Source organism: Periplaneta americana, chromosome 1 (genome assembly GCF_040183065.1).
Source record: "Periplaneta americana isolate PAMFEO1 chromosome 1, P.americana_PAMFEO1_priV1, whole genome shotgun sequence".
Classification (NCBI taxonomy): domain Eukaryota; kingdom Metazoa; phylum Arthropoda; class Insecta; order Blattodea; family Blattidae; genus Periplaneta; species Periplaneta americana.
In genome coordinates, this window is record NC_091117.1 from 56,057,405 (window position 1) to 56,129,493 (window position 72,089).

Consider the following 72,089-nt stretch of genomic DNA (forward strand, 5'->3'; position numbering starts at 1 on the left):
GATAAGGCACAAAAGAGAAAAATGGAAGAAGAGGCAAGAGAAGGAAGGAAGCGAATAAGAAATGAAAGAAAAGGCAGCGAGAAGAGTTCTTTTCTTATTTTTTTAACTTGGTTATTTAACGACACTGTATCAACTATGAGGTTATTTAGCGTCGATGGGATTGATGGTAGCGAGATGGTATTTGGCGAGATGAGGCCGAGGATTCGTCATAGATTACCTGAAATTTGCCTTACGGTTGGGCAAAACTTCGGAAAAACCCAACCAGGTAATCAGCCCAAGCTGGAATTGAACCCGCGCCCGAACGAAACTTCGGATCGGCAGGCAAACACCTTTGCCGACAGAGCTACGCCGGTGGCGAATAGTTCTTAATGAAAAAGATCAGAAGAAGAGAAACGAAACAGACAAGAAAAAAGTGAAAATTGTGAATTCAATCACTAATAAATGAGTATTCAATAACTGTGCAGTAGACGGTCAATCACTAATAAGCGTGTGGCCAATAACTGTGCAGTAGACGGTCAATAACTGTAAAAGTGGACGTGTTGTGTTTATTTAATTTATCTTTGCATTAAAATTTTATTTTTTCTTTTGTTTATTGATTTTGATTTGTTTCTGAATCTTCACTTGACCCAATGCCTTTAAAATTCTCTCAATAAGTTACCACTGTTTTCCGCTATTTCATTGTTTTATTATTCATTAGCTTAAGTGGTCAATCACTATACAGTTTACCCTACATATTTCATTTTTGTTTCAGACTTTGTTGCCTATGTCGTCTTATATACTATTTAGTTTAGACACAATATTATTCATTACTGAAATTTGTTCTACCATTTTAACTCCACTCTTGTCTAAATTTTCAATTGGATGAGGAATAAATCCAAAATTTTATACAATATAATGACACTGTTGTTCAATATTTGGGTCACAATGAGATAATTGAACCATACCTATAAAAGTTGCTTCATTCTTATCGAACATCTCTTCTTTACGCTGGATAAATTCTCATGAAAGTTTCTGCATGCTTGCAGCCGGGATCCCCACCGTGTTAAAACAGGAACAGGCGGAAGAGGCACTCCAGGACACTCATTCCTCAATGTAGTAACACGAGCTGAAGTTTTTAAAATAATTTTCACATTTGAAACTAGCCTATCGGTTTCTGGGAATGGCGTCTAATATTCTGTGCTGTTATGTAACATGCAGAACGAAACAAGTGATGTGTACCATCTTTCTGTATGTTGTTTTCAACATAGTTACTGCCTTTAACATATAGTATGCTGCATCGGTAACAATCAGAAGTACTTTGTCATGCTTTATAACTGATGGCCATAATGATTGCATTGCATGTTGAAAAACTCCACATATTGTAGAATTGTTCATAGTATTTATCACATCACATGACAGTAGGTATGGTCCATCAAGGCCTTCCGGATGCAGACCCCTAACAATCATATTAACTACATGCCGTCCATCAGCATCCATCGTCTCATCAATTGACACCATATGTGTTGCTTTGTTAGTTTACATCAGATCTCAGTAATGCATGTGTTGTAAATTTTCTCGACGTAGTACTTCCGTAACGTAGTCTGATGTGGAATTTCTCTTCTAGTGTATTTCTGTAAAAACTCGGGGAACGCCGTATCTGCGAGTTTGTTAAATGGTATGTCGGCAGGTATAAATACCTTACACATGTCTTCATAAAATGTTGAATTTGATATAGGGTCCTTCTGCACATTTCCTTGTTTTCCAACCGTTTACGTTTCATTGTACTTACGTGCCTTTGAACATTATATTCTTTGTTTTTAGCAGACGTAATGCTGACATTGCAAAGTTTACAATACAGATTGTTATTTAGAATGAAAAATACATGTGCATCATACTGTGAAACTAAATATTCCAGTTTCCAAGACGTGTTTCTTTCCTTCTGAGCCATACTGCAGAGCACACTACGCGACAATTTGCATTACACTTGAATAAACTATACCGCGGAGGTTATGTCGTCTCCGTACACTTGCGTATTCTGTGTATATACTGTAATTAATTGTCTTCCTTTCACTGTAAACATGCTCCAATGTCACAGGCATAATCATTGGAGAATGATCTAAAAGATTCTTGGAAACGAGGGACGAGGAAGATGGCAGAGTAGATGATGATGTGTATTTCTATTATGTGAGTCGCCTATTTCTCTAATTCCTTCTCTCTGTGGTTATTATTACGATATAATACTGTAGTACACTTTTTCAGTATGTTTGCACCTGACATACTTAGGCCTATCGTTTTTAGCGATTTAAACTTTAGCCACTTCTGGCCATTTTCGAGATCAGTTGTAGCCACTTTTTTCCACTGGGTGTTGGCAACACTGCTAGGGATCCTTAAGCACTATGTTTTCACAGCCATCCGTAGCAGATAAATTATATCAGTCGGCTTGTTTGTTTCAAAATGAGGATGCTTCAAGGAAAAATTTTGGCTGCACATTATTTGTATTAAAAAGAATGTATAATAGACAATATACGGTTCACCCGTTACTAGTTCTAAGATTCCTGAAGGGAGCATTTATAAGTCTATACTACTGTAACTTGCGCGAGGACGAAAGAAAGTTCCTTTAACTAATTCCGTATGTTTATTCAATCGTTTGATGAACAATTGCAAAAAATACAATAAATGCAGGTTGAACTGGCTCTACATAATTATACCCTACCGAGCGGTTTGCTGTTACCATAACGTGATAAAAATTGTAAAGGTAAAGGTAAAAGATATCCCCGTAACATGCCATGAAGGCACTTGGGGGACATGGAGGTAGAGCCCCATGCTTTCCATGACCTCGGCACTAGAATAAGGTGGTGTGGTCGGCACCACGCTCTGACCGCCTTTTACCCCCGGGAAAGACCCGGTACTCAATTTTATAGGAGGCTGAGTGAACCTCGGAGCCGTTCTGAAAGTTTGGCAACGAGAAAAATTGTACTCAGATTAATAAATTATTGATAATAATAGATAGCTTATTATTTATTGTTCACTATAACAAAACAATGAATTATTTTTTGTTATAATCTACAGTATATAGATTCTTTTTTATGATGGGTCCTCTCTTTCTCTCACTTTGCTTCAGTGCGGACACCTAGTCTAAGGTGCAGAATTAACTGTACGGCAGGGTTTCTCAACCTTCTATTTCTTTCCTGTTCGAAGTCAGCATAGAATCAAGCCGGTACAGAATTCCAGAAAAACTAGGCTTTCATTCAGGTTTTCGTCTTGATCCAAAACAACGACTTCTGTATGTTTGCTGTGAATTTTATCAATAACGAAATTTCAGGAGTGAAAGAAGGGGCAGAGAAGTATAGAATTGCTTATCGGATGGAGCATGCAGCTTATCTAAACATTTGAATTCAAGTTGCCTATTTGTGCACCCGTCATGGAATGAGTTGCATCCCAGTCGTGCTTCCGGACTAAGCCGGATCAACAATCTGTCACACCACGTATTCCTCTCTAGCCATTTAATTCGTATCATACTTCTAGTGGTGGTCTACCGTACCTCACAGATATACCAAGTGGTTATAATTAAACTGACGGTGTTCAGCGTGGCACAGCACGGACTGTAATGATCGTAGAATTGTGAAACCTCGTAGGTATGCTAATGAAGCAATGCACTTGCGAATTATGCCAAAACATTAGTTCCAAATCTTGCCACTATGTGAAAATATGGCGCTGTAAGTAGGCAGAACGTTGTATGGGCGCAGGAAAAAGGCAGGAAAGACCAAATACATCAACACCTCACGGGGCTGTTAGATGTAAGTGACATCTGCACGTTATAGGGTGATTGCGCAACACGTGATTCCAGTTTAAATAAAAACCTATTATGCGTTTTGTTAAAAAAAATAGGTTATATTTAACAACGCTCGGCAACTGCAGAGGTTATGTCAGCGTCGCCGGTGTGCCTGAATTTTATCCCGCAGAAGTTCTTTTACATGCCATTAAATCTACTGACATGAACCTGTCGCATTTAAACACACTTAAATGCCATCGACCTGGGCCGGGATCGAACCCGCAACTTCGAACATAGAACTATACCAACTACACTACCGAGGCCGACTGCGTTTGTTAAATAAAAACCTGATATGCTTTTTGTTAAATAAAAACCTATTATGATTTTTGTAGTTAAGTACATCGTTAGGGCCTAAGTAGAAAATTAGACAGAAAATCTGCGTAGTTTGGCAACTGCGCATTGCCAGCTCATCTGCGATAACACACTTGATTTGAATAGCAGCTTCCGTCCCTTAGACACCGCAGTAAGTTTGCCAAACTTTCTAATGGCAGAAAATAACGATACGCGCTAATCTCTTTATTTAATTTGCAAGAAAACCGTCCATTTTATTTAAAAGGTGTGAAGGAACAAATCATGTTTTATCATTTGCTCTAATGATAAGAGTAAAAACCAAGTCGAGTAAAATAGCGTTAACATTTAGCGAATTTTTTTTTTTCTGAGAAAATTATTCATTTGCGACTAACATAGCACAATATCATAACATATAGACTTGCTAAATCCCGAAAAAACTTTTGTCAAGAACTTTGTTTCTCCTTAAGAGATTAAAAACTGTTGTACATGAGAATTAAATTCGTGATGCTTATTTTGCTTACTTTCATAATACTCTTACCTATGGAATACTGTTATGGGGCAACAGTGCTTTTATAAATAGGGTGCTATTGCTTCAGAAAAGGGCCATAAGAATTATATCAAATGCAGCTTTTAATGAACATTGTAAATCATTATTTGTGAAACAAAATCATGGCTGTAATTAATTTATATATTCTAGAGTAATTTTTGTATGTTAAAGATAATCTTCCAACTTTAACATTAAGAAATGATATTCATTCCTATGACACAAGACAAGGAAATTATTTTAATATCATAACATGTAGAATTGCTAAATTCCAAAAAAACTTTTGTCAAATGTCATTGAAGGTTTGAAATAAATTTCCAGCCCATATTTTTAATTTAAGCAGAGCTGTTCTCAAATTTTAAACCTCTAGTTGGTTAATTTTAAATCCGTTTTATAATCTTGACTAATTTTTCGATTGTACAATCTCTTTGTAATTTACAGTAACTGACCTTGTCTATATATTATTTTGGACATGCAATTTAAACTATTAAACTATAAGCTTTATTTTACTTTATCCAAGAAATAAACTGATAAAATCTGCACCGTTATATGCTTCCATTATATGCAGCTATTATGCTAACACTATCAACTGTAACAAATATGTATGAATTTCCTCTTCATTTTGACAGTGACTGTACATACAGTGTTTTATGGCAATAAATGTCTCTGCATGCTTGTCTGCCTATTGTTACGTGTTCTTATTAGATTTCTTTTAGTTTTACTATTTAACGACGCTGTATCAACTACGCTGTTATTTATCGTCGTTGGTATTGGTGATAAAGATATAGTATTTGCGAGATGAGGCCGAGGATTCGCAATAGATTATCTGAAATTCGCCGTACTGCTGAGGAAAACCTCGGAAAAAAGTAACCAGGTAATCAGCCCAAGCGGGAGTCGAATCCACGCCCGAGAGCAATCCAGGATCTGCAGGTGGCCGGTGGCCTTCGTATTATTAGAGTCCATTATAAGTCATATAGAGTAAAGTACAAAATACATATTTCTTACTAAAGGAGGTACTTGAGTTTCGTCATTCACCTATATCAGGGGTTCTCAACGTTTGAAGATTGTGAGAACCCCCCACGTGTAATACTAAGTGAGCGAGTACCATGCAGTCGAATAGGTTTAATAGACCTATATGAGTATATAAATACAAGTAAAATAAATACATTTTTAAAGCACTTACAAGAATTATGATTTCTTTGCTCATGAATATTACTTAGAATTTCAGTGATGTCCAAGGAGAAGTCGCTTGTAGTTACAAGTAAACAGTCCTGCAGATGTGAATTAGTTATTCATGATAATGCTTTGTTTTTGAGGTATCTCATACGTGAGAGTTCTTTTTCACCTAGGCTGGTTGTTCCACACATAGCCAGACATATGAAAGAAATACTACGCAGTATTTGACGTCTTTTTGTATCTTCTGTCCTCAAAGGCTACAAATTGAGGAGCGTTTTTGCTAAACTCGATAGATGAACAAAACCACTTTTCTCAGAAAACGACTTTTATTTTACACACAGTTTATGTTGTGGGCTATAAATATACAATTAGGATATGTTTCTCTATTCCATGATATCTTTGAAATAACTTGTAAGCCACTGAATAATTTTAGTCACATAATCAAATTTCTTATCTTCAAAAAATCAAGGTTTTTGGAAAACTAGATAAATGCCAATCAAAAGTTATATAATGAATACAAATTACATTTTTTCTATAATTAATTTTACATATATACTTACTTACTTACTGGCTTTTAAGGAACCCGGAGGTTCATTGCCGCCCTCACATAAGCCCGCCATTGGTCCCTATCCTGAGCAAGATTAATCCATTCTCTATCATCATATCCCACCTCCCTCAAATCCATATTAATATTATCTTCCCATCTACGTCTCGGCCTCCCTAGAGGTCTTTTTCCCTCCGGCCTCCCAATTAAAACACTATATGCATTTCTGGATTCACCCATACGTGCTACATGCCCTGCCCATCTCAGACGTCTGGATTTAATGTTCCTAATTACGTCAGGTGAAGAATACAATGCGTGCAGTTCTGTGTTGTGTAACTTTCTCCATTCTCCTGTAACTTCATCCCTCTTAGCCCCAAATATTTTCCTAAGCACCTTATTCTCAAACACCCTTAATCTCTGTTCCTCTCTCAAAGTGAGAGTCCAAGTTTCACAACCATACAGAACAACCGGTAATATAACTGTTTTATAAATTCTAACTTTCAGTTTTTTGACAGCAGACTGGATGATAAGAGCTTTTCAACCGAATAATAACAGGCATTTCCCATATTTATTCATATATATGTATACAAAACCTTCCCTACGTTAACTTGAACATCTTCATGGAAAGATTCATTGGAACAGATACAGCAATTTATGACTTGAGGCTTTCCCGGCGTTTGATGTAGAATAACTCTTCTCGGGTTCTCAGCCAGGTGAGTTGGAGATTTTCTTCCAAGCTTTCATAGCTAGCTCTGCCATCTTCTTCTTCTTCTCACCTGGCTGAGAACCCGAGAAGAGTTATTCTAGATACAGCAATTGCTGAGCTATTTTTCAACATATTCTCCACCGGAATTGAGACATTTGTCATACCGTGGGATCAACTTTTGCACCAATGTGTCGTAGAAGTCTGCCGCCTGGAATCGGAACCAGTGAGTGACAGCCGTCTGCACTTCTCTGTTGGTATGATACAGGACAGCATGATTCCTTCTCATTATAATGGGAGGAATGTTACCTTAACCAGTTCTCACCTGGTAGTCTGGTATGATTCACAGATGGCTATAGAAGTAACAGTAATACTGGTGCATAGATTTATGATGTAAAAACAAAGATTATAATAATTATTGCTGTTCCTCTCGGTCAGTATAAAGGGTTGATTCCGATCTCTGGAAACAATTTTTGAATTAAGTCATATGCGTCAGGAGTCACACGACAGCTGATCTGTAGTGAGAGGTGACAGACCATTAGTGAGTGATTTCATAGAGTGCACGGTGTCTCACAACAGCAATGCCCAAAAAAATCGAGTCTTTTTGGGAAGGGTACATTGCGGAACTTTCCAGTGCCAAGTAGGATAGTTAAGTGAAAATAATAGAAGCTGCAAAAAACATGGTTTCGTTATTTCCAAGAAAGGCATCTTCTATGTACCTGATAAGACTGGTAAAGCTCGGATGGGATTAATTTGTATCATCTTCTGGGTTTGTGCGGCTTGGACGAGGGTTAGATTTGCTTGCTTTCTCCTCTCTGAAATTAATCTCATTCAAGCTTTGCCAGTCTTATTAAGTACACAGAAGATGCCTTTCTTGGAAATAGCGAAACTACGTTTTTTGCAGGCTTCTATGATTTTCACATAACTGTACTGGGCATCGGAAAGTTTCGTAATGTACCACTCCCATAAAGGCAAGGTTTTCTTGGGCATTGCAGCCGTGAGACACCGTGCACTCTGACTATGAAATCACTCACTACTGCTCTGTCACCTCTCACCACAGTTCGGCTATAGTATGACTTCTGACGCAAATGACGTAATTCAAAAATCATTTCCAGAGATCGGAAACAACCCTGTACTATTGCTTTCGAAGCTGAAGTGTTTGTTGTTTTAGAAATACCGGTATCTAAATAGATCATGCTAAGGCATGAACATCTACATTTTCTTTGATGGCCTTGATGCTAAGAGCCCACAGAATAGAATTCAGGCTGGTTGAAGAATCCACAGTAACCTTGGAAACTATTGCCACAAGAAATTAAGTACGACTCTTTTATTTCATACTAAACAAATGAAGATGCTCAACAGAAATTACACAGACAAAGCATCCTTATTCACTTTCAAATTATTTTATCGCACTTCAAAATTTGGTACAATTCAGGCCATTGGGCATCTTGCCAATAACGTAAACATTATTATTAACAAACAAATGTGACATAATGAATTAGAACAAAATTAAGGTTGATATTGAATATTTAACATTTTATACTACAATATTTAGAATTGTATTTTAGAATAATACAGAAATTAGTATATTTAAGCTTACTCTACACCATATATATATATATATATGGGTAACGTTTACTGCACTATATATATATATATATATATATATATATATATATATATATATATATTGTGCAGTAAACGTTACCCATTACACAAATCGATGAAATATTGCTTCCCATCGCTTCGTTACATTTATCTGATATACTTCTTTTCGAACTTAAAAATGTCCATCCAAATCTCCCTCCATGATTTTCCGTCTATCAACTGTTCCTGCATGGACAACCCCGTAATGAACGTAGTTCCTTCGCTAACTTCAACAATACATATGGGCCAGTTCATTCTGAGCATATTTTAGATGTGTCCTTTTGTACCGGTTGTTCAGTACGTACTTGTTAATATTCATTTATTAAAAATAATGAAATTCTACATAATATTAAATAAAATATTTTACGTTACAAGAATTGAAAGTGTTTTAGGAATTCGTTTCGAAATTCCGGCCTCGGCTACGCTTCGACGTTAAACATGTCAACTTATCTGTAAAATCTCATTTACAATCTTTGTAAGGTAAATAACTATTTCGTCCCTGGTTTTATAAGTTGAGGAGGCAAAAAGTGGCTTGTCCACCGCTGTGGATTAATTGTTAGCGCGTCTGACTGTGAAACGAGCGGGACCGGGTTCAAATCCTGGTTGGGAAAATTTACTGTTTGGGTTTTTTCCAGGGTTTTCCCTCAACCAAGTGAAGCAGAATTGCTGGGTAACTATCGGCGTTGGATCTCGGACTAATTTCGTCATCATTAATTCACATATCATTATACCATAGCACCGGTTAAGTTCACGGTGCGTTGTGCTATACTTGTATAATATCGTCGTTAGGTACAGACCGATTATTTAGTCCTGACAGTTCAGCGACGCGAAAGAGGGTAAGTAATAGGAGGAGTGGGGAGAGTTCCGGAGTAGAGATAGGGCGACCGGTCAGTAAAGGCAAGCGAGTGAATAACCCAAACACCCATTGGCGTAATTAAATGGAATCGCCTGTCCCACGCGCACATCTCAGGCGACTGTCAGGACTAAATAATCGTACTGTGTACAATCATTTACAGGACAGAAGTGGTAAGCATAATAAGCCTCAGGCTGCAGTGTAAACCTTTTCATAAAAGACAGAGAGAAAAAATAGAAAGTACCTTGCCCTCCAAAGTCGGCGCCTATGTTCTAAAGGCCTCACAGAGATCTCAACGTACAGAAAATGTGGCATATATTTTTAGTTATCACCTCATATTTTGCTGTATTGTCCAAGCTGAAGCCATATCAGGCAGCGATACCTCAAGAAACACATGTTGCCTACTGATGATATTGATTTAGGAAATGAAACTCAGTAGCATCCTGAAGCTGGTCACCCACTGCTGTCTCCTACGTTGTTTTCTACTTTATGGGGCGCACAATGAGCCATTTGAACCTAAGTACATTAGTAGGTGTCTAGCCCCTACTGGTGAAGAAGAGGTCCTTCATTTGTTTGCCTCTGATCTCATCAACTGTTTTTTTTTTTTTTTACATTCTTTATAAGGTTACCGCGGTGACAGATATTGGGAAGGATTAGCAGATTCAGCTACACGATACAAACATTTCGACATGTGAGTCATTGACAAAGTTGCCGTAGCAGCAGCTGAATCATTGATCCTTATACATGCCTCTTTGCGTTTCCTATCCCTGCATATCACGAAATACGATTGTGTTACAATAGGAAGTTAGTTGCCTGCCAAACGCAATCAAATAATGATAGAAATTAATTACCGTATTTTTAGAATACCCCGCGTACTTTTTTTTTTTAAAATATACCAGTAAAAAATACGGGTGCGCGGTTTATTCGAAATGAAGTTGGCAACATTGCCGATTTTCAAAAAGTGTAACTCCTAAGGTAGTAGCACATGCCGTTATCTTCCCGCGAGAATATTTTAATTGTTAACATCCTTAAATGGTGTTTGAATTAGCAATGTCAGAATGAAGTTCAAGTGTGGTGTTATCTTTTCAATTCTGAAAATGAGTCTCACTAAAAGTATGAGTTTGCGATTCTTCACTTGCAGCATAGGCGGAGTTATGGGGGGGGGGAGCATGGGGGAGCACTGACCCCTCCCCCAAACTTGTCTGATTTTTTTTTCTACTAACGTTAGAAAATATTAAATTCAAAAGATCTTTTTTGCTTCTGTTTATGATTAAGTTTCTGTTCTTAAATTGATGAATTAATGTTGTCAAACCATGTGTCTGGACTATAATATTTATTTTAAATGTCTGAATGTATAAGATTTTCTATAGCTCAGTTGTGGAATGGAAGCACTGTAATGTTTCTTTTGTAACAGCCTGTACAAGTCTGCAGGCGTTCGGGCCGCCACTTGGAGAATATATATATAAGTCGACCTGGTTGGCGAGTTGGTATAGCGCTGGCCTTCTATGCCCGAGGTTGCGGGTTCGATCCCGGGCCAGGTCGATGGCATTTAAGTGTGCTTAAATGCGACAGGCTCATGTCAGTAGATTTACTGGCATGTAAAAGAACTCCTGCGGGACGAAATTCTGGCACATCCGGCGACGCTGATATAACCACTGCAGTTGCGAGCGTCGTTAAATAAAAACATAACATATATATATATATTTTTTTTTTAAATAATTTATTGATCGATCAGCTCATTTAGCGCTATACAGATCATTTCTAAATAAAATATAAATACAATACATGACACTGAATTGAGGGCAGCCTAGATTGGGCTCCTCAATGAACAAAAATAATTGTTAATAAATAATTATTTACATAGGTTGGTGTGATGATAAATTTTGATTATAAATGTGAGGTCCATTGGAAGTCGACTCTTGATTCTGGTGGGAAATGTGGACTTCCTTCCGAGAGAGTAGTGGACGGCGCCTGGAACATTTTCTAGGTTGTTATAGAACTTCTTAGCTTGTGAATGAATAAACTGTTGGATTGTGTCAATACCGGTTTCTCTGTGTAGTTGGCTGTTACGGACAAACCAAGGAGAATTGAGTGAAATTCGTAGGACTTTATTTTGAAATGATTGGATATGTTTAATTTCGCTCATTGCAGCTCCTCCCCAGACAGGACAGGCTTAAGCAGTAGAGGTAGTAATAGAGATGTGTAATGTAGCATGCAATTTTGTAGCTTTAGAGATGATTTCTTGTTGAAGAGCGGATATAATTTAGTGAGTCTTGAGTAGGCCAATTTAAGTTTGTTGTTGATGTGATGTTTCCATGATAGACGGCGATCTAAGTGCACTCCAAGATATTTTACAACTTCATCCTTTGGTTTCCACAGTATCACGTTGGTTGAAAGATTTATACATGGAGGATTAGCAGGACGACGCAAAGTAAATATTTATTGTAGTTCAATCCGATGCGCCAATTTTCAAGCCAAGGGCATATGATGTTTAAGGGTTCCTGAAGGTGATTTGAGGCTATTTTAATGTTGCGATGGGTTGCATAAATAGCTGTATCGTCTGCATACATAGCAATTTGTGCAGTTGGTGTTGCAGGAATGTCCGAAGTATATACATTGAATAATATTGGACCTAAGATAGAGCCTTGTGGAACGCCAGCACTAATGGGTCTAACAGAGGAGTGAGTACAACTCACTCTGACTGAGAATGTGCGATTTGACAAGAAACTAGTCATTATGTTGCATAGGTAGTCTGGAACGCCGGTCTTGTGTAATTTGTACCGAAGACCTTTATGCCAAACTCGATCAAATGCTTGAGTAAAGTCAAGAAATGCGACTGCAGTCCGTTCTTTCTTTTCAAAGCCCTGTGCAATTTGTTCAGTGATACGAAGCACTTGATGATTGGTAGAATGATTTCGACGAAAGCCAAACTGATGTGGAAGTAGGATGGATGCTTGAAGTAGACACGTATCCAAGCGTTTCAGCAAAACCTTTTCAAAGATTTTGGATATAGTTGACAAAAGACTTATGGGACGGTAACTTGTTGGATTTGAAGCAGGTTGTCCAGGTTGATGAATTACAATTATTACTGAATGTTTCCAAGTATCAGGGAAATGTTCCAGACGAAGTAGAGCATTGAATAATGAAGCTAAGTTTGCTAGAGCTTTACGAATAAGATACTTCAATACAAAGTTTGGGATGAGATCGTATCTAGGAGATTTCTTTGTTGGAAGTTTCTGAATTATTGAGTGGATCTCATTTGGCGAGGTGAAGTTTACGGGCAATGGTGCTGAAGGATAATTATTCGGAAAATGTTCTATTTCTTCGTTGAATTCTTTATTCTTGATTGGGTTTGGTATGAAAGAAGCTTGAAAGGTGTCTGCGAAAATTTCACACTGCACAACAATGCAGAAAAAAGAAAAGTGACCCCGGTATAATGTGTAAACTTAAAGACGAGATTAAATAAAATAATTCGAGTTTGTATTTCATAATTATGATATCTTCAAGAAGGTAAACTTTATATAAAAAAGTTTCTGTTAGCACTGTTACGTATTTTATTGATGTATACATGTGTTTCTATACGACAGAGAAAAAGAGGGAGATTGTTTTAAGTTATACGCTATTATAATTTTTTGATCGGCGGGAAAAGGCACATAAGTCAAAAAAAATAATTTTTCAGGAGAGACATTTTTCTTTAATTTACTCCTAACTGAATAGACCATGCATTCTCTTAACCCTTTCAGAAACTTCCTCCCGCCAGAATTAAAACTGACTTTAGTGCAAACTCTCGTACTACCACTGTTTGACTACGTATTGCAGCGTAATACTTACAGACTTGACAACTGACCTTTCGAACAAGCTGCAGCGTGTGCAGAATATGAGTGTCAGATTCATCAGCAATGCTCACAAATTTGACCACATTACACCCTCGTTAAAATCTTTATCCTGGCTGCAACTTAGTAACCGTAGAACACTTCATTCACTCTCTCTTCTGTTTCGAGTTCTCCACACTTCTACTCCAAATTATCTTCGTTCCCGGTTTAACTACTTATCCTCCAATCACAATCTATACACCAGGTCACAGAAGAGCCAAATCCTAGCAACTCCTGCCCATAGAACATCCCACTATTCATCCTCTCTTACTGTCTCAGTCCCCCGTGAATGGAATTCTCTACCTCAGAAGATTAGGGGCTGCCAGACAATAACCACTTTCAAGAAAAGGCTAAACGATTTCTTACGGGCGCAGTCAAATTGAAGTTATAATTGTGATCGAGTTTAATAATTTAATTTAATTTAGGTATGACTATCATTGTTATTATTATTGTTACTATTATTATTATTATTATTATTATTATTACATAATTATTTTATTGGTGTTGTGAAGATGAAAAGAATTGTCATTGTAGGGTCTATTATATTAATTATGTATTATATTGTATTGTAGTATTGTATTGTATTAATTATGTTATATTCATAGCATTGTAGTAATTTTCTGTCATACTGGTTTTGTGGAAGAGAAGGCCGAATGGCCTTAACTCTGCCAGTTAAAATAAACCATTATTATTATTACTATTATTATTATTATTATTATTATTATTATTATTATTATTATTATTATTATTATTATTATTATAAATATAGACTAACAATGAAATTCATGTATGTTGGTTAAAGGAAGACCCTTTTCAATTTAACACACAAGAAATTTTATCATTTCAAAAATTAGAACAAATACTTTACTCATGTGATTAGGTACAACAGAAAAGTCGACCTTTTTTACTTATGTGCCTTTTCCCGTCGTCCGAAGAATCTGTAGTAGACCTACAGTTCAAGCCCTATACAACTCGGTCCGAAACATCGCGGATGTGGATGTAACACTTCAAGAAACATGCCTTCGAAAATATCTTTATTAAATGTTCATATTCCGATATACTGTACCACGGTCAAGCTATAACGGGGGAGGGGGGGAAGGAGGTAAATGATGTCCCCCAAAGGAAACGGTTCTCTCTCCGTCTATGACTTGCAGCGAAAAACTTGAAATTATGATGCGGAGGAACATAAAAGTCATGCCGTATGCTGTTAATGTTACAGGATATCGTGTAAACTGCCGATTAGGCAAGATAATTGATATGCTTAGAATGAGCATAGAAAGAGTAAATGCGTCTGGTCCAGGATAAAAATAATTTATTTATTAGGCCTATTGTTAACTGAACTGTATTTATGTTTAATTGTTCTCAATTTGTGGTGGACTACTTTTTCTTTCTTTCTTTCTTTCTTTCTTTCTTTCTTTCTTTCTTTCTTTCTTTCTTTCTTTCTTTCAAAAGTAGGGTGTGCGGCTTATTCGAGGGCGCGGGGTATCACAAATTGTAGTTTATGCTCGACCATGCCGAAATGTAGTAATTATACACCTGGCAGCAGACTTTTAATAAATGTCATTAAAGTACACCTACTCATTAAAGGTCAGATCTTTCAGCCAATGACGACTCAGGTTACAACTGTTCAGCCAATGACAGGTCAGCTTTCTACCGTTATAAAACCGCAAGTGTCGATTATTCTCGGATATGCAATCGAAAGAGAATTAGCGAAAAGTCACGGAGGCTGGAAATCCAATACTGTCGCAGAAGGTTATGTTCTGTTACTATAATAATTAGCGTTAATTGTAAATAATATTCAAATAAATTCAATTTGTCATCTCGTTTTTCAATGTCTAATTTAATTTCAATGTTATCTCTGTAGGTTCTTATGGCCTAGCAAGGTCATTGTGGACATCTGTTCCTCGGAAAAAATCAATACTTTCGCGTCTGCGCACATCTCACAACATACGGGACATTGGTAAAGGTCAGATACAAAGAAAATTAATAATATCAAGTTAGAAATATGGTCGAGCATAAAAAGTCGTTTCATAAATATCCATACTCGCTTCTTAATTACCTTCATTATAGGCTCGTTGCATAATGTACTATTAAAACATTACATTATAATAATATAATTACTGTAACAATTGCAGTGAACTGTTTAATAATGAAATATGCATTGTACATGAAAAAATAGGAGTAATAATTGTCATTACAATTAAAAATATTACTGTGCCTGTATATAAAATTGAAGGCGACAGTTTCTTTAAGCCACTTAATTACCCAACAACCTTAGTAGTTTACAGTAACCAGTATTTTTTTACAAAATGAGGGAATACTCTACAGCATGTTGAATGTTACAAATTCGTCTTAGAACCCTAGCTAGAATTGTCATGAAATTCCAATTATGTTGTATTTTATATTATGTTGAAATTACGGTTGTCCAACCCAGCCACTGAGGAGAGGAACCTTGTTAGTATTATCCACGATGAAGAAGATGAACGGGTGATCTGCATTGATTTCTAGAATATCACCGGTCGTACCAACGGGATCAGAAGGAATCGGTGTTCCTGTAAATGTAAAGGAAGTAAAAGAAAAGCAATTATTATTTATTAGTGGATTCAAAATTCTATTTATAATTTCTATGTTATTTGCGATTCTTGAGTTTAAGCCTAGATCATATATGTATTTATGATCTAGGGTTCAAGTACGTAGGAAGGTAGTCGATATCCAAGAGAGATGAAAATACATTGTTTTTTTTTTTTAAATAAGAGTAAATTTTTTGTCTCTAGTCGCAAATTTATGACATTGAAGTTAACCTTGACCCTGAATGAAAGGTATTTAACTTTCACTGACTTTTTATCGCCCAGGACAAAATTAAATTGTGTTAATTTGCCAATAGGGGGAACTTATCTTCATGTGAATAAATATTCGAAATTTAAAGGTAGTACTTATGGGATCTACTAAATAGGGGAACTTTGAATGTAGTAAATGGTTATTTCTTTATCCTTGAAGATCACTTACCACCAGAAGTTTCAACTCCGTGTTCATCCACTTCAATCTGTGCCGTTTGACGAGCGCCTGTTACTTTGATCGAGCTTGCGCAAATGCCAGACAAATTCGCAGAATCCGTAAAAATATTTTCTAGTTCCATCTGGAAAATTAAAGTATTATGGTTTTAATAATGTCACTAAGTATGAATCAGATAATAAACTGTTCATTAAATCATTTTGGTTTCTCATAGCATTTGTGCAAATGGTCTTTGGTTTTGTTGACATATAACTTCATATTTACTCCAAAGTACACTAATTTTTATTCTCTTCAATGGCAAGGCCCTTAACTTGCAATTATTCGCCTTAACTCTAGGAGCATCCTCATAGATGTCGCTAGTGCGCCAGAAGAATAGACCACCACAGGCGATGGGTTTACATTACACTCGTAATGGATGATGATGATGATGATGATGATGATGATGATGATGATGATGATGATGATGATGATGATGATGATGATGATGATAGAGAAGAATTACTGGGATGTCACGGGGAATCGGTGTACCCGGAGAAACCCCGTGTTTCCTGGACAAAGGGCTTGCACAACACAAGTTATAGGCCTAAATTCAGATTAGATCGGAATTTGAACCTTGATCCGTAGCAAACACTCTCGAAAATGTGAAAGTGAAGATATAGTAGTTTACGTCATGTAGTCGGCAAAGATGTCGTCATAAAAAACACAGTCCACAAAACACAGTAAAAGGGAAGTTGGAAGGAAGGAGGTATAAGAGAAGTCTTTGAAAACCTTCACTATTGCAAGTTCTGCCTAGAGACGGACAATGAACTAACTCGAACTAAGGAAAGGTTCAGTTAAGTTTGGCTATATACAGAATGGACCGTAGAGGGAGGGGCAGAGAAGGCCTGACGGCCTTATCTCTACCAGGTTAAATAAATAAATACTACTACTAAATAATGTCATTAATTTCATGGGATTATTCTTTGATATATTTCAAGCAAAAAAAAAAAATAATATAATTTTGCTCGTCTTTGATTCCTTTTCCAGAAAAAAAAAATTTCATATGAAACATTTCATAGCGTGTTTTGGGAAAGCTACTGATTTAATTCCCAATGTGTTCAGTCAATTCAAAAGACCTGTATTTTATGATAATAAATTATTGAAAGGATTTTAGTTTTGTCTTTCAAATATGCAGTAAATTAAACCGAACAAATGTAACATTTTAAAATTCCTTTTCAGAACGAAAAGTAACATTTGTTCGGATCAGATTTCTGCACATTCAGTGAATAAAACTGAAATTCTTTCAATCATTTATTATCATAATACACTGCTCTCATAAATTGACTGAGCATATTGGAAATTAAATCAATGGCTTTTACGAAACACGCTATGAAATGTTTCATATGAAACAATTTTTATTTCTAAAAGGAAGCAAAAACGAGCAAATTTGAATTAAACTTTCTTTATTTGAAATATCTCAAAGAATAACTACCTGGTTCATGCTGTATAATATGTTCATTCCTTTTTCATTTTTTATCTGATTTATTTTTTTCTGTTACCTTATTGCACAATTAAAACAATATTATGGATGTGAAATTGACTCATTAAAATTAGAAATCAAGTTGCATGTAGCCAATTTTAACTGAACAACGAGATGTTCTTCTGTCATATACGGAATTATTTTGATTTTTAAACTTTCATTTTAGAAAAAAAAAAATTGTTCACATTATATATAGAGGATTCTACATTAAGAAAAAGGCATTGAACATACTTATGGGGCTATTCCATCAAATGACCAGTTGCCACAGAAACGTCTACCTACCACAGAGCTGCTACAATGTACTAGGCAAGGTCCATAAAACCAATACTTCTCTCTTAACGTTGAATCCTCTATAATTCTATATAATGTAGGATATATTAATTAACAAGTGGTGGTTAAGGAAAGGGAGATTATACATTACCTCCCCATACTGCTTGTGTGGTAAAGAGTTGACTCGCGAATGAGGAAATGCCGACTACTAGTCTATAATATTCAACAACCCTAGATATATTCTAGAGGATGTGCTTAAGATAACGAAACCTTAACAACCTCCGATTTCATCTTCAAGGAATGCAAGAAAGGCATAATAAAATTGACTGTGTGGTTTTATTTTGTCCTCTAAACCTCAACCGGGAGTACGCGAAGACTTTTTAGGGGGTACGTAAAATTTGAAATAATCATATACGTTTCATGAATCGTCATTACAAATCCGTTTTTAACCACAACCATCAATTCTCCTGATACTCCCTTAAAATAGAAAGATAGTCTGCTAGAAATGTACACTGAAAATAAATTTTGAAAATTTATCAATTTGTAACTTTTGGTGTTATGCTCGCATAGAGTAGGCTATATGGAACTAAATGATGCTGTCATTTCACACATTGTCATTCCCCTCTGCTTATTTGTGTGAGAAGGGTTTCTCTGCATTGACATCAATCAAAATGAAACACAGAAATCGCTTGAATCCAGAATCATTTCTGATTCGACCAAGAGTCGAGAAATTGGCGTGCAGAAAACATCAGGCATCTCATGAACCGGACAGAACCACTTAATTCAATAAGATAACTTTTCTTTTCTATGATATCTGTAACTTGTTTCTTTTAATTATTTATTTAATAGCATGATTCTGTATTTTACAATTTAAAACTAGGTGATTTAATATAATTAATAAATTTTATTATTGAGTTTAATGGAAAAATTAATAATTCTAGTTTCCCATTCAATATTTTAATAATTTCATATTCGTTACTCTTCATTATCCTCATTCTTACCTTTATCATCGTCATCTTTTTCGTCATACCTCATTATATTAAATAAACTCTGACGAACTTACCCCTTGCAGTGTTTCCTTAAGTTCGGACGTATTTTCAAACTTGAATTTTGGTAGTTCAAGATTCACTTCTCTGAAACCACTGAATTTTATAAATGATAAAAGCTTTTCGCCTGGCAGGTTGTTCACAACATTGTTCAATCCATATCGTTCATCAGGAACTACCAGCAGCATGGAGAATTCAGAGTCCTACAAACATTAAAATAACTCTGTAAAGAACATAAAGTTACCATACAGATTTTATGGAGTGTTTACAGAATGATAATATGATGTTCCAGAATGTGCTTAAATTCTGACCAATTGTAGACATATACGTAGGTACAATTAAAAAAGATAATCAAGCTGTAACAGTTCTTAGCTGGAAATTTGAAATGAACAATAGATTGAAATATTGGGCTAATAAAAATAAGTAGGCATTTAGAAATGAAGAATAAATAATTAATGCAAGAGCAAGCTAATGGATGGATGGATGGATGGATGGATGGATGGATGGGTTGATGGATGGATGGATGGATGGATAGATGAGTGGATGGGTGAATGGGTGGATTGATGGACGAGTGGATGGGTGGGTGAGGTGTGTGGATGGGTGTGGATGGGTGTGTGGTTGGATGGATGGATGGACAGATGAAGGAGTGGATGGGTGAATGGGTGGATTGATGGACGAGTGGATGGGTGGGTGAGGTGGGTGGATGGGTGTGTGATTGGATGAGTGGGTGGATTGATGGATGGATGGATGGATGGATGGATGGATGGGTCGGTGGGTTGATGGATGGATGGATGGGTCGGTGGGTTGATGGATGGATGGATAGATGAGTGGATGGCTGAATGGGTGGATTGATGGACGAGTGGATGGGTGGGTGAGGTGGATGGATGATGGGTGTGTGGTTGGATGAGTGGGTGGATGGATGGATGGATGGGTGGGTTGATGGATGGATGGGTGGGTGGGTTGATGGATGGATGGATGGGTGGGTGGGATGATGGATGGATGGATGGGTTGATGGATGGATGAATGAATGAATGAATGAATTTAATTTCATTCATTCACTGCAAACCCAGCTTTCTCCAAACTTTCCTATTAATTAATTAATATTAACATTTATGAATGGTCTGAGAAGTTAATAAACTAATGAAGAATGGAATAACGAATGAGTTATTGGTTGAACCAGTTAATGAAAATGAATTAGTGATGAGTGAGTGAGTGAGTGAGTGAATTAATTAACTTATTAATGAAAGAAAAAACGAATTAATTAATTAATTAACAAATTGCTAAATGTATTTCTTTCATTAACATTTTCGTTACCATTTTCATCCAGGAATCACACTATGTGGCTCGTGTAAACGAAATTCGGGACACCTGTTTAAATCATATGATACTTTGCACAGGACTTACATTAAAAGGAAGATGTACGAACTTAACGTTGACACTTGAACATTGGTCTGCTCTCAGGGGCCTCTGAGAAAAGGACATTGTAGGTACGCTCTTGATTCCTCCCCCAAGCGTATAAAATGCATTTTGAGTTGTATTTTGTTGGATGAACGGATATTCCCATTTCGCAGAAAAGAATACAGCGTTCAGGAGCAGCAGTGTGGTGCTTGAAGTTAAGAGATCTGCACAACACGGAGAAGGTTCATCAATTAGCAACTAGTGTCATGCAATGTTGGAACATGTGAGGGGATGTCAAGGTTCTACAAACTTCGCCGTACTTCATAGGCGTCACAACAGCACGTGGAAATGAATCATGTAAACTAAAATAACCGAGTTCATTGAAAACCGGTAAGAGGCCTTATGTTCGGTTCATGTTTGCCGAGTCTCTGTAGAAGCGAAGCTCCCTTTGCGTTTGTTCAATCTTCTCCTTTCCTTACATGTGTTCGGTAGGCTGGGTCTACACATCGCGATTTTGCAGGACCCGTTTTATTACCTCCTGCCTGACGGGATGCCCTTCATCGGTCTACACATTTCCCACAAAAACGCAATCCCTCGTTTGGGTGATCATAAATTTGAGGCCCAGCCGAAGGTCCGTTATTGTAGTCTGACGGCTAGTCATTCAAAACTGCAAGCTCTGTCTGTGAAGCTGCTAGTTTGCCTAAAGGAATCAATAGAAATAAGATCCTGGGTTCATTCTTTTTTGAGTCAATGAAAGGTTTGTTAAATTTTAACATTTCTCAGATAAAACAGTATGAAAATAAGTTTTTTTTTTAAATTTTATCGAATATCCAATTTCTTCGACGAACTCTTGATCATCATCTTTACAGCACTATGTTTCAGAATATCGTTAAGAGTGCTGGTCATCCTATTATCAGCAAAACAATTTCGAAACACATTTTAATTAGGTTCACAGATTTTAAATTCTATAATGTTTGCAGATGAACAAGTGATATTTGCCAATTTAAGATGATGAGTTACAGATAGCCGTTCAGTATTTATGCAAGGTTACTGTAGAATATAGTTTAGGAAGCTCAGTTAAAAAGACAAAAGTTATGGCATTTTTTAGGAAAGTATCACATACGATCAAAGATAATAATTATGAACACAATAGTCAATCATTTCAGTTACTTGGGCTGTAGTATAACATATATAATAAAAATTTACAAAATAAACTGAATAAATTTCAATATAACTATGTTGTTGTTTAGTCAACTTGCCGAAGAGAGCTTGGAACTTAATAAGTGACACCAATAAGGTTTTACTCATGAGTAGAGTTCAGTGTTTGGTCACATCTTCCACCTGAAGAAAAAATACTGAATCTGCTCTCGTCTGTGAATTTCGCTTTGTTCCAGAACAGATTAGAGGTGTTTTCCATATATATAATTTTCTCCGCGAATTCTAATCTTTCTTCGCAATGATTTCATTAACAAATATTTTCTTCTGACTATTACGATATTTATTGTTTTTCAAATAATTGCGAACTGCGCTGTCACACTTAGTTGTAGTTCAAGATCACAGGCAGTTTTCGGTGCACTTAAACGGGATTTTTTTTTTTTCTTAAAATTGCTTTTCCGTTTACTTTAGATATCTTTCTTGAGCGGCAAGTTATTTTCATGCTTTCCAATTTTTTTCTTTGGCCGCTGGAGACTGAACCCCATTGTCATAAGAAGTTTCCATGATCAAAATGAGTCGTAGGTCTAATCGTCACTGGAGTTTGAACTGTTACACAATTACACATCTTATGAAACTTCAACATTTTTTACAGAAAAGTGAAATTTTCAAATATGTTTATTTAGTAGACTTATAGGTACTGAAACAAAGTTTTCGTAAATCTAATATATCGTAAATACGTATTATTGAAGATAGTGTATTGAAAATTTCTAAAATATTCGGATGGAAAATGTTTATAAGGAAATGAATTAACAAAGCAACTACTGTTACATCATAAATAAAAGATATGTGCCCATGTGTTGTAAAAACGTCAGCTCTATAGCTTCAGCAGATTTGAAAAAAATAATTTAATATTCTGATGATAGGAATTTGCGCACCAATATCATCTTAAAAGCATAACACGGTAAGGGTTTTGTTATGTAATATTACTTACAGTTAAAACATATACCTAGGTAACTTTGCTTCGTACTATAATATTGTTTTGATTAGTTTATTGATTACTTTTATAAGGCTAAAGATATCATCAATATCAATTCCAACTTATCATGTCACACTCAATTTCTTTCCTTGGGATATCACTTTCTTTATGAATGATGTGTTTCATTCACTTAGTACAGTAGTACTACTATGGAATTTATGTGAATACTCCTTCTTAACTCTTTATTATGTTATTAACATTTAAAACACAACAGCAATATTAAGAAATTGGTGTTAGTACTTTTGTTTTGCAGATAATATAGATAATATCAAACAGAAAGAAGCCATATAAAAATAACGACATAAAATTTTACGTTCCGTTTGAAGTTTGCACACCACTGTTTTCTTAATCAAACAGGCTGCTTAATCATATACGTAATCCTTCCTTCTTCCATACCTAGCGCTTGATGCCCGCGCACGTCAAGGTCACAAAAATGCGCTTGCTTTGACATCACTGGTTTCTGGGATCGATTCTGAGTAGATACCTTTAAGATTTATGGTCATCAAAGCTGTATAACGCAGATTTTCCCGACGACTTCGGTTTCCTTCACTAACGTACTCGAAAATTACTCCATTATTATCTTACCATCTGGTTACCTATGAAAGCCACGTAGTCGAAAATAGCAGTAAATGACGATTTGTAGTTAGACTAGACTATTATGTAACTGATCTTGACTATTTGTAATTTTCTACTATATTTTATGTAATCTCTTAAGGTATCTTTTTTATGTTGTTTTGTATTCTAGTATATAATTTTGTATTTCATGTATATTATTCAAACCTGGTTGAGTGGAAGAGAAGACCATATGGCCTTAACTCTCCCAGGCAAAATAAAACCTACTACTACTACTACTACTACTACTACTACTACTACTACTACTACTACTACTACTACTACTACTACATAAACTTACGACTTGGGATAATATCCGGTATCCTCTGATGTGTGTACTCTGCTACCCACGAGTTGATGATCTGAGCTGCCGCTTCAGCCTGGGAGAAGTCCAAAACTTCGATGCCTGACTTGAAGTCCTCCACACTTACGTTCTTGAAATCGGGGCTGATAATGAGTCCGGACTTCACGAACAGTTTGTTTGCGAATTCCAACAATACAGGAAGATGGGATCTCTATAATTGGAAGAGCATTTTTAGTGATGAAATGTCTCAAATAGTGTCTCCAAGATAATTTATTGTAAAAAAAATGTCTACTAATTACTGTGAGCTCGTACTTCATGTGACATGAAATCGTAAACATTATGTGGCCTACTCTAGTTTATACCAGGTGTTCGCCTGGAAACAGGTTTAGTCTTGTAAGGCTCCGTTCCAAAAGTAACATGAGCCATTAACAACCCGCCTAGCAATGATTCAGAGTGTCAGCCCAGTGTTGCCACGACCTACTCATGAAAATCAGGAGAAAATCATCGAAAAAAAAAACAGGAGATTACAGTAGATTAATTAAACATGAATTTCCTCTTTGTATTATAATATTAATTACAAAACAGTGTACTGTAAGAAAGATGATACTATTGTATTACTATATAGCACTTCCCTAACCAATGAAATGGAACAATTTTGCTAAATATAATTACTGTTATCTCTACTCAGCGTACTTATCAAGTCATGCAATTTTGTTTTTACACAGTAATGTCTTATTGACATTGTTTCGCATTAAATCTGGAATTTTTCATGTATTCACGAAATATTTATTTTAAAGGTGATATTAAATACAGTACTGCATTAGCTGCGACTATAACAGACGAACAATTATCCCCTTTCTTTCTTTTACATAACTATCCTTTAAACTGTTCACCATTTTCCCACTATAATTTATAATAGTCTGGGAGTATTTACTTTTTTTCTTTCTTTCTGGGACACTTTCACTAATTTTAAAAGATCACTGTGCAAGATATGTAAAACTAAAATGCCATTACCTATACTTCACTCTCTCACTGTTTCACGTGCACACAATCAGAAACAAACTTCACTATACTATATAAGTTTCGTTCCTCCTCTGTTCCCCGAGTCCTCAAAACAATAATGAAATAACTTAATTCTGTCGTCGATTTGCAAAAGGGGATACGTCCAAAATAACAGTGTTGGAAAATCGCTACAAAAAATCATAAACTTAAAATATTAAAATGTTCATGAATCCTGAATGTATGTATCCTTAGTGATCTAATTAGAAAAAAAAATTATGAACATTTTAATTCAACTTATAGTTTTGCGATTTTCCAACACTTTATTTCCGAAATGTCTCCTTTTGCAAATTGACGACAGTTATCACATGCTTACGTTGCATGAAGATTATATACTTGTGCGTGCGTGCATACGTACGTGCGTGCGTGCGTGCGTGCGTGCGTGCGCGCGTCCTTTCGTGGTAAGGTTTCAAACATTCGTTCTCTATCGATTTGTAATTATGTTTAGACTATCGAGTGGATTGGAGAGACCCATAACTCTGAGCCATGTGTATAAAACATGGTCTTTATCTGATATGTGCTGATATCATAATCCGCCGCTGGACTCCAGGCGAGAGCCGTCTCCTTGCTTCTTGTAAGCATCATTGTGGCGACGCAATATGAGCAGGGAGACAAATGAAAGCAGTGACTTGTGTATAAGATGCAAAAATAAGACATGATGACATAATATAGGCTTATGTGTACTAAAGTAATGAGTTGAAAATTCAGGCATAGAACTAGGTCACTGCAGCATGCCAAAAAGGCAGGAGAAATTCGGACTTTTGACAAAAAAATCAGTAGAGCAGTAAATTCAATGGAAAAACAGGAAATCTCCTGCTAAATCAGTAGGTATGGCAACACTGTGTCAGCCGTCAGCAATAAAATCTCGCGACTTATACATTAATTATATTACAGATGTACTGGCTTACTAATAACTATTACTCAAACGTTCAACTGCTTTATACTTACATAGTTATTAGCTCGTTTATAAGTAGTAGAAAAATTCTTGACTAATAATCACTACATACGTCTATATATAACAAAATATAACTGTTACAAAGCTACGTCACAGTTTTATCATTATTTTATTAAGAAAGATAACAGAACAACTAAGATTCTTTATTGCATACGATAGTGTGCGCTAGTGTGCCCCACTATGTATTGATAGTAGAACTAGCCCCTATCGATTACCACGCTATATTTTTATCGAAGAGTACAGCTACAGCAATATTATTCTAATTATTCTGTGCTCTTCGATTTGTTGCTCTGTGGTTACAAGGCAATTATCATCATAAAATGACAATCGATACGAACAGCTGTTAGAGAGGCGGCCATTTTTGCTCTGTATTCAATGCTTAAACAGGGATTTCGTGTGTATACCTACAGCAGTGTTATTCCCATGTATACTTACACATAGCGTATACATCCATCCCTTATGCATGATGTAGTAGTAACTCTACATAAGTTTCGTATTAAAATTATGCATGGTTTGTTAGTAGTATTGACTTACCTTATACGACTGCTGAAAATATAACAAGACTCCTTTTGTACGATATATTTTGTAATATCGTAGGCTATCGTAAATGAAGTTATACTATTCTAATGTACATATTAGAGCTGGGGACGGAGCGGGTAGAACTGTTGGGTAACTCGGTTCTAGCCGTTGAATGTGCAGCGGAGCACCGAAGTTAACGCTGGTTCACAATAAACCGGGAACGGAAACGACAACAAGAACGAGAACGGAAATAATGTTAAAATAAATGTTTTTAAATATGGGTATTCACAGTAGTTAATTGTGAATGCTCACATTTAAATATATTTATTTTAACATTCATTCCGTTCTCGTTCTCGTCGTTTCCGTTCCCGATTTATTGTGAACCAGCCTTTACTCGGTTAACCGTAGCCGTTACCGGTCAGTTCAAACAGAATTCACGTGTTTCTCTCAGGTCTAGCAGACAATGACGTAGATGCTATTGTCGTTAAATATTTTCTGCTGCAGGGCAAATTATTTCCGACAGGAGATCATCCTTATCCCCAAGGCGGGCTGAAATCCTAATATTTTTGAGGAGGAATTCATCCTATATATGACCTGTCAAGTGGACCTAGTGAACACTGACGGTCTGTACATATTACTCTATATAATAATAATAATAATAATAATAATAATAATAATAATAATAATAATAATAATATGTTAGGAGAAAATACACAAACGATTAGGGAAAACACGGAAATTTTACTAGAAGCAAGTAAAGCGATCGGTTTGGAAGTAAATCCCGAAAAGACAAAGTATATGATTATGTCTCGTGACCAGAATATTGTACGAAATGGAAATATAAAAATTGGAGATTTATCCTTCGAAGAGGCGGAAAAATTCAAATATCTTGGAGCAACAGTAACAAATATAAATGACACTCGGGAGGAAATTAAACGCAGAATAAATATGGGAAATGCGTGTTATTATTCGGTTGAGAAGCTCTTATCATCCAGTCTGCTGTCCAAAAATCTGAAAGTTAGAATTTATAAAACAGTAATATTACCGGTTCTTCTGTATGGATGTGAAACTTGGACTTTCACTCTGAGAGAGGAACATAGGTTAAGGGTGTTTGAGAATAAGGTGCTTAGGAAAATATTTGGGGCTAAGCGGGATGAAGTTACAGGAGAATGGAGAAAGTTACACAACACAGAACTGCACGCATTGTATTGTTCACCTGACATAATTAGGAACATTAAATCCAGACGTTTGAGATGGGCAGGGCATGTAGCACGTATGGGCGAATCCAGAAATCCATATAGAATGTTAGTTGGGAGACCGGAGGGAAAAAGACCTTTAGGGAGGCCGAGACGTAGATGGGAGGATAATATTAAAATGGATTTGAGGGAGGTGGGGTATGATGATAGAGACTGGATTAATCTTGCACAGGATAGGGACCGCTGGCGGGCTTATGTGAGGCCGGCAATGAACCTTCGGGTTCCTTAAAAGCCATTTGTAAGTAAGTAATAATAATAATAATAATAATAATAATAATAATAATAATAATAATATCTATCCATATTAAACAAAAACCTTTCCAAGCTCGATCTGGAGGAAATGTAGCCTACACACTATTTCCTCGCCATTCGCGTTCGTTCTGTAATAGTAAAAGGACGACGACGTTTGCCTGACCAAAATCTGTTTCCTAGCGAGCGTTATGTAAGAACCACTGTGTAATTCTGATTAAGACATGCATGTTATGAAGGCTTTTTCTTACTCAGTAAGTAATTTTAAATGTAATTGCAGAAACTCATTAGAAACTTACTGTAAGATTTTGGATGAGGCTTTTCAAGCCTTCTTTCGTTGATGTGGGTTGTGCGTGTAGCGCGTAGTTCAATTCATCCTGTGTGGTTCCGCCTGCACCTTGCTGAAGCATGGCGAGGACGGTGTATAAACTCAATGGTGACAGGATGGTGTTATTACCTCTGTTTGTAGAATTGAACGAAGCCTGTGTGAAATTAGGCAACACACTATTATTACCACTGTTATTATTAATATCATAATGTACTATAAAATTGGTTCTTTTTGTTCGTTTTAGTTTCAATTGCGAAGATTTTAATCAACACTAGATAGTTACAACTAGTAGGATATTCAATATATAAATAAGTACCATCATTCAGTCAATCAGTACTGTCGATAATTATCATGACTCAGTCAATCAGCATTATCAATCAGTCAATCATTTTCATAAATCATACAGTATACGTAAAAAAAGACGTAAAGTCAACCCCACGACAAGCCAAATCGGCCCAAAGAGTGGCGAGAGGTTAAGGTTCCCACCTGTACAGATAATCGGCAAGTTAATGGCAGTAGGGATGTCAGTCCTACCTGCCCGCCGCCTTTACCCACAAAGAAATGCCCCTGATACTCATTTCTGTTAGAGGCTGAGTAGACCGTAGGGCCATTGTGTGACTGGAAGGATTAGATCAACGGAAAAATCAATTATCCCATCAGGAATCGAAATCGCGACCTTCCGGCTTGCAGTGTTACGCCTTAACCGCGACGTTACTGTGCCCCCAACAGTAGACTTACTATTAATTTAATACCGTCAATCAAACAATGGATAGACCTACTAGCCTATTAATTGGTATTATGAATCAGTCAATCAGTATCATCAATCAGTCAACCAGTTTCATAAATTATTCAGTAGGCATACGTATTATCAATCAATTAGTACTGTCAATCAGATGATCATACTATTAATCAGTCAATCAATACTGCCAATTATTATCATGAATCAGTCAATCAGTATCATCAGCCATTCAATCAGCTTCATAAATCATACACTAGGCCTAAGTATTATCAATAAATCTATTAGCACCGTCAATCAGATGACTATACTATCAATCAGTCAATTAATTCTATCAGTCAGTATCATGAACAGTTAATCATTTGCATAAATCATACAATAGGTCAAAGTATCTATACTAATAATAAATCTGTAGCCGAAATTTTTCTGGTAATTTTCGATTTTCCAAAAATAATTGGTCCTAACATATATAATTAACCACCTTGAAACCGAAAATCGCTTTTTTGAAATTTTTGTTTGTATGTCTGTCTGTCTGTATGTATGTATGTTTGTTACCTTTTCACGCGATAATGGCTGAACGGATTTCGATGAAAATTGGAATATAAATTAAGTTCGTTGTAACTTAGATTTTAGGTTATATGGCATTCAAAATACATAATTTAAAAGGGGGGGTTATAAGGGGGCCTGAATTAAATAAATCGAAATATCTCGCTTATTATTGATTTTTGTGAAAAATGTTACATAACAAAAGTTTCTTTAAAAATAATTTGCGATACGTTTTATTCCTTGAAAAATTTTGATAGGACTGATATTTAATGAGATAAATGAGTTTTAAAATTAAAATAACTGCCATCTAAGGCCGTATAATGAAATAAAAAACAAATGATTTCGTATATAAGGGGCCTTGGACAGCAACAATCGAATGCTTTGAAATATAGCCTACAGAGAATGTTTCTGTGTTTGTATGAAGTAATATCAGAAGCTAAATTAACCGATTTGTATAATTATTTATTATTTCACCATTGGAAAGTGTAGTTTCTCTAGATGGACATAATGCTATAATGTTATTACAGTAACTTCTGATATAATATAATGTAATGTAATATAATGTAATGTAATATAATATAATATTATATTATATTATATAATATATTTTAAGTTATTTGAAGGGTTCAGAACCATAGTGGGTCAAACGCCATTTACTGAATACGTAGGAAAGAAGGGTTAAAATTAAGTTATTACCATAATCCAATGGAAACATATAGCAAGTAAAATAAAGTATAGACATTAAATCTAAATGATGTCAATGTTCATTAAACTATGGTTGCATGTAATAAAAATTAAGAAACATGTTAAAGGAATTGTCATTGCACCAAATGAGTGCTCTCTGGACTGAAATGATCGCATTTTAATTATTTAAACACAATTTAAATTAAGTAACATATTAAACGATTTATCCTTCTCTCAAACACGAATGTTCCCTGGATCAAATGTCCTATTTTAATTATGTAATTACTTTATATTTATTTCTAACGGGTGCAGCGGAACGCACGGGTACCGGATAGTTATATAATATAACTTATGCTCGACCATGCCGAAATGTAGTAATTATCCACCTGGCAGCAGCCCTTTTATGCATGTCATTAAAGTACAGGTCTTCAGCCAATCACAAGTCAGTTTTGTACAGTTATATCGATTATTCTCGGATATGCAATCGACAGACATTTAGCGAAAAGTCACGAAGGCTGGAAATCCAATACTGTCGCAGAAGGTTATGTTCTGTTACTATAATAATTAGCGTTAATTGTAAATAATATTCAAATAAATTCAATCTGTCGTCTCGTTTTTCAATTCTAAATCAATTTCCAGGTTATATCAGACTAATGTTCATTCTTATTCTGTGCCAAGGTCAATGACATTCGGCCTCGGACAAAATCAAGACTTTCGGTCTGCGCACATCTCACAATTCAGGTCAGTTCACACATAACCATAAAAAGACCTAATTTTCAATACTTTCAAGTTAGAAATATGGTCGAGCATAAAAAGTCGTATGAAACTTGCCTATAATTGTAATTAAGACGCTCGTATGAAAATTATGAAACTCGCTTGCGCTCGTTTCATAAACAATCATACTTGCGTCTTAATTACTACCATTATAGGCTCGTTGCATAATGTACTATTAAATTATTTGAAGGGTTCAGAACCATAGTGGGCCAAGCGCCATTTACTGAATACGTAGAAAACAAGGGTTAAAATTAAGTGATTACCATAATTCAATGGAAACCTATAACAAGTAAAATAAATATACACATTAAATCTAAATGATGTCAATCTTCATTAAGCTATGGTTGCATGTAATAAAAATTAAGAAACATGTTAAAGGAATTGTCATTGCACCAAATGAGTGTCTCTGGACCAAAATGATAGCATTTTAATTATTTGGATGCAATTTAAATTAAGTAACATATTAAACGATTTATCCTTCTATAAAACACGAATGTTCCCTGGATCAAATGTCCTATTTTAATTATGTAATTACTTTATATTTATTTCTAACGGTTGCAGCGGAGCGCACGGGTACGGCTAGTTATCAATAAATCTATTAGTACCGTCAATCAGATGACTATACTATTAATCAGTCAATTAATTCTATCAGTCAGTATCATGAACAGTCGGTCAGTTGCATAAATTATACAGTAGGCCAAAGTATTATCAATTAATCAATTAGTACCGTCAATAAGATATTCATACTATTAATCATTCAATTAATTTTATCAATCAGTATCATGAACAGTCAATCATTTGCATAAATCATACAGTAGGTGTAAGTATTATCAATAAATCAATTAGTACCGTCAATCAGATGACTATACTATTAATCAATCAATTAATTCTATCAGTCAATCAGTTGCATAAATCATACCGTAGGCCTAAATATTATCAATAAATCAATTTGTACCGTCAATCAGATGACTATACTATTAATTAGTCAATTAATTCTATCAATCAGTATCATGAACAGTCAATCAGTTGCGTAAATCATACATTAGGCCTAAGTGTTATAAATAAATCAATTAGTACCGTCAATCAGATGACTACACTATTAATAAGTCAATTACTTCTATCAGTCAGTATCATGAACAGTCAATCAGTTGCATAAATCATACAGTAGGCCTAAGTATTATCAATAATTCAATTAGTACCTTCAATCAGATAGTCATACTATTAAGGAGTCAATTAATTCTATCAGTCAGCGTCATGAACAATCAGTCAGTTGCATAAATTATACAGTAGGCCTAAGTATTATCAATAAATCGATTAGTACCGTCAATAAGATATTCATACTAGGCCTATTAATCAATTAATTAATTCTATCATTCAGTATCATGAACAGTCAATCATTTGTATAAATCATACAGTAGGCCTAAGTATTATCAATAAATCAATTTGTACCGTCAATCAGGTGACTATACTATTAATCAGTCAATTAATTCTATCTGTCAGTATCATGAACAGTCAATCAGTTGCATAAATCATGCAGTAGGCCTAAGTATTATCAATAAATCAATTAGTATCGTCAATCAGATCTTCATACTATTAATCAGTCAATTAATTCTATCAATCAGTGTCATGAATCAGCCAATGAGTTTTATAAATCATACAGTAGGCCTAAGTACTACCAGTCAGTTAATACCTTCATTCGCTACCTGTAGGGCTAATGAATTCATATAAGCAATTAATATCCTCGTCAATCACTATCATCGCTTTTAACTGTCATGAATTTTCATCCATACTAGTAAAACGTTATTATCAGTAACTTGTAATCAGTATTATTAATAGTCTCTTGAGAATGAGGTGCATATGAAGCAAAATTACCAAAGAGGGGTTATACTTACACACATCACACAGTCCCTGTGAAAGAGAAATCACCGTTATTGTTGACATTTTTAGCCATTTCAGCTTTTATTAAAAAACATTTCAGAGTAAACCCTATTATGTAAAATTTCTGTTTCTTGCAGTGTAGAAGTTATTGAAAATCCTTCTTGAGGGAAATTAATAAATCTTCTCCCCGATTATAAGACGGGTTTGAGAGTTATGGATCCAATCAACATTAATAAAAGAAGCTATCTGCATTTTCTAAATCCTAGATTATCTAATAGTTTAAAAACTTGTCTAATTTTCTATTTTTGGATATGACACTGCCAGTGGGTGAAATTATGAGACAATTATGTAACAACAGTAATGCTTCCACTTCTTTCCTCTTCAAATGACGTTCCACTGAAGGTATAAATCTACACTTGATGAGTTTTGCTATCAGATGGCATTGCAACCAGTTTCGTATGTTTTCTAAATAAATTTCTATAAGCTTACAATATTATATAGTCCTTTTGGAATCACCGTGTATTGGGAAACCGGGTCAAAATAAATTCACGCTTTCATAACTGCTCGTATGTTCTAAGTTCGAGTAAGAAAGCTTCCTGCAGCGCGAATTTTGCAGCAGAAATGTCTATATTTCTCTCATAATCTCTTTTAAAGTAACGGTGAACATTAAAGCCCCGCGGTATATTCTAATACAGTGGTCATCAGCACTCGCTGAAATATGCAATGGGTAAGCGTGCCGTCCCATGTGCACCGTCGTGCAGCAGGAAGAGATATAGAGCATACCTTCTAGCAGCTACGAGAGCACCATGGTGCACTGCGTTTTCAGCAGGTAAGAGACGCTAGCCCCAGGTGCTCTGGTGCTGACGAACCCTGTTCTAATACATTACACAAACGACGGCACCATATCCGAAGAGCTCTCTTACTTACCTGTAACAAATCTAAGGTGAAGTTATTGATTGCAGAGCTCAATTGCTCTGTGATGACGCCATGACTAGGTGCGATGAACATTGAACCCAGTAGTGCGAGTAGCAGACACTTCGCTGGAAACAAAAGCGCCAGTCATAATTACAAGGTGTGACATTTTTCCTTACATAATCTTAGCACACACAATCCAATATACATATACAATATATAATTACACGCAAAGCGAGCTGTAACTCATTTTTTTTGTGTGTTTTTTTTTTTTGCGATGGCAGGGCCCGAAATTTGCCGTTAGGCCTATTAGCCGTGCCTTTAGGACCGCGGCTCGTAGATGTCGCTAGTGCGCAGAAGCATAGACCATTTAGTTTGTAAGAGTCTATCCAGAATGCACCGCATGCGGTGGGTCTTCACTGCACTCGTAATGGAATGAATGAATGAATGAATGAATGAATGAATGAATGAATGAATGATTGTTCACTTGGACCTCATAGTGAGCGGTCGTGAGAAGAGATTTTTCTAAATTATAGCCCTTTTCTTGTTTATCTTCAGTGCTACTTCGTAGTGGTTTGACTATGAATAACTCCAATGCAGATCGTTGAGGCGATCTTCAAGATTCTCTTCATCCAACGTCATCTGAGCAAATGGATTTTGATCTTTAAGAGGACTCGTCACATGAAGCTCGTCATCAGCAACTATCTTCAGGTATGAAAACTTATCCACGGATCAGGAAATCGGAATCAGAATTCAAGCCAGCAAAGAAATCAATAAAAACGGACGTGTCTAAAAAAACTCGCGAATGTCGTGACAGAATATAACATTACAACTACCAATAGATTTCAGGTTCTTACAACTACCAATTTAACGGAACTTACAACAACTATTACTCAAGCTAGCGTTAGTCAAAATACAAACACTATCTCCACAAACTCAACGGATGTTCGTACAACATCTGCAACTGTCAAATCGGGCAGCAGCAAATCGGCACAGAAGAATCCCCCACCTATAATAGTTGTTTCAAAGTTTAACTACTTTACAGTACGACAACATCTAAAGTCTCAACTAAAGGATGAAGTAACTGCTCAAAATTGTCCGCAAGGTATCAAAATTTATACTTTGTCAGAATGTGACCATTCAACTGTGGTTTTCCTACCTCAAGGATAATAGTTATCAATTCTATACTTTTCCTCCTGCACCTCCGAAGACTCGAAAAGTAGTGATTAGGGGTCTTCCTATAGACATTACTACATCAGATATTGAAAGTAAACTCAAATTACAGAACTTCCCATTAGAATCTATCAGACAAATCAAGAGGAGAAGAGAAAATGCAGATACAGGCCAATGATATAATGAATTTCTCCCTTTATGGGTAGTTTCTGTTTACGTCATGCAGGATGCCCCAAACATTCTTAACTTAACTGGTTTATTTCATATTAAAGTTACAATTGAAGATTATGTCAGTTTGCCAGGCCCATTACAATGTTACAAATCCCAGGATTTCGGACTTAAAGCTATCGCGTGTTACGTCTCTCCTAAGTGCGTAAAATGTGGTGGTGAACACTTATCTAGTGAATGTAGAATGTCTTCAAATCAACTACCTAGATGTGCAAATTGCGACGGGAATCATACAGCAAACTCAACCATTTTTCCGCGTCTTCCAGCAACTAACCAAACTGTTCCGGGTTTTTCAAGATTTGAACAATATACCGATAATCAACCTGCTGGTTCGAATTCTTTTATGCAAGATTTGAAGGAAATCTGGTCATTCATTAAGGAACTTAATATTCCTTTCTTCAAAAAATTTAAGAATATCATGGTTAAAATGAATAATCAAACTGACACTTTAAGTAAATTCAGTGCTATTCTAGAAGGATGTACCTCTCTTTTTGATAATTAGAAATCCTAAAATGGCTCCCATTAATAGACCATTACGTACTGTATTTTGGAACGCCAATGGCATTTTTAGAGATATAGACATTCTTCCAATGTTTTTTAGAAGAATATGACGTTGATGTTCTCCTTGTAAACGAAACTCATCTAACACCAAACAAGAAACAGTCTACGAAATTACGTCACATATAGGAACGATGGACCGCGTGCGCCTCATGGGGGAACAGTAGTTATCATGACAGAGTTTACATCATACCTCCGTCTCGACGCCTCCTTTTACTGAAATGGAGGGAGCATTTATTTCCATGCCCGTGAATGATGTAACTACGCTCCAACTTGGATCTGTATATGTTTCCCCCTCTAACCCTATTTTACCTTCAGATCTTGAAATTCTTCATAAATCTGCCTCTAACTATGTACACGCCGGTGATTTTAACGCCAAGAATACGCTCTGGAACTCTAAATTAATTACCAACTGAGGCAAAATCCTAGAATCGCATGCAACACAAAATGGGTATATGGTGATAGCGCCATAGAACCCCACACATTATCCTTACAATAACAGGCATAGACCAGATATAATTGATATTTCTCTAATCAATAGCAACCTTACTCCTCTGTTTATGGAATCTATATCTGCTTTAACGTCAGATCATAATCCTGTTCTGTTAATCCTGGACCATATTCCTTCGAAAGACTGAGAAGATCACTACAAATTGGAAACATTATCGGGACTACTTATCCAGTTCACTTTCTAATAATCCATCTATCGCTAATGTAAGTGATCTTAACTTAGCTGTTGGAATGTACACCAGTACAGTTCAAGATGCTCTTGGTATTTCTACTTCTAAAGAATTGCCAACCAACAGGACAAAATGTAATCAGGATCTCTTGGAATTAATAAAATCAGCGCAAGAAAAATGTGGCAACAAACCCGATCTGAGGCTTCAAAAAATCTATATCCTAATCTCAAAAACAGGGTCCATAGGCTTGCTCTCTGCCAAAGACTAGACAAATTTGAAAAAGTTGTAAAAGATTCGGCTTCTTCAAACAATATCTGGCGTATAACCAAGAGGCTTACAAAACCCTCTCAGCAATCCAGACAAAAGCCTATTCAAAGTTCTAATGGACCAGTTTATGATCCCAGAGGCAAAGCTGAAGTTCTAGTGCAGCATTTGAAGTCACAATTTTCGCCAGCTCCAGTCCATCCTTCCTGCTCTTAACAGAATAATAGCATCATTAGTGAAGTCAACAACTTTCTGCTTCAAGCTCCAACAGCAGTCATACAACCCACATCACCTTCAGAAGTTTCAAGAATCATCAAACGTCTAAAATCTTCGAAATCGCCTGGTCATGACAAAATTCCAAATGTCGCTCTAAAAAACTTGCCCAGCAAAGCAATTCTACATGTTACAAACATTTTTAGTGCTTCTCTTAGACTTCACTCTTTTCCAACAGCATGGAAGCATGCGAGTGTAATAACCGTTGCTTACGAAATTACACAAGTTGGCGCATTGCACGATCGAGAGTAGGTCTCTGTGAGTCATGACAATTTCTGCCGCTAGGTTCGCCTCGCTGCCCTAAGAAATGATGAATAGTACCATTACAAAACATTGTGTATCGTGAAAATAGTTCGATTAATTGTGCATTACTGATTGAGTACGAATATTATAAATATGCCAAGCATATTATAGTGTTATTTGAAGTTTGTTCCGCTATCTTTATAGCTTGCTTTTTAAATTACATATTGTCTGTCTTAGTTTTCCAATAAGCTGATTTTGTTTCCGAATTGTCCTAGTAATTTTTTTACGTTGTAATGTAATGGCTTTGGGAATTTTTTTACTTTCAATTGAGCACTGTGTGGCTATAGTTTTTTATGTGCTTCATAGATTTCTTCAATTGAAACATTTGCTTCATTGAAAGCTGATGTACTATGTTCAACATTGGGTTTATTTTTCTTAGCAGGATGGATGTTATTCACCACTTCTGTTATCCTTCTTTTGTTGCGTCTACTTATGTTTGAAACATTTTGTTTATGTTTTGGAAAATCATCAAAGACGGATGGTACCACATTAGGAAGCAAACGTTTTAATGTTGTGCTAATGCTAAAATCAGCTTCTTTGAAATGTCTCCTGCAGACACGCGATTTCTTGTTTGGCGTCCAAAGAGTCCTTGGTTTGTCCCCTTCGCGAGAAATGGCTACACATCACTTCTTTCTTACTCCTTCATCTTGTGGAAAACAATGAAACGAAAAGTCACATTCTTTATTCTGGTTCGATTTACACAATGGCACACAACAGTAAACCATTTGAATCACACAAATCACAGGCTAACTTCCTAATTTAATAAATGCTAATTCAAAATATATTTACACGCACTAAAATACTACAGCGTTTACTATTATTATGCTCAATAGATTAATCAGTAGGCCTATAGAAATGTTTTCACCACCGCAAGAAAAAATCGCGCAATAATTATACTTCTCAGTTATTGTGACGTTCGTATTTTTTTTAAAGAGAGGGAAAAGTTATGGCTTCTTGCAAATGCTTAATTATGAATTCAAGGAAATTAAAGATAATGCAGTATCTTAATTAGTTGCAATATCTTATTTAATAACAATATGAATAATATTAGGTGAAAAGGGTAGGCTATAGTGCGTATATGTAAGATGTCAAGTTAATTTATTTCCGGAAATGTTTGGTGTATGAACTGAAGTACAGAGCAGACAGTCCCTCAGTTTATATGTGATATGTTTTAATATCAAGAATGACAGCCTTTTATTGTAATATAATTGAGGAGTAGAAGATTGGAAATTACGTCTATTGTCCATAAAATATTGTATCAAGCATTTAATAAGCAATGGTGAGTCCTTTAAATGTCCCAAATGTCAATGTCATTTAAGTGTTCTGCTATGAATATTTAGGGCAGAACAGCGCTCCGAGCGGCGGAATTGGCATTACGAGGGAACCACTTCAGACTCGTTTTTCAAGCGCTATGCGCCAGCTTATGTAATCTCGTAAGCAACGGTAATAAAAACATACCCAAAGCAAAAAAGGATCCTACAATACCTCAGAATAGACGTCCAATTAGTTTATTAGACATTCATGGCAAAGTGTTGGAAAGAATAATTCTCTCTAGACTACTTATCAATGCTTCCAATATTATCCCAAATTATCAGATGGCTTTTCAGAAGAATAGAAACATAACCTACAACATTCTAGCTCTGGTTGAAGAAATTACAAAAGGCTTTAACAATAAATCTTATACTGCAGCTTTTCTACTAGACATTGCAAAAGCATTTGATTTCGTGTGGCACTATGGACTGCTTTATATATTACTCCCCCATTTTCCAGATGCTCTCACACGACTTATTGCAAGTTATCTTACAGTGTTAAAGTTGACGGCCATCTGTCTACTGTACAGTTGTCAAAAAAAAAAGTGGCCGCACTCGTGAACAGCGAATATTTTCAAAGTCCACTTCGGGTCGCGGCGATGTTACACGATGCATGTGCTTGTATAAGCAGTTCCGGAACTATGAAAGTGTTCCATATCTGCTCCTCGCAGACCAGCGGTAGATTGCTTGTTTAATGATTCAAAGGTTCTGGGTTCGCGCCTTCTTCAAGTTTTCATTTTATTTTTTAATCGTTCTTTAGCGATGTAAATGATATTCAAATTATCATTTATATCCAGTTATCGTTCTTGATGGATATCACGTTATTTATATTTTGTTATCGTTCTTTAGAGATATGAATAAAATTCAAGTCATTTGTATTCTGTTATCGTTTTATAACGATATGAATAATAATTATTACTATTGTAGCTACAGTATCTCCAATGGGGGTTAGCCCTATTTTACATATGTATATTAGGGCTATAGTTTTATACACAAAAAAGATAAGCATAAAGAGAAATGGAAAAGAAAATTAAATTAGCTTACGCGATGTAAACAAAACATAAACAATCCGTAAATTAGGCATTGCGATTGCAAAACAAATATCAGGTATCAATTTGAAACACACAAAAACATTAACAACACACATACGTAACACTTCTATAACACAAATATGCAGCTTTCCGTACCATACATCATAAATTAATACACAATAGTCACACAAGCACAATCAAACTATAATTACGACATTGCGACGTCATCAAGCATCCCATAACTGACTCACATACATAACAAATCAAGCATCCGTTGCAACACATACACTTCAACATAGTAACCACACTTTTAAAAGTTACAAATTTGGCTCCAAGAAGAATAAATAGGACACTGTTACTAATTATTATTCTTCTACAATTTCTTAAATACATCTGTAATAAGTCTGTGAAATTCCGATATGAATAATATTCAGGTTTTTTATATTGTTATCGTTTTTAGCGATATAAATAATATTCAAGTTATCATTTATATTCTGTTTTCCTTCATTAGCATTATAAAATAATATTCAAGTTATTTATATTGTTATTGTTCTTTCGCAATATAAATAATCTGTATTTTATGTAAGTAATTATTATAACACAAATAATCATCTTTCTTTGTAAAATAGGTTATTTTATTTAGATAATTAAATACGTATTATATAATATATTTTATTAATTAAACAAACCGATATTTATCATTTATGTTCTGTTATCGTTCTTTAGTGATACTGTATAAATAATATTCAAGTTATTTATATTGTAATCGTTCTTTAGCGATATAAATAACATAAATTTAATATTAGGTTTGGAAAAATCCAGTTGCATAATACTGCTATTAGTTTTTCTTTTTGTATTATTACATTATACTATCTTGAACCACAATAAAATGAAAAGGAGTAACGAGGAATTGAACCTGAGACGTTGACATCTAAATTCCGACGTTCGTCCGCTGAGCTACGAGGGCAAAAGTGTGGAAACATTTTCGGAAAAATTGGCCCAATCACACTCTAAGATTTTCTGATGATTCGTAGAAGCTAGTCCAGGATGCGGGGGGGCAAAGGCTAATTGAGATTTCCCGGTCTCTGATCGGGTCAAACATCCTGATAGAATTAATATTTAACCCTTGCCGTGACTTTCGGTGAAGTTCGGAGGGCCCAATTAGTCAAATCCACTCTCCTCATCTCCACGCTTTGGCCCCCTGGAATTTAATAAGATGCGAAAGAGATAGTGGTGTGCGGAATGCAACGGGATGTTACCGCATTTAAGCCTATCCTTCCCAAGAAAAACTGCAAACATGAACAAAGGAAGCTTTTAATAGAAGAAGAAGGATCTTCTGCGGACCTCTGGAAAAAGAGCTAAGGAAGAGACTAGTGAAGTGCTTTGTGTGGATTGTGGCATTGTATGGGGAAGGAACATGGACATTACGACGAAATGAAGAGAAACGAATTGAAGCATTTGAAATGTGGATGTGGAGAAGAACGGTGCGTGTTAAGGGGACAGACAGAATAACAAAAAAATTGTGTTTGAAAAAATGAGTGAAGAAAGAATGATGCTGAAACTGATTAGAAAGAGAAAAAGGAATTGGTTGGGTCTCTGGTTGAAAAGAATAATAGACGACATTAGGATATGTGGATCATATGCGGAGACTAAGAGGAAGACAGAAAATAGGAAAGATTGGAGATTGCTGGGTTTGCAATGAAAGACCTGCCCATGGACAGAACACTTAAGTATGTATGTTCAGAATGCCTGGAATATCGTGTCTAAGAACAGTCGCTATTTGCAAAGACTAGTCAATTCCATGCCCACTCGACTGCAAGATGATCGAGATAAGAGGAAGATAGACTAAATATTGAATTGTGGTTTTTTTGTTTTGTTTTTTGAACGCTTAATTGTTTGAATGTTTTAAGGCCGACGCCAATATATGTGTTTTGTTTATGCCACGAAAGATATTTTTATTGAGAATAAAATCTTTTTTCTTTCCATCTGCAGCCACAATATCATAATGATAAAGTCATGGCATAATATATTAATGAACCTGATGTTAATTACTAAAATAATCGTAAAAGAGAAAGGAACCATTATGTATAGTTTGTCTCTCTCAAAAACAGAACAAAAAAGGACATAAAAAGCACGAGGTTGTAGTCGAACGCAGGACCTCATGAATAAGAGGCCTGAACGCTACCATTATGCTATCGAATAACACACAGAATACTTCAGTTATAACTATATATATCAGGCAACGTGGTCCAACAACATGTAACATCGCCTGTCTCCGAATTGTAGCGAAGATACCCGAAGGGAACTTTGTTTCAGTGAAGCGGCCACTTTTTCTTTTGACAGCTGTACATCATATCAATGGCGGAGTTCCTCAAGGATCAGTGATCGGCCTTATCCTCTACTGCACATATACTTCTGATTTACCAACATCTTTACAAACAAAAACATCTATGTACGCTGATGACACCATAATTTACTGCACCAAATCTCATCCAAACGAAGCTATTGCCGCCATTCAAAGACATGTGAGTTTCATTGAACGATGGTTCCTGTGTTGGAGAATACAAATCAACCCTGACAAGTGCGAATCCATAATTTTCACGAAGTGCGCCAAAAAAACCTGATAGTAAACTTACATTATATGGTCAGTCTCTACAATATGTTGATCAAGTTAAATATTTAGGAGTTACTCTTGACAACCGTTTACTCTGGACACAACATATCAAATCCACTGCTGCTAAAGCTACTGCTCGGACCTTTCAAACCTATTCGTTACTACGATCTCCAGTGCTCAGTTTAAAACAGAAAACAAATCTTTATCGACAATTAATTCTTCCTATTCTGACTTATGCTTCTCCCGCTGGTTTTAAGCACTTCGGACTACCCTCAAGCCACTACAAACAGCGCAAAATAGAGCTCTCCGGATCATCCATGCCTCCGATTGGTTTACCAGCAATACACAAATCCATGAAGATCTACAAGTTGACTATCTGCACACTCATCTGCTACAATCTACCAGGCACTTCTATCAGAAACTTCACTCCAGTAATAACCCATTTATCTCATCGTTACGCAATTATGATTCTTGGCAGTTCACAAAATTCAGGACACCAAAATCTATCATTAATCCTTAGGCTTATAGTTTTGACTAGTTTTTCTTTATTCTCATTCTGATGGTATCACCATTGAATCTTGATTTAGTGGTTTTATCCCACTTGTTTTCCTCTTATATTGTTCAGTTTATATGCGTAGGCAAAAAACCTAGTGGTTTTGACACTACTTCTCTATCAATTACGCATTTAAAAAAAAAGAATGAATGAATGAATGAATGAATGAATGAATGAATGAATGAATGAATGATGGAAAATTGTTGGGATATCGCAGGAGAACTGGAGTACCCAGAAGAAACCCGTCTTGCCTGGTTTATGGGCTTAGTGGCATAAAAACAAACATGATTTATTAATTTTACTTAAGTGTGAATGATGTTAGTTTCAAACCTAACTAATCCCAAAATAACAAAGCTTAATGCACATAACAATTTTACAGATTGAAGACTGAAACTCAACCATTTTAGGAAATAAAACTTATCGGAACCGTATACGAAGTGAGTATAACGGCGGTGACAACATTGCTTGGAACACCTGAGACCTCTCTCGCGAAAGTTTAAATTATTACAAATTTCAGGAGAAAATGTTACTAATTTAAATACTATATTTATTTATTTATCCATCTATTTATCTATCTATTTATATCTACCTATCTATCTGTCTGCCTGTCTGTCTGTCTGTCTGTCTGTCTGTCTATCTATCTATCTATCTATCTATCTATCTATCTATCTATCTATCTATCTATCTATCTATCTATCTATCTATCTATCTATCTATCTATCTATTTATTTAGCTTCACAAAGATACTCCTGTGAATTGTAAGTGTAGTACAATATAAGAGGTTTCAGGCCACTATTCTCCAAATTCAATTTATTGTCATTTGTTTACAATTTTATAAATCGTATGTTACAAGCTTACGAATTTTATAAAAAAAAATCTTACCCTACTCTTTATGTGGGTAAACACCTAAATTAGATGTTTATTTTATATCTTTAATTTGGCCGTCTTGTGTTTTGTATATAAAAATGTGTTCTTCTTATGGTTAAGAATTTGACGTTGAAATATATCAGGCCTGGGCAACAAGTCGATCACGATCGACTGGTAGATTGTGGCCGGTTTTTTTGTCGATCAGTATTGTGTTCTTAACTTTTAATATGTTGTGTTTATGAATTTACGATGATATAACAGTACTGGTTCGGGGAATTTTATTACTAAAGGGCGGATTTCTGTGACATGTCACATTCTTTCCTATGGAATTGTTTCGGTTTTTTGACTGATTTAAACTTGATTCCAAGCATTCTGAAGAAAATGGAAGGGTTTTTATTGAGCATATAAATGCATATTTGGACCTTTTTAATTTTGTAGCATATTTAGTACGAAATTGCATATTAACATCATATTTCGGCAATAATTGTATGCATATTTAGGCATTTTTTAACTTTATAGCATATTTAGTAAAAATTCGCGTCATAATGTTATATTTTGTGCATGTCTCATATTTAATGCATCCATTCAAACCATAACGAGTCGTCGTAAGATGTAATAATATGAATTTTTTTTCAGGATAGCTCTAAAGTAGGCCTACCTACATTTGCACAGAGCGTATTCCGAATCTAACCGGTGAGCAATCCGATGGCATCACGGTGTTCCGAATTCCACCGATGACGTCATTGATACTCCACCGGTGTCGCACCGGTGCCATCAGCTTGCAGAGGTGCTGGCAGTCTCCATCAGCCGCCATCAGTGAATCTGATTGGTTCTTGTATAGGGCGGGAATTAGCAGACAAATGACATCGTGTACTGTTGTGTCATGGCGGTGTGTTCCGCTTTAGTTCTGCTGTATTGTTTGTAATGAGCACAACGTAAAAACAATATGTTAATGGCTTATGAGCGAACATGTCAACGGACCAGTTATTACTACTGGTTCAAGAAATAAATTGTTTATGCTCTCTTTTCTTTGAACGAGATGGCAGTACGGAAATTTCGCAAAATTTTGCTAGTGTAGCACAGACAACAACTTATACAGTCGCCATGACAGCCATCGATCCTTCTAGCAGTTTTGTTCCTATTCCGCTGCAGCGTGACGTCATTGTTGTCCACCGGTCCGGTGAGATTCGGAATGCGCTGACAGAAATGCAATGAAAAGGAAGTATGCACTGACTGTGGGATGTGGGGTTTCAAGTGGCAGGTAGGCTTCTGTTGTTCGGCCCTGAGAGCGAAAACATGCTGTACACAACAAACAGCGTTTCCTTACAATTTTCAAGTGTTCGTAACTTTCTTCTCCCTCTCGGTCACTCCTTATTTCTTCAGTATCTTGCCAAAATACTATTCTAAATGCAGAGGACATTTGAAGTAATTTTCTTAAATATAAAATCCAATTGGTTGGACATTGTATTTTAATCAATGTATAATAACGAGAATGAAAAAAATCTAACATGCATGTGTTACTGATAAAGTCATATTTCGAATTTTATTGGTCATATTTTTATGTTTGTGGGCATAAATGCATGCATATATCCTATTTTTTTAGATCATAGAAATCAGCCAAAAATAGCCAACACCTTTTTTTAGGAAGAACCCAGAAGCAAGATGGACATGGAGCTCACCAGACGGCAGAACAAGCAATGAAATAGATTTCATTTTGAGCGATGACATGAGACCCATATCAAACGTGCAAGTGGTCCAGAAGATAAAATTCTCAACGGACCATAGAATGATAAGGGCAGTAATGAAACTCAAAAGAAGACGATTCTACGTCAAACCACCAAGACCAAGAATTGAGGGATTATACGGAAGAAACTTCGTAATACATCTTAGAAACCAGTTGTCACAAGAGAACTTTGACATAGAAAAGGGAACTTCGGAACTGTACAAGTCACTAGAGCAAAGCATACTGAAGGCCCACGAACTCAGCTCCATGTCGAAAACCACACGAAATAGTAAATCCATCCTTAGTGCAACAACCATTGCACTAATAGATCAGAGGGGAAAAACTGTACCACACTCGATTTGACTCTGCAAGACAACAGGAGGAATATGCGGAATTAGATAAACACACAAAGAGAGAGATCCGAAAAGATGTTCGTCAGCACCGCACGGCAGTTACATAACAAATACTTGAAGATACAAAATCAACCAGAAAGCCAAGAAACACCTAAATCGGGGGAAACAATGGATACTGGGAACGAAGAAGAAAAATGGAGACCGCACAACCTCAAAGGAAGAAATACTAACACAAGCAACAAATTTCTAAAGAACATTATACACGAGCACACTAAAAAACGACACAACTCAACTCAAGGCAAACCATGAAGATATAGTCCCACCTATTCTGTACAGCGAGATAAGAAATGCGATAACGGAACTGGGGAATGGGAAGACACCGGGAGAAGATGGTATATGGAATGAATACCTTAAACTAGGCGAGGAAGCTCTAATAAAACCAATCAGCATAACATTCAATAAGAGTTTGGAAACAGAAGACATACCCGAACAGTGGAAATCTAGCACTATAATATTGCTACACAAGAAAGGCCCGAAAGATGACTTGAGCAATTACAGACCCATAAGTTTAATGTCTAATCTATATAAATTGTTCACAAAGATAATCACAAGAAGATTAACACAAATCCTGGATGAAAATCAACCACCTGAACAAGCAGGTTTCCGTTCCGGCTTCAGTACAGCGGATCACCTCCAAGCTCTGAACCAAATTATTGAAAAAATGGAAGAGTTCAATCTACGATTATACATCGCTTTCGTTGACTACAAGAAGGCATTTGACTCCCTCGAACATGCCAGCGTATTCCAAGCATTGGTCAATCAAGGAGTAGAAACAAAATACGTCAGATTGCTGAAAACAATTTACAGCCAAAGCACAGCCAAGGTAAAAACAGAGAAAGTGGGACAAACGTTCACTCTCGGCAGAGGAGTAAAACAAGGTGACCCCATCTCCCCGAAGCTCTTCACATGTGTATTAGAAGAAATATTCAGGAAGCTACAGTGGAGCAGCAAATGCGGGATAACCGTGAACGGCAGGAGACTGACAAACCCACACTTCGCCGACGATGTTGTATTATTTGCAGCTTCCCACAAGCAACTTCAACAAATGCTTCGGGAATTAAACGAGATAAGCAAGTCAACAGGCCTGGAAATGAACTTCAGTAAGACACAACTTATGACCAACAAAGCACCAATACCAATCAAACTCGAAGGAACTGAGCTGAACTATGTGGATGAATATATATATATATATATATATATATATATATATATATGACAATTAGTTTCACTCACCAACAGGATGGAATGGAGAAAGAAATCAAAAGAAGAGTGACGCAAGCGTGGAAAGCCTTCTGGGCATTAAAATACATACTACAAAACAAGTCACTAAATAGGAGCCTCAGACTCCAAGCACTCACCACCTGTATCCTTCCAGTCCTTTTGTATGGCTGCCAAACGTGGGCCCTCACAGCTAGACAGCAAAACACCCTAGCAGTATGGCAAAGGGGAATGGTGAGGAAAATACTCGGCATATCTTTGAAGGACAGGATTAACAACAAGAGGTTACAAGAAATCACATCCTCCAAGAACATAGTTCATGAAGCGGCAAGGGTAAACTGGAGATGGGGAATAGATGGGCGCAAATAACAACTACTTGGGACCCTTACCAAGGAAAGAGAAGACCGGGAAGGCCGAGAGTCAGATGGGCTGACTCCTTCAGGCAGCAGATCGGAACACACTGGAGCAGAGTAGCACAATGTAGGAGAGGATGGAAGGAGCTAGGACGACAGCTAGTCGAGTAGAGACAACGCACCCCAAGGACAAAGTGATACATATCCTAATGTGTTAATTTAGTGTGAATTAAACGTAGACCAATGAGTAGGAACTGAAATCACCTGTATGACAAAGCCTAAATATTCTAATGTGATAACTAACGTGCAGAACAGACTAACAGCAATGAGTACAATCCTAAATGACAAAAGTGTTGAATATCTTGGTTATAATTAAGTGACAAAGTGTTAATATTTAGTCATAATTGTCGATGAGTAGTACACAACTCCGCCCACGTGGACTAGCTCGACACGTGAGCAAAACGGAGCCAGAGCTTTCCCTCTTGCAGGAGGCCTTAGCCCTTCTAAGGGACACTAACAGGCTATTTCATTTCATTTCATTGCATTTCATTTATTACTAATACGAAAGGCTGAAACCAATGTCGACCAATCATAGATAATCGATTATTATCGATATATGTATTCGATATTTTTTAGATTGTACGCATGCGCAACATGAAGCATGGACAAGATTTTCCGCCGTAATTATGGTTAACGAAAGCGAATTTAGAGTTTTTTTCTTTTACTTTTGATACATACGGGCTATTCCACATGAAATCGATCACTAAAAAACATCGCATTTTTTATACTCTAATTTTTTCCCTATTTATAGAAGGTACTGAGGAGAGTGCATTTGCAAAAATATACTATCGAAAGTCAAACGGTTTTCGTATTAATGAGCGACAAATTTAGCGTATTTTAGAAAAACAAGCCTCTTTCAGCGCTCAGAACTCTGGAACCATTTACTGCAGAACATTGAACGAGAGCTCATTTTGAAGCTGACATTTGGTAGGTTATGATAAGAAGTAATCCTTAATTTTATTGTACTCAGAGAGACAGATAATCTGATTTTACTTACTTTTAGGCTTTTTGCTCATTTGTAAAAATGTAAAAAAAAATATTGAGAAAAAATCTAGCATTATTAAGAGAAATTCGGCATTGTTTGCTTAGTGGTACGGCAATAAGTTTCGAGAGTATTAAATAAATTATTTTCATACGCCTAGACTTGAACGGCGCAGTACCGCACGCACTGGCCGAGAGATGAAGATAAGCGAGCGTTGGGCGTCATTTTACTCCTGTGTTTATGAAAACTTGTGATGAAGCTAGCCCAGCTTTGCGCTACTAGACGAAACATCACGTGTTTGTCTCCTGGCCATGCTTGTCTCGGCTAGCTCCCGTCTCACAGTCAGCTGGTTAGTTCATGCGCGTACTATTTATTTTCTTTATTTGATAATTTCGATACTTTCTTATCAATGTACCATCAGTAAAAAATATGTGTTTATTTGTACTTTCAATGCGGAATCTAACTATATATTTTTAAAATATTTTTTTCCTAGGCAAAGGCGTCTTATTGAGGAAAAATATAAATTTCTCCATTTCCACAAAAAGTAAGAAAATCTGTTTATATGTCAATATAAACTTTAATTTCTCAGCATCAAAATAAACCATGATTTTGATCATTAGGTGAAAGGGTTTCGGAGCTACAACAGTTTAAAATTGCTAATTTTATGAAAATACGATAAATTTAAATATTTTTAATTTAAACACTATGATGTTCTGATGCCTCAAACTTTGCACGAAGAATTTATATCACAGTTCTCTACGTACAAAAAAAGTTTCATTGTATTTAGAAATTGTAAGATCAATTTTCTCTATACTTCGGTCGATTTGAGATGGAATAGCTCATACGTAATGAGTACAGCAAATAAAAGTTAAACAGCCATATTACTTCCAGGACGACTGAAAAAGTGAATATTTCTTTACCATGGTTAGAGATAAGTGCTGCTGTTTGATTTTCCAAGCCCGTGTGTCGTCACCAAAGAAAGGGAATATAAAGCGACATTATAATGCTCTCCATCGTAGTAAATATGATCATGATTTTCCGCCTAAAAGTGAGTTATGATGGCCTCATTTAAAGCAAGTAACTTAATCGCTTTGTGATTTTAACCAGCGTAGACTGGCTTCCGTGAATGCAAGTCACTACACAATACGAGCATATAGGCAGACTTTCTCGGGTCTGAAAACCCAAGTTCGAATCTCGGTGCCGGAGAGAATTTTTCCCTGTTCCACTCATCCTTCATTATATGATGACGCAGAATTTCTGCACAGAAATATCACATGTACTTCGGTACATCATAATATGATATGCGAAAAATAATCACTTAGTGATTTAAGACGGCGCTTACTCCGTCGAATCCCGGCCACTTAGTCACTCATAACGAGTGCACCTCTGCACATGTGTGGACATTGTGCCACTATCATACATCTATAACGCAGAACATGAGGGTAGGCCACTAGAGGGAACCCAAGAGGCGGAACGTAAACTGAGAGGATTCAATCCGACATCGGGATAGCATCAATATTTGCTGTTGAGTGTACTCCCGATATCGCAGCCGAGATGGTTTATAAACACGCCGCGGTAAAGATGGCTGTCCCGAGTAAACGAAAATGTGGGTATACCTTTTCGATTAACAGAAAATCCTCTTATGAAATTCATATGCGAAAATGTGTCAGTATCGTAAATACGGAAAAATTTCTTGTACTTCTTATAGAATCTTCATAAGTTGAGAAATTTCCTTAAAAATCACCAGCTTACTATCTCGAAAACACTTTCGTAAAATCAGAATTGTGAACTCAGCATCCAAGACTTTTCATAAGCTTAAATGTTGGGTAATTAATACTTACTTACTGGCTTTTAAGGAACCCGGAGGTCATTGCCGCCCTCACATAAGCCCGTCATTGGTCCCTATCATGAGCAAGATTAATCCAGTCTCTATCATCATATCCCACCTCCCTCAAATCCATTTTAATATTATCTTTCCATCTACGTCTCGGCCTCCCCAAAGGTCTCTTTCCCTCCGGCCTCCCAACTAACATTCTATAAGCATTTCTGGATTCGCTCATACGTGCTACATGCCCTGGCCATCTCAAACGTCTGGATTTAATGTTCCTAATTATCTCAGGTGAAGAATACAATTCGTGCAGTTCTGTGTTGTGTAACTTTCTCCATTCTCATGTAACTTCATCCCGCTTAGCCCCAAATATTTTCCTAAGCACCTTATTCTCAAACACCCTTAACATATGTTCCTCTCTCAAAGTGAGAGTCCAAGTTTCACAACCATACAGAACAACCGGTAATATAACTATTTTATAAATTCTAACTTTCAGAATTTTTGACAGCAGACTGGATGATAAAAGCTTCTCAACCGAATAATACCAGGCATTTCCCATATTTATTCTGTGTTTAATTTCCTCCCGAGTATCATTTATATTTGTTATTGTTGCTCCCAGGTATTTGAATTTTTCCACCTCTTCAAAAGATAAATTTCAAATTTTTATATTTCGATTTCGTACAATATTCTCGTCACGAGACATAATCATATACTTTGTCTTTTCGGGATCTACTTCCAAACTATCTCTTTACTTGCTTCAAGTAAAATTCTCGTGTTTCCCCTAATCGTTTGTGGATTTTCTCCTAATATATTCACGTCATCCGCATAGACAAGCGCTGGCCTTCTATGCCCAAGGTTGCAGGTTCGATCCCGGGCCAGGTCAATGGCATTTAAGTGTGCTTAAATGCGACAGGCTCATGTCAGTAGATTTACTGGCATGTAAAAGAACTCCTGCGGGACAAAATTCTGGCACATCCGGCGACGTTGATATAACTTCTGCAGTTGCGAGCGTCGTTGAATAAAACATAACATTTAACATAGACAAGCAGCTGATGTAACCCGTTCAATTCCAAACTCTCTCTGTTATCCTGGAATTTCCTAATGGCATACTCTAGAGCAAAGTTAAAAAGTAAAGGTGATAGTGCATCTCTTTTTTAGCCCAAAGTGAATTGGAAACTCATCTGACAGAAACTGACCTATACGGACTCTGCTGGACATTTCATTACACACACACTACTAACATCTAGCTCTTCCTCAACTTCGTCTAACTTGCTAATGCGGCAAACCTATTTGAAATTTCGACCTGATAATGTTGTTTAGTTTTCTCCTCCTTTAATTTCGGAATATTGAATCTTCTAATATTAACTGTTGCTCTACTCGCTTGGCTTCTGACAGTCTTTCTCTTAGTTCTCCAATTACCAAATAATGGTCAGAATTACAGTCTGCCCCCCCCTGAAGGTTCGTATGTCTACTATAATAGTATGTCTTCTTTTATCTATCAAGATGTGATCTATCTGGTTACGTGTCAATCCATCTGGAGAAGTCCAAGTACATTTATGTACTTTTGACAATTAAATTTTTTGATGTTGCAAAATTGACTAACCTAACTCCATTATCATTACTAGTTACGTGTAGGCTCTCTTTTCCAATAGTCAGTTTAAAAATATCCTCCCGTCCTACTTTAGCATTGAAATCTCCCAATAAAATTTTCATGTGGTATCTAGGTAACTGATCAAAAGTCTGTTCCAATTCCTCAGAGAAGCTATCCTTTATATGGTCGTCTTTCTCTTCTGTAGGGGCGTGAGCATTTATAACTACGATATCGCACCATCTACCCTTAAGTGCTAAATACGATAAGCTATCACTGACAAATTCGACCTTTTTTACTGCTAATTTTATTCTTTTATGAATAAAGAATCCTGTTCCTAATTGGTGATTATCGTTTCCTTCCCCATAATACAAGTAATCTCCTATTTGTGTTACGCTGTTCCCATCTAACCTAACCTCCTGTACTCCCATAAAGTCTATTCTATATCTAGTTAGTTCCTTTGCTACTAATGTTACCTCTCCAGGTCTATATAGACTTGTAACGTTCCAAGTACCAAATCTCAAAACCTTATTCCTTTGCTGTGGTCGCGCCAGAGAATCAGTCCCATTCCGGGGCTTATTCGAAGGTTCCGTAACAATCTGTTTTTTTCCGTGATGGGTTGTTAGCCCTTCGCCCAATCCCCAAGCTGGAGGACCATCCCTCATCGGCTGTCCACGACTGATTATTCAATATATTCACAGCTACCCTCCATATCTGGAGGCCGTCTCCTCGATCCGCAACCTGAGGACGCGCCATGCCGTGGTGATAGGGACCCACAGTACATGGGTTGGGTAGTAATAATAATAATAATAATAATAATAATAATAATAATAACAATAATAATAATAAAACTTGCCTCCCCACATGGCTGTGTTTTAAAATCGTTCTCGAGTTTCCTCTTCACTTAGCAACAGTCTTCTTGCCAAGTAACGCTTCTGAACGTTACGTGGTTATTTTATACAGAAACGTAAGACAGCGTGACAGCGTTTATACTTCATTTCCAGTTAACACTAATGTGTTTGCTCTGTCACGTGACGTTCTGGAAGTTGTATCAATATGGCAAGTTCGACCAGGGCGAAGTGGTTCATTTAAAGAAAATTTTTCGTCTGAGATGGCTGCATAACTTTGCTGACGCAATGATAAAGCCAAAGTCACCTTGGTATAGGTCTCACTAGCAGGGGTTACCGACGACAGGAATTGCAATTAATTGCTTCTTATTCAAGATAGATTGAATAATCAATACTTTTTTAATGCAACGAAGAAAATGCTATAATCAAGAGCGAGGCACAGGAAAGGTCACGGGATAACTCGAATGATAATCAAGAGTACATTCTCGGAAGAGAAATGACATCGATAGAATCAGTCTTGCATTGTGGAAACTTCCACTGCATGTGAATACGTATCTTGTTCCAAGTGCGTTTATTTTATTATGTAGTGATGGAGCGTTCCAATCGCAGAGTATCATTATTTTATTCGTAAACATAATGTTGCGCGTTTAATTCGCTTAAAATTTTCTTCTTGCTACTTACTTACTTACTTACAAATGGCTTTTAAGGAACCCGAAGGTTCATTGCCGCCCTCACATAAGTCCGCCATCGGTCCCTATCCTGTGCAAGATTAATCCAGTCTCTATCATCATATCCCACCTCCCTCAAATCCATTTTAATATTATCCTCCCTTCTACGTCTCGGCCTCCCTAAAGGTCTTTTTCCCTCCTGTTTCCCAACTAACACTATATGCATTTCTGGATTCGCCCATACGTGCTACATGCCCTGCCCATCTCAAACGTCTGGATTTAATGCTCCTAATTATGTCAGGTGAAGAATACAATGCGTGCAGTTCTGCGTTGTGTAACTTTCTCCATTCTCCTGTAACTTCATCCCGCTTAGCCCCAAATATTTTCCTAAGCACCTTATTCTCAAACACCGTTAACTTATGTTCCTCTCTCAAAGTGAGAGTCCAAACCAAAAATTATTTCAGGAAGAAAAAACAAAGTATGTAGCATAAATCTTGAAAAAAATGGCATTCCGAGTTGATTAACAAGCAACAATTAATAAAATTAAAACTACAAATGAGAAAGGAATTATTGAATAAAAATAACATTAAGTCCGAATTATCAGCTGGTCATTCTTTTCTTTGCGCATGATCAAATTCTATTCGGCAGAATAAAGGATAAACTTCAATGATCAAAATATACGATTACTATTATCACTTACTTATGACTTTTAGAGAATCCGGAGGTTCACATAAGCCCGCCATCGGCCCCTGTCTTGAACAAGATTAATCCAGTCCCTACCATCACCTCCCACCTGCCTCAAATACATTTTAATATTATCCTTCTGTCTACGTTTCGGCCTACCCAAAGGTCTTTTTCACTCACACCTACCAACTAAAACTCTATATGCATTTTTGGATTCACCCATACGTGCTACATGCCCTGCCCATCTCAAACGTCTGTATTTAAAGTTCCTAATTATGTCAGGTGAAAAATACAATGCGTGCAGTTCTGCGTTGTGTAACTTTCTCCATTCTCCTGTAACTTCATCCCTCTTAGTCGCAAATATTTTTCCAAGCACCTTATTCTCGAACACTCTTATTCTCTGTTCCTCTCTCAAAGTGAGAGTTAAGTTTCATAACCATACAGAACAACCGGTAATATAACTATTTTATAAACTCTAACTTTCATCTTTTTTGAGACCAGACTGGATGACAAAAGTTTCTCAGCCGAATAATAAAAGGCATTTCTCATATTTATTCTGCGTTTAATTTCCTCCCGAGTGTCATTTATGTTTGTTACTGTTGCTACAAGATATTTGAATTTTTCCACCTCGTCGAAGGATAAATTTCCAATTTTTTAATTTCCATTTCTTACAATATTCTGGTCACGAGACATTATCGTATAGTCTGTCTTATCGGAATTTATTTCCAAACCTATCTCTTTACTTGCTTCAAGTAAAATTTCCGTGTTTTCCCTAATCGTTTGTGAATTTTCTCCTAACATATTCACGTCATCCGCATAGACAAGCAGATGATACTGTTGTTATTAGAGAGCGGATTTTAGCATATTTGGATATTTTATCCCATAGTTGCAAGTCATATGCTACCATTATACAAGGTGTTTCCGGGCTGGTGTTACAAACTTTCAGGGATGATGGCGAAGGGCACATGTATCAATTTGAGATAAGGAACCCTGGTCCGAAAATGACTGAGTCGAAAGTTATAAAAAAAAATAGTTGTGTGGAAATGGAATTGTATTTTGGCACCACGTGTCCTCCTTCCCATAACCTATGGAACAGTCGTGGAAAGATGGTATGGGACGGATGTCTCCTACGTGAGTACTAACCCCGATAAAATCTGTGAGCTTGTCTACAGTTCCCATTGGTTCATCCGTATTCGAAAATCAGGTCTGCATATTCCGCTCTCGTGTACTCCTCCATTTCAGTAGGACTGATCGACTGGACACTGCAACTTGTACACATACACTGCTGTCTTCAGACGTGCATAGCAGAACCGACCATGTCCGTTACACATTACGCTCTCTGCATTGCTCACACAGCGCACTGAATGGAATACTGTAAGAAGGCAACGTAAACAACGTCAGATGACTACAGTATGTGTAAGATGTACAGCTAAATACACTTAAAGTCTTACTAATAAACCGTGTATAGTTTTTATACGAGACTTATGCAGAGTTGAGACAGAAAACGTTACTAATAAACCGTGAATAAGCTATGGACGTATAAACAGGCTGTAACTATACAATGGGAATTGCTTTGCAGTAGTTATATACTCAAAACCCCTTGTTTAAGCGTTGTATATAGCGACAAAATGGTCGCCCCTCTAACAGCTGTTTCGAATCGACTGTCATTTTATGATGATGGTTACCTTGTAACCACAGAAGAACAAACCAAAGATCATAGAATTATTAGAATAATATTGCTGTAGCTTGTACTCTTTGACCAAAATGTAGTGTGGTAATCGATTAGAGCCAGTTGTATTATCGATATTTAACACGCCACACTAGAGCGCTCTACCGGATGCAATAGAGAACCTCACATATTCTATTACCTTTCGTAACGAAGTAATGACGAAACTATGACGTAGTTGTGTAACAGTTATACTGTTATACACGACATATGTAGTGATTATTAGTAAGGAATTTACACACGACTTATAAACGAGCTACTCATTGTATAAGTATAAGACCGATAAATAAGGTGTACAGAGGAATAAAATTATTTCATCTCCACACAACTATTCTTGCTTGTAACTTTCGACTCGGTCATTTCCGGACCAGGGTTCCTTATCTCAAATTGATACATGTGCCCTTCGCCATCATCGCTGAAAGTTTGTAACACTCTGTATATGCTGTGCATTTCATTGTGTATCTTTATCAAGTTTTTTTTTTTTTTTTTAAGTTTCTCTTTCCGATGGCTGAAGTGTCTTGATAGTTATGAAGACTTTCACGGGAGCAAAGCTATTTTATTGGTCTGCCCCTCTATTGCTGTCATCTGTCCTTTCAGACGGTATTCAAATTTTCAGTACGTGGTTGCGGCTTTGTTTGTGTGTATTTTAGTTTGGTGATTGGTACGAGTGGTAGTTGTGGAGGAGTTTCTCTATGTTTTAAGATTTTGGTGAACTTCAGAAGATGTGTTGTGTATATTAGAGGTCTGCTTGGACTCGGGTGAAATCCGCGGGCTCGGATTGAAATTTACTTATGCTTGTCGGGTTCGGGCTGGGCTCGGACCTTAAACAAACGCAAATCTTTTTCTTTCCGCTAATTATGTACTGGTTAAAAAATAGTACAAAGATTTTAATGCATACACGATTAGAAGTCCACTAAACACCCAACCAGAACAGTAGACTACCGGTGTCGTAAGTCATTGTTTAGTTCGACTTCGTGTTTTGTAACGACATTTGTCTAGTCAAGGAACGGGGAACTCTAATTGTAAACAGAGTAGTAAGAATGATTACCTACACACAACAGCAACTAAAGTAGCGGGAGAGGCTAATAAGCTCTCTGAGAAAGACAGTTCCACGTCGCTGGTCTATTCCCAACTCTGTCATAGAAACAGAGCCAGTGTTGCCAACAGTTGTTCATATAATCCCGCTAGATGGCTTTCGAAAACCCGCGATTTTGTAACAAAAATCTCTAGATTTAATACGTTTTCATTATTCAATTTTATAATAATTATAAAAATAAGTCACTTTCTGAAGTCGAAATTGCGATATAAAATCTGAAAAACTACAAGTCACCAGGTATTGATCAAATTCCAGCAGAATTAATACAAGAGGGTGGAAGCGTATTATCTAGAGAAATTTATAAACTTGTACTTGCAATTAATTTGGAAAAAGGAAATTGTACCAGAACAATGGAAGGAGTCTATAATCGCACCTATTTTTAAGAAGGGGGACAAGACTAACTGTAGTAATTTTCAAGGAATATCACTTTTGTTGACGTCGTACAAAATTTTGTCGAATATCCTTTTGAGAAGATTAACTCCATATGTAGATGAAATTATTGGGGATCATCAGTGTGGTTTCAGGCGTAATAGATAGACCATTGATAGATTTTTTGTATCCGACAGATATTGGAGAAAAAATGGGACTATAAAGGTTCAGTACATCAGTTGTTCATAGATTTCAAAAAGGCATATGACTCGGTTAAGAGAGAAGCTTTATATAATACTCTTATTGAATTTGGCATTCCTAAGAAACTAGTTCGATTAATTAAAATGTGTCTTAGTGAAACTTACAGCAGAGTCCGTATAGGTCAGTTTCTATCTGATGCTTTTCCAATTCACTGCGGGCTAAAACAGGGAGATGCATTATCACCTTTACCTTTTAACTTCGCTCTAGAATATGCCATTAGGAAAGTTCAGGATAACACAGAGGGTTTGGAATTGAACGGGTTATATCAGCTTTTTGTCTATGCTGATACGTGAATATGTTAGGAGAAAATCCACAAAAGATTAGAGAAAACGAGGAAATTCTAATTGAAGCAAGTAAAGAGATAGGTTTGGAAGTAAATCCCGAAAAGACTAAGTATATGATTATGTCTCATGATCAGAATATTGTATGAAATGGAACTATAAAAGTTGGAGATTTATCCTTCGAAGAGGTGGAAAAATTCAAATATCTTGGAGCAACAGTAACAAATATAAATGACACTCGGGAGGAAATTAAACGCAGAATAAATATGGGAAATGCCTGTTATTATTCGGTTGAGAAGCTTTTGTCATCTAGTCTGCTGTCAAAAAATCTGAAAGTTAGAATTTATAAAACAGTTATATTACCGGTTGTTCTGTATGCCTGTGAAACTTGGACTCTCACTTTGAGAGAGGAACAGAGATTGAGGGTTTTTGAGAATAAGGTTCTTAGGAAAATATTTGGGGCTAAGAGGGATGAAGTTACAGGAGAATGGAGAAAGTTACACAACGCAGAGCTGCATGCATTTTATCCTTCATGTGACATAATTAGGAACATTAAATCCAGACGTTTGAGATGGGCAGGGCATGTAGCACGTATGGGCGAATCCAGAAATGCATATAGAGTGTTAGTTGGGAGACCAGAGGGGAAAAGACCTTTGGGGAGGCCGAGACGTAGATGGGAAGATAATATTAAAATGGATTTGAGGGAGGTGGGATATGATGGTAGAGACTGGATTCATCTTGCTCAGGATAGGGACCAATGGCGGGCTTATGTGAGAGCGGCAATGAACCTTCGGGTTCCTTAAAAGCCAGTAAGTAAGTATAAAAATAAGTGGTATAGCGCACAAGTTTAACTTTCGCAGATGCTGGTCAATGAAACTTACGTTTCGGCACTATGTAAGACATTCCATTTTATACGCATGCATTTAGTATTGATAAGAAACATGTAATTTAAAAATCACTCACTCAGATTAGCAGCTCCTCTGGATCATCTCCATTTGAACCTTCTAACGCAGGAATATAATACTGTGACTGTGAGGTCCCCGGGGTAGTAAGTTATTCCTAGCCTGTCCACTTTCATTTTTGTACGTAGTCAAGGTACCTATTTCATCCAAAATCTCTGGTGGTGCCTGATAATTCTTGCAACACTTGTTCACATGATCCAGACCTGCCCGTATTGTCAGAATTGCATCCATTAATTTTGTCCCCATCTGTTTCCTTGACTTCACAACATTCATCATACTAAAAAAATTTTCTCTTCACTTGAGCAATAGACCAAGAAAACAATAATATCAAGCAATTCTTGAAAAGGATTTATATTAGATGCGTCCCTGTAAATGGCTACTTCGCTCCAGAATTCAATTGTGTTTGTCTTTAAGTTGCACTTCACGTAGCCACTCTTTACGAAATCGTTGATCTTGAGGCTTCATATCTCAATTATTTACGGATAAATAGCACAGAGAAAGGTTTAACGATATTGTACCCTTATATTTATAAAACGAGTAATAGTTAACACTGTCATGGTGCACGTCTTACACAAATAATATTCTTTAAGCAATTGAATTTAGTCTGTATGTAATTTCTAATATTCAGGATGTTTAAAAAATACGGGGGTATGTATTTCAGGTATGTATTTCTCACATGTAGACACTCAAAATAGTTCATTACAACATGTGTCCGGAAATGCTTCATTTCCGAGTTATGGCCTTCACAACATTGAAATTCACCGGAACGTTTTTCTTTCCGCAGGTCGTTGTCATTACAGAAGATTTTCAAAATGTCCACCTCCTGCTTGAATACAGACCTCACATCGATGTCTCATTGACCTGCGAACACGATCCCAAACTCCAGCAGTATTGCGTATGTCCTCAGAACATGCCACAATTCGATTCCGAAGGGATTCCAAATCAGACACCGGAGACGAATAAATCAATGATTTTAAATGGGCCCACAAGTAGAAATCGAGAGGGTTCAGATCACGTGAGCGTGAAGGCCAAGCAATTGGGCCACCTCTACCTATCCATCGATCAGGAAACCTTCGATCCAAGTACCGGCGAGCCGTACGACTGAAGTGTGCAGGAGCGCCATCATGCAAGAAGTGAATGTGTTGACGATTGATCAGTGGAGTGTCTTCTAAAACATGAGGTATGGTGTTTTCCAGGAACTTTGTGTACGCCTGCCCCGTAAGTCTGTTTACAAGTACATGGGGTCCAACTAATCGATCACCAATGATACCGGCCCACATGTTGAGGGAGAACCGCACCTGGTGATGAGATGGAACAGTTGCGCGTGGGTTTTCATACGCCCATACATGCTGATTGTGGAAATTTGTTATGCCATCTCGTGTGAACTGTGCTTCATCTGTAAATAATACTAAGGCAGGAAAGTTCGGATTTACACCACACTGCTGCAAGAACCACTGACAGAACCTAACTCGTGCAGGGTAATCTGCTGGTGACAGGGCCTGTACACGTTGCAAATGATAAGGATACAATTGATACTCTTTCAACAGTCTCCAGACAGTCGTATGACTTTCAACGCTACCCTTCGTGTGCTGGTAGAAGGAGTCATGTTCACAGCCTCCAGAATCTCCTCCTCCTGTACTTCTGGGGTTGTAGATCTTGGTCGTCCCCTTCCCAAACCAGGAGAGTTAAATTTTCCATACTCGCACAGACGGTAATGGAGACGTACAAATGTCTTCCGATCTGGACATTGTCGCTGTGGGTACCTCTCCTGGTACAAACTACGAGCCAGCGCAGAATTGCCGTCCGCCTTACCGTACATGAAGTGTATCTCTGCCAGCTCTTGATTTGAATACATGTCGCACAGTCTAACGTCTACACAACACTGAATGTAACCTTCGCCTCGGAATGAACTGTCAGAGTGCCCTCTTAATGTCTTCTTTGACGGCAACGACCTGCGGAAACAAAAACGTTCCGGTGAATTTCAATGTTGTGGAGGCCATAACTGGGAAATAAAGCATTTCCGGACACATGTTGTAATGAACTATTTTGATTGTCTACGTGTGGGAAATACGTACCTGAAATTATGCCCCGTATTTTTGAAACAACCTGTATTATATTATTAAAGTCTTTGTTGATCATGTGAAATACCAGTGCACGGCGACAGCAGATGTTCGATGTTTAACGTTTAATTAGAATGCCACCACACTTACATTTTTTTACTGTCCGATTGTTAGAATCGATCGGTATTAAACTTGCAAAAACAACAATAACGCTAATATGAATATTTTCTTTTCAAAAACTTCAAACCGCTAGTATTCCCGCTAAGCGGGATGATAAAATTTTACCCGCGAGACGGTTATCCAAAAAAAGCTAGATTTAGCGGGAAAACAGCTGAATTGGCAACACTGAACAGAGCATTCATTGATTACTTCTTTTACCTGGGAGACTGAGAGATTACTCTTTCTCATGCTCCTACTGAAGTGATAATCTCTCTTCCTGACCCTTGTGGCCCCTGGCCTCTGCTTTATCTGCTAGTCTGCTGACAGTAACAAAATAAATTAGTTGAAGCAAGTCATTTTGTTTCTACGCCCACAGCTTTGATTCTATACTTATCCGTGTCTTTCTAAGCTAATCTCGGGTTTCAGGTCGAATTCGGGTGATAATTAGGTATAAGCTAATATCGGATTTCGGGTTGGGTTCAGATCAGGCCGGTCCGGGACGGGCCTAAGAATTTCGTTCCGTGCAGACCTCTAGTGTATAAGGGCTATTCCATCTCAAATCGACCGAAATATAGAGAAAATTGACCTTGAAATTTTTAAATACAATGAAACTTTTTCTGGCCGTAGACAACTATGATACAATGCTTTGTGTAAAGTTTGAGGCATCAGAACTTCGTACTGTTTAAATTTAAAATATTTAAATTTATCGTATTTTCATAAAATTAGCAACTTTAAACTGTTGTGGCTCCGAAACCCTTTCACCCAATGATCAAAATCATGGTTTATTTTGATGCTGAAAAGTTAAAAGTTTATATTGACATGTAAACAGTTTTTCTTACTTTTTATGGAAATGGAGAAATTTAGATTTTGTCTTAATTAAGACACCTTTACCAACGAAAAAAATATTTTTAAAATATATAGTTAGATTCCTCATTGAAAGTACAAATAAACACATAACGTTAATAAGAAAGTATTGAAAAATCAAATAAAGAAAATAAATAGTACGCGCGTGAGCTAACCACCTGACTGTGAGGCGGGAGCTAGCCTAGGCAAGCAAGACCAGGAGACATAAACACGTGATGTTTCGTCTAGTACCGCATAGCTGGGCTAGCTTTATCACAGGTTTTCATAAACACAGGAGTAAAATGACGCCCAATGGCCGCTTATCTTCATCTCTCGGCCAGTGCGAGCTGTGTTGCGCCTTTTAAGTCTAGGCGTGTGAAAATTATTTAATACCCCCGAAACTTATTGCCGTACCACTAAGCAAACAATGCCGAATCCCACTTAATGATGCAAGGTTTTTTCACATTTTTACAAATGGGCAAAAACGCTCAAAGTAAGTAAAATCAGATTATCTGTCTCTCTGTATACAATAAAAACAAGGATTACTTCTTATCATAACCTACCAAATGTCAGCTTTAAAATAAGCTCTCGTTCAATGTTCTGCAGTAAATGGTTCCAGAGTTCTGAGCGCTGAAAAAGGCTTGTTTTTCTAAAATACGCTAAATTTGTCGCTCAACAATACGAAAACCGTTTGACTTTCGATAGTATATTTTTGCAAATGCACTCTCCTCAGCATCTTGTATAAATAGGGAAAAAATTAGAGTATAAAAAATGCGAGGTTTTTTTCTGATCGATTTCATATGGAATAGCCCACATAGACGTTTATTGCCGAATATGTGTACTTCCTATTTATGTGGTTGAGATGTGTAAAGAATGGCTTCGTGTTTGTTGAAGTGTGATTGTGTTCTTTCTGGTGCGTCTGCGTAGGTGAAAGATTTGGCGGAGGATTCTTTTTCGCGAGCTTCGAATTTTTATTGGCTCGTTGGTGAGACTTGTGTGAGGGAGATGGAGGATTGTATGCATATATTGTTTGTTTACTTGTATATAGGTCGCGGTATTGCTGAAATCAGCAACACGATAAGGATCACTTGCACGGGATTCCATTTGACACTATACTCCGTATCAGTATAAAATGCATCTGAAGGTCAAATGCAATGCCTTGCCCCTTCACACTGCGAGCCTTAAAACTTCGCGCGTTGTTGTGAGTGAATGTTATGTCTACTTCAGCCCACACATGTCCTGAATCAGCATAGGTCACGTGGTGTCAGATGGTGGTGCTACAGGGACATCATTTTATTTTTACTAACATTTTTAATATTAACCTGTCTATACCTTTAGAGAACCGGAAACACAGCTTGCTCCCCCTCCAAGACTGGAGTTCGATGATACTGGCGTAAAACACAAATCACTCTACTAGGTATAGGAAGGAAGAAAAGTAGTTCATCCATTTACGTAAACTAGGAAATATCGCGATTTTGAGTTTGATAATTTTCATTAGGTTTTTCTTTAATCAAAGTACAGTACTGTATTAAGAATAAGTGTTTTTACTCACGGAGTGAGTTATCCATGCGAACGTATTCATTATGCAGTGTATATTATACTGTCTACAGCACATTAGCGTACAATATAGAGAAAGAAGTTAAATTGAAAAATAATCATAATATGAATATTTAAACACAATTTTGAAAATGGTGGCCGTTCATTTCGATACAGGCTTCAGTTCTTTTGTGCATATTATCGCACTATAGACTATTGCATCTAATTCCAATTGCCAGTTTCGTCCTTCGTACTAGTAACTCATGTTGAAATAATTCTGTACCTACTCTACGTACTGTAAATTCAATCTTCACTTCTGCCCGACCCGAAAATATAAAATTACTCAGACATGCTATCTACTGTCCGTCCAAGTGGTTATGCCGCAGGATTGTAGAAAGGGAGGAAATCACGTGACAGTTAATTACTTAACGAGGCCCTTTTATTTAAGTTAAATTAAACACCTGTATAATATTACGTAAACTTCCAAGTCCTAAGAGAAATTAATGTTTTCAGAAAAGAGCTAAGACAGCCCAGCTATTACAGAGGGGCGAGCAGAAGCAGATGGGGGATATCGGGATGCGACGTAAGCAAACGGACAGTACCTGTGCGAAAATATGATTCAATATTGAAAGCTCTTTCGTCACTGGAAAACGCGAACATATTTCTGGAACGTACTATACTCAGTAACTCAGTACTGCTTACTATCTGCGGTCTTGGTTCTGTGTGGAGTTGGAACTTCCTTAGTAGAAGGGGTGGGAGTGAAGTACATTCAAAAACTCAGGTAGGCCTACAATAAAAATTGAAGTAAAAATAAAATGATGTCCCTGTACATATGCATATAAGAAAAACATCGATCTTTACCGATAGCCGTATAGAAAGCAGCCTGTTAATTGTGCAGTGTCACTGCTCTTTAAATTCGTGTCTGTTGTGTTGTTTTATTATTTTTCATTTTTATTTTGCTAATTTCGTTTATTGCTCATTTTGGCATTATGGAGGATGAGGCTGGATCATCTGCTATCTACAGTGCACCAGTTTAAAAAACGTAAACGAATGGGACAATCTGATTTGCGAAATCACAGCGAAAAGACTGTTTACAGTGTTATAACTTTCTTAAAGATCTTGCGGAACATCTCGAAAAAATTCACCATTGATTTTAGAAATTCTCAAGATCTGACTGAAAATATGTGTGGAATTTCCAAACGAAATGTAAACAATGTTTCGAGAAAGAGCTAAAATCTACAGAACATCTTGTGAAATTTTCTTCTTCTAGGAAAGCAATCAAACGACATCGTCATGTGACATCTCAATGACTTCGATAAGGACATGTTGCGCCGTTGTATTACACTGGGAATAAATATATTTCGTGCAGGCATATTACAGAGAATACATTTTATCTTTCCACGCTCGCATATGGACAGCTGCGCTGTGCTCTACCGTTTCTGCTCTACGTCCGTGAGCGTGGAAAGATAACATTTATGCACTATATATTTAACATGTATGAGCCAATGTTTTCGTGATGGGTATATTTCTCATTTATTCAAAGAACGGTTATATTTTATTGAGATTAATCTATTTTGTGCAGTCATATTATACGAGTAATTAACACATTATATGGACGAATATCTCGAAAACATATATTTCTGATTTTTAAAGTATGACTGTATTGTACTGGGGGTTAATCTATTTTGTGGAAGCGTATATTAAACATAATATGTTTATATAATAGTATATATATACACACTTAATATGTTTATATAATAGGAATATGCACACGTTGGCTCATATTATAAAGAACGGTTGTATTAAACTATTTTATTTTATTTTATTTTATTTTATTTTATTTTATTTTATTTTATTTTATTTTATGCAGATATATTATACAGTATTAAGCATTAAGAGTCAGTGTTTTCATAACGTGTACATTTGTTCAAGGACAGTTATATTGTACAGTCACGGAAGAAAAAAACTGGCCGATGTGCAGCAAAACTCGTAATGTTACTTATGCCGGTTTTGTTGTGATTATCACAGTATAGAGCATTAGTCCCCAACTCAGAGCACTGTGTCGTCATCAAGCCTTGCCCGCTCGCCCGCGGAAAGTCGTAGCAGGGCAGGTAAGACGTTCAGCGGCGGGTCCAAAATATGAATTTACTACATAGGTTTATGATTGTTTTCTGATGAAAAGAGATACGGGCTGAATAGAAATAACTAAATGAACTATCTTAAGCAATTTGAAAAAAAAAACACTGTAGCCTTTTTTCAACAAAGTTAGAAGTTAATAAATTTTATAATTACTTTTAGAAATGTAATACACATTTCATGTTAATTATTCGGGTAATGCATGACAATTACTGTAAATGTGTAAACTGCTTCTGTCAAGGAAAATGTTGAACAAAACACATAAAAATCCTAGGAATAATAATGCAGAAATTTAACTCCATTCAGTCCACTCAACACTGGCATTAGCACTGATTTTTCGGGATTTGTTTAATTCTCTTTTTCCTCAGCAATTTCTCAACGATTGGAACTATTGTTTGTATAGTGCATAATATGACAGCACATTTTAAGTTGTGATCCGATAATTGGCTTCCGTGACATGGCTTGTTTATCTTCATCATAGGAAAAAAAATTACTGTTCGCACAGATGGTCTACGTGAATCCGAAAAAGGATGTCTGTACAATCGGGGAAATCTAAGACATGGAAAGTTGATAAAAAAGTCAGATAACTTCTTTTGTTTTGATTTTTATCCTTCAATTCACTATCGTAAAGTAAATGAATAAGTTCTAATTACAAATACTAATTGAAAATCAAATTGAAAATTTTCCTAGTCTTTAAATCTCGAATCAAATTTCTGGTGCAGATCGTCATGATGTGTGAATATATTCTTCGAAACCCAAAGTCTTAAGAAACTAGTATGCCTATATCGTTGTTAATATTGAAAAATGTGCTGTAACTTATCCTTTTAGTTAAGCTAACGTTCCATAATTAAAGGTGGTTTAAATTAAACGCCTTCACTCTCTCATATAACTGTGTAATAATCTTGTTGCTACCATGTAGAAAACAATTTAAAGCATTCAGATAATTCCATTAAGAAGGCAAGTTCACAAATCCATTTTTTCATTCTTTACTTATGATACAGACTTTTCTTCTTCCTCCGTGAACGATGATGTTTCCTCCCTCAGTTCAAAGAACCTATTCAATAATTTGCCACGACTAATTAGTCACCGTACTTTACTACAATATGACAGATCGCCTTACTCGCTATTGCATTCATCAAGAAAAACTTAAATTGACAATGAGCGAGACTTTTCGATATAATTGTGTTGGTGGTTTTTCCAACTGGACTACTTCTATAACACCATTTTGATTTGTTTTGCACATAATTTCTGTTGGTGTATAATGTAGTGAATAGAAATAACTTCATGGGATACATTAACGCTTTTCACTTCGTCCCTTAGAGAGACTGGCTTTCGGAATGGTTTTATTTACATTCTACAGTATTCTGTAGGTTATAAAGAGCCGGAGTTAGGTATAGTGCCGCTCCTAGGCAGTGCTAGATTTTGCCGTCCCCAAATCCCACAAACAGTTTATGGACAGCTATTATACAGGTGACGTTCAGTTAAAGTTATTTTTAAATGAAATGTTACAATTCAGAAAACAAAATGTTAAATGTTATGATTTATTTAACGATGCTCGCAACTGCAGAGGTTATATCAGCGTCGCCGGATGTGCCGGAATTTTGTCCCGCAGCGGTTCTTTTACATACCAGTAAATCTACTGACATGAGCCTGTCGCATTTAAGCACACTTAAATGCCATCGACCTGGCCCGGGATCGAACCCGCAACCTTGGGTATAGAAGGCCAGCGCTATACCAACTCGCCAACCAGGTAGACTTCAGAAAACAGTATATTACTGAAATCAAAATACATGCATCTGACTTGTGAATTATAAAGACTTTCTTCGGACTTTCTTCACAGAGAAAGCAATGATGGTATTATCAAAGTCGATCTGACGAAGCATATCAGACTCGAAGCAAAGAAACATAATACTCAAACTTATTCATTGTTGAAACAAAATTTACTTTTGAAAGGCAAGCTGTGGTTTTTTTAAGCATGGTTTCTGTTGGTGTATAATTTTTACGAGAATTTCTTACTTCGACAGGAGTATAAAATAAATTGAAAAATAAACTCTAACTCTTTACAGAATAAACCTTTCAAATCGAATTATATAGTGAACATACTGAAAAGTGATTAAATAGTATTGTTGATTATATAGGCCAGTGTTTCTTAAACTTTTTTGAAGTGGGGACCACTTTTCTAAGTCAGAATAGTTCCGAGGACCACCTTACTCTTGTTCCCTTTGAAAGTAAAGCATATTTTAATACCAGTATATTTTAAACTGAATTAATTAATTAAAATTAATTTACTTCGTTTAACTTTATATTAGTATTAACTAATTAAGTTAATGTTAATAGAAAAAAATTCATTTTAGATTTTTAATAAATCAAGGTATTAGAGTTTGGACAATCTTTGACTTATTAACTAAACAAAATAAATAAATAAATAAATAAGTAAATAAATATATGTTGATATTCTCATTAATGAGATGGATAAGCCTGCCGATTCTTGCGCAGTTGTTCTATATTTTGATATATGCTGGTAAGCTTAAGTCAGAGATCGTTACATATATAGAGTCGATTTCGGTACTTTGTTTTTATTAGAGTTAATGATGAAAACCCTTTCTCACACAGATACGTAAAAGCAAACTGAATTATAATCTGTAAAGCACCACTGTACACACTCTTTTCACTTGTGTTGAGGTCCAGAAATTAACCATACTTTCTGCTTGGAATTTCATTTTAAGTCGAGAGTTCAATTAACTGTTCTCTTTCACTCAACGAAAGTTTGTTATTTTCAATATCAAGGGATCGCAAACCCATGAAAATTCGTCATATTTACATGGAAAATAAGTTCCAAATTGTGACCTCAGAGTTTCGAGATGCGAACGTATGTTATTGCATAATTTTCTTTCCAATAACGAAATCATTTTCAATCAAAGAAGACTCTAGGGTTGGAAATAGTGAAAAAAACCTCTGTTTTACGGATCTGACCCACAAACCAAGTATCCTCCCGAACACTTTTTTCTCATACAGTCAAAGAATTACCTTGTAGAGAGAGATTTAGTTCGTTTAGTTTTGAGAATATATCTGGAAGATATTCGAATGTACTTAGCCACATGTCGTCAGCTGATGTGCAGGGAAAAGATGGCGAGAAACGCAATGTTCATAGTGCTTTAAATCCCTCTTTTTTGCTGAGAGTAGAGTGGGAATTCGGTAGACAGGTAGGGTAATAAATTTCATAAAATATGAGTACTGGGAGTAAAAGTGAAAGGTGACTGTCATGTGTCATTTCCAAACTCTGAGATTTTCAGATAGTGTGATACGCAGTTCGTTTGAATTTGATTTTTTCTTCTGTCCTTTTTGAAGAACCACAAGGGCAGACCTCGGGGACACAGGTGGTCCAAGGACCATAGTTTGAGAAACGCTGATATAGGCTGTTATATTGTGAATGTAACTGAGAGTTGTGGTTACTATTCATAGCGATAAATAGTTAATAAACAACAATATGCAATTTGATTTTCAACACTGCATTCTTGTTCATACAAGCAGTTAAATTTAAGCAGTTTCATAGTATAATAATGTGATACCGGCATTACAATATACCTATGCAGCTGCACACTTTCCTTTCACTCTTGCCACGGCCGCGACAATGTGATAACAAAACAATATCTGACTTCCACAAGGTGTTCAAGAAGAAACTTCAGGAAAGATTTACCAACATGTGTTTTAAAAATAAATTTCATTGTAAAATAAAAATGAAAAAGGGAGAGAAAGAGAGATATAAAATGCCGCCCCCTGGAAATTGCCGCCCTAGGCAACTGTCTAAGTTACCTAGGCCTGAATCCGGCACTGAGCCTATGTGTATATTTGCAACGTTTGTTGTGTTTTAGTCAACATACAGAAAGTTGTTTTGCCATTGGTTTTGCCATTGCGGGTATGAGGAATGTTGTTAATGTTATTTTCATCCCCTCTGTTCGTCTCTCTTGACTCTACAGACATACTATGTTTATGGTTTATGACTACTGTATATTTCGTATTCTTTCTAGAGTCCTAGGCACGTGACCCTTTCCAGGCCTACTAACAGAATTTGTCTATAAATAGCCACAACCACTACGAAAATCATCATTAGTATTTCAGTTCCATAGATATGGACTTCAAAGCCAAAGTAATTGCACTGATCGGTGAAGGCCGATTTAGCACGGCTCGAGCTGGAGAACGCTATAGAGTTGCTACTAGAACAGCGTTCAGATGGTGGGCGCACTATCAAAAGCGAGGTTACAAAACTCGTAAAGCTGGTAGTTGAAGACCCAAGACATCAACACCACAACAAGATTTTATGTTAATAGAACGTTCGAGGCGCTTTCATTTTATACTTCTAAAATATTTGTGGCCGGCAGGGAATTTCCTGCGTCCAACAGAACGCTAGTAAAAGGCTCAATAGTGCCAACGTTGTGCTGAGAAGAACAGCGGTGAAGGAAGTTCTGACTGAAGACCATCGAATTGATCGTGTCACATTTTGTCGAATTCATACAACTATCCATGGAAAGAGGTCATCTTTTTGGATGATGTGTTTATGAACTATAGCAGGCCAGTGCACGTATATCGACCGAAACACTCCAAGAGATTTGACCCTGAATATGTGGCCCAGAGACAACGCAGTGTCGTTTGTCCGTGTCGGTGTGGTACGGATTTCTGGTTATGGTGGCGGTGCACTATGGAGGATTCATGGGCATATGAATGAGCATCAGTACACCAATAAACTGGAAAATGTGATGCTACCTAGTGTTCGTGTGTTTAAGCCAGAAAACAAAATAAAATTCCAACATGACTTGTCTTCGGTACACACATGCGTCGCCGTGCAGCGTTGGTTCAACATTCACAGGGACGATGTCGAGAGGTTCTATGGGTGCCAAGAAGTCCTGACTTAAATTCCATAGAAAATGTGTGTACGGATGTGCAACGCAATGTTAATGTGTAACTACAGAGTCGGTGTCCTAAGATTGCAGATGAATTGTGGAATATCATTGCAGATGTTTGGGATGATGTTGAGTTGTCAGATAGATACAGTAGGTCTATATCCAAAGCCTTGTTAATTCTGTAAGTAGAAGAATGGATGCAGTGATCAATGTAAACGGTTTATGGACAGGTTATTAAGTCCAGAAGAAAACTGTTGTATATAACTAGAACTACTAGGTAGAAGAACATATTAATTTGTGATATAAAGAACATTCAGTATTAATTATTTTACTTCAGGAATGTATTTTTCTTTTCTTTTTTTAGAACAAAAATAAACACTGTGGGCCGTATTCATAGACATTCTTAGCGCGGGCTTTCGGTGGATGATCAGCGAACTAACGTTTTTCGTATTCATAAACCAGTGTCAGCGATATGATATGATATGATATGATATGATATGATATGATATGATATGATATGATATGAGGTCGACCTGGTTGGCGAGTTGGTATAGCGCTGGCCTTCTATGCCCAAGGTTGCGGGTTAGATCCCGGGCCAGGTCGATGGCATTTAAGTGTGCTTAAATGCGACAGGCTCATGTCAGTAGATTTACTGGCATGTAAAAGAACTCCTGCGGGACAAAATTCCGGCACATCCGGCGACGCTGATATAACCTCTGCAGCTGCGAGCGTCGTTAAATAAAACATAACTTATTATATGATGTGATACGATACGATACGATACGATACGATACGATACGATACGATACGATATGATATGATATGATATGATATGATATGATATGATATGATATGATATGATATGATATGATATATGAATCCTGTTTAGCACGCTCGTAGCCCGGGCTAGCGAAATGTCTATGAATAGCACTCTGTAGCTTTAATAATAGAATAAATAAATAAATAAATAGGTTCTAATAAACACTAGAATCACTTATATAATAATCAAAGGTTTTCCTAAATTGCACAAAAATTATTTCTAACTAACAAATTTATTTGTGTTTCTCTTCCCTCATTACTAATTGTTTACCGAAAGTAATTTATAGGTATTTATTTATTTCAATTTAACTGAATGTTCACTTATATAATTTGTATTGGATTACCTTAATCAATTTATATTTATTCTACTTTAACTGTTCACGTCTATATCATCTTACCATTAAGTTCGTATGTATTGTATCTATCTCAATTTTGTTTACTCTTCGTCGTATGTTTTGCCAGGAAGATATTACAGTAAAAATAAACCATAATAAATGAAGTACCGTATGTCTATAGAGTAAAGAGAGACGAACAGAGGAGTTGATAATGAAATCAATAACATTCCTCGTACTGGTAAAACCAATTAAATAAAAAATTTCTGTACATCCACAAAAACACGAGAGTTTCAACCTTATAGAATGTGAACAGAAACAGTACGAAAGCCTTTCTCTCCTAGTCCAGCAACTTCGAGTAAACAGTACTCTGTACTGTGATAATCACAACAAAACCGGCATAAGTAACATTACGAGTTTTGCTGTTCATCGGCCAGTTTTTTCTTCCGTAACTGTACTAGGGATTAATCTATTGTAGTAAAAATATATAGATCATTGTTTTCATTCAGGGGTATAGCACGCTGCACATGAAGTTCGCTGGAAATTGTCTTTCCGTAAAGATATTATAACTGAACCGAAGCGGCAACTGTGCATTGACCTTGAAGTGCATATTCAATTGATGCACACTGTAAAACTAATAATCTGACTATCCAGCATCTTTTTAAAATTAAATAAATATTAAGATATTTCTATCAATTATTCC

At 36.5% G+C, this 72,089-nt stretch overlaps 1 protein-coding gene across 1 annotated transcript; it reads right to left on the reverse strand.

Annotated features, from left to right (window-relative positions):
- Positions 1–14,623: 14,623 nt before the first annotated feature.
- LOC138696190 (serine protease inhibitor 42Dd-like) lies at positions 14,624–52,669 on the reverse strand. Its single transcript, XM_069820819.1, has 8 exons — positions 52,565–52,669; positions 33,705–33,817; positions 28,131–28,313; positions 23,791–24,004; positions 20,693–20,910; positions 19,306–19,491; positions 16,448–16,577; positions 14,624–15,993 (listed from the first exon to the last, which is right to left on the reverse strand). Exons 1-8 carry the CDS (start codon positions 52,572–52,574, stop codon positions 15,857–15,859), a joined length of 1,191 nt encoding a protein of 396 aa, XP_069676920.1. The 5' UTR covers positions 52,575–52,669; the 3' UTR covers positions 14,624–15,856.
- Between the last annotated feature and the right edge of the window lie 19,420 nt (positions 52,670–72,089).

What these genes read in the sequence shown, in the direction of transcription:
- LOC138696190 (XM_069820819.1), bottom strand. An exon ending in TTAAGGAAACACTGCAAGGG is followed by an intron (nt 16,578 to 19,305) that starts GTAAGTTCGTCA and finishes TTAATTTTCCAG; the next exon opens with ATGGAACTAGAAAATATTTT. An exon ending in CGGAGTTGAAACTTCTGGTG is followed by an intron (nt 15,994 to 16,447) that starts GTAAGTGATCTT and finishes TTACATTTACAG; the next exon opens with GAACACCGATTCCTTCTGAT.